Source organism: Homalodisca vitripennis, chromosome 3, assembly GCF_021130785.1.
Source record: "Homalodisca vitripennis isolate AUS2020 chromosome 3, UT_GWSS_2.1, whole genome shotgun sequence".
Classification (NCBI taxonomy): domain Eukaryota; kingdom Metazoa; phylum Arthropoda; class Insecta; order Hemiptera; family Cicadellidae; genus Homalodisca; species Homalodisca vitripennis.
In genome coordinates, this window is record NC_060209.1 from 190,523,275 (window position 1) to 190,595,363 (window position 72,089).

Consider the following 72,089-nt stretch of genomic DNA (forward strand, 5'->3'; position numbering starts at 1 on the left):
TAAGCTTTAGTATAGTATATGTGTAAGGATCACCTTTTTTATTATGTCCTACAATTTGAATTAAATCAAATTTATTTTAATTCTTAGTGTCATTAATATTTTTACTCATGATTTGGGTGGATTCAGATATTCTTCACCGAATTCCAGTTTGTGATCCCTGTACAGTAGGGTGGGCTGAAAAAACTAAATTTTCGAGTATCGAGTTCTAATAGGGCTCAAAAGTTGCGTATTCTTGAGCTGATTAAGAGAAAAATAATTTAAAAAATATTATTTAAAATCTTTAGTTCGCGCAACGAGCTTAAAGTTTTGTAAAAGTGTACTTTTTTGCTATTTTCAAAAAAATATTTTAAACCGCCTTATGATGATTTTTTTTATTGTAATACCGTATAAATATTACGTTTATAAGTCCATAACGTCAATAAAAATATTTAGATACTTTAAACAAACATATAAGGTTCTCAAGAAATATCGTAATTATTAGAAAATTGTACGAAAATAACAATTTTTTTCAAAGAGTAAAACATCACAGATTTGCAGCTCTTCGCCCATTTCATGGAAAGTTATACTTCACGGAATGATGGCGTTTTATGTCGAACCAGACTGGTGCATAGGTCTTCATTATGTATTGAACAAGAATCTTCAGTTCATTTGAAGGATTACTATCTGAAATGTACAAACGTAACACCCTATTAGCACAAGTCAACCAACGGGAATGACTTAGAGGCCCTGGATCTCTATTAGCCAGATCTATAGTACAATTGCCCGTTTGGATGGTTCTGACGATATCGAGAAGGTACTGCTGATCTTTGCTTAGATCTTTTGTGTCAATATCTATGATTTCAGATTCTACTTTTTCAAACTCCACAACAAGCATTTTGTTGCAATCGGGAAGACGTTTGCCAATAACTCCACTGAAAGTTGAAGGTCCTGTAGATTCTCCATCCAAGAACTGAAATAAGTGCCTATACGGTAGTTCATTAAAGTGAAGTAAACAGATAAACCACTGGAGTGGACGATTAATTTTCGCTTCGATATTTCGAATTATACCGTTTTTCCAACCAGTATTGGTTGTTGTTCCATCACAACCAACAGCTTCTACCTCATCTAAATGAAAGGAATTATCTTCAAGGTAATTGAGAATGCTTTCTGCAATCCTTTGTCCAGTTAAGCTGTCTGGGCTTACATGACCTATGTATTGGCCTACTGGTTCTCGTACAATACTTATGTGTTCTTCTTTCTTGACCCTACGGTACATTTTATTTCCAAGTTTATCCTGGAAAAAAGTATTGTCTTTTCTCCCATCAAAGTAGATTCCCTTTGTTTCTGTATTTTCGAGGTATTTTTCTTTAATAGCCTGTCTTGCCTTTTGTTTTTCTCTTCGAATTTTATTTTTGTCAATTACTAGTGAAGTATCTGACTCTGATACCATTCCAAGATCAAATAGCACACTCGATGCTATTGCTGCCGTTGCTCTGTCAGATATGCCAAATCTGTCACTAACTAAAGCAGTTGATTGAAAACTGAGTCTCATTTGGGATGTATTGGAGGGGGTTGTCGGTGGATTAGGTTCAGTCGGATTTTCTTGCGAAGATATTCCTATTTCCTTGGCTTCCTTTTCAAAACCATCATTCAAGTTTTCCCGCAGGCTCTCTGCTTGTTTCCTTTCTTCTTTCTTCAAGAGTTGATTTGTCACTACCTTATCTACACCCCCAATGCATCAATGCCTAACTTCCTGCTGCTCACCGCGTGAGTCATCAAACTACTAGAATATTTGTTTTTAAGGAAATTGTTAGAGATTTTCTTTACATTTTGCAAACTTTATATGTTGGTTTAAAGTATCTAAATATTTTTATTGACGTTATGGACTTATAAACGTACCTAGTATATATATGGTAGTACAATAAAAAAATCATCATAAGCGGGTTTAAAATATTTTTTCAAAGTGGCAAAAAATTACATTTTTTAGAAAACTTTAAGCTCGATGCGCGAACTAAAGATTTTAATTAATATTTTTTTATTATTTTTCTCTTAATCAGCTCAATAATACGCAACTTTTGAGCCCTATTAGAACTCGATGCTCGAAAATTTAGTTTTTTCAGCCCACCCTACTGTACAGGGTTAAAACAGTTTATTAAATATAATGTTTTATCTGGATGGCTACCATAAAATTGTATTTTTTTATATTGAAATATTAGAATTAAATAGCTTTATAAATAAATGGTTGAATTTTATATTTAAATGGAAAATATACTATTACAACTTATTAATGATTAAATATACAAAAACACACTGATTAATAAAATGAGTAGTAGTTAAATCTCGTGTGAATGTCTCTTTAATGGTCGCTCCTTCCAGGATTACCTCACACTGTAGGGTTGTAGGAGACCTATCGTCGTCTTGACATAGATGGTTAAATCTGGTTTGGTGTTGCACTCTTGTGTCCGCTTCTATATTTTCTTTAGATTCTCCGAGTTTTTGATATTCTCTTTAAAATTGTTTACGTATGTCCTACAGAATTGAAAAATCTTTATTGCGGACAGCTTATACCACTTCTTCCTCACGGAAACTCTCCTCGCAATTCAGCGCCAGCTTATGAATATTGGATCGGTAGCACTAACGATTTTTATGCGAAATCTAGACTTCCTGCGCCCCCATCTCGTGTTGCATCCGGTAGATCTCACTGCTATCTATCACGGAGCCCGTTCTTTCTGGTTGCGATCTGATTTGGAGTGCCTTCTATGCTCTAACTTCCCTCTTTTCGAACTCTTCCCGTGTATTTTTGCTACTCTCTAATTGGCTCCCTTTTTGTCTACTTCCTTCCCTAAGTACTTGCGGTCATCTTGATTAGCCTCATTAGAACAATGTTACATCTGCACTTTTACTATTTTATTTTTATATTTAGCCGTAGACTTATTTATTTATTAGAGAATGTGCCATTTGTAGCTGTAATTATTATCACGAGCTGTAAATTTCAAACTTCGATGGATATCGTTTAAATATCCATAAAGTATACAGTCATATTATGTTGTTTATACGGGCAACAACTGCCATTTTATTACAGCGTTCTATAACGCCAGAGCGGATGATCGTTTTACAAGAATTTATATTTAGAAGAGTCTAAACTATTATATATTTTGATCTTGTGCGATCAGAAATAATATCAGGGTTTAAGGTCTGTTATATTAAACAGTATGAGGAATACACTTTAACGCAGGTTGTGTTTCATTTTTCATATCACGTTATCAAATAATTCGGTTTCATACTTACTATTGTAATGAGTCTGATGAAAGATTACTTCGGAAATATAATTAATTATGCCTGCACACATAAACGCTCTGTAAAGAAAATTATCGATTCGTTCTAAATCCAAAGTGTTTAGATATAAAAGAAATCATATGTTTGAAACCATTACATTCTGTGTCAACAACAGTAACAATCAAGTCTTATGCGAACTGCTGATCGTATTTTTACTCGATGTCTATGAGTTTACTTTATTTATAATGTTATGTTTGTATTCAAACACTAGACAATGTACATATCTCAATGAACTAGTATTGTTGATTTATATATACTACTACATTTTGAATCTAGACCTACTCCAAGAGGAACGGGTGTGAACCTCGGGTTATAAAACAGTTCAGGTAGAGTGGTGAACACTAAGATTATTTAAACATTACTATAAATATTATATTAATGCTGCGTGTCAGTTTGGTTTACTTCGGAACGTTTATATATTTGTAGAATACGCAACCCCTCAGCGTGCTGCTGGGAATCCGTGTGTCCGCAGGTAGTTTCCGACGTTTGTCTGACGGGAAGTAATAGGAAAACCGTGCAAATCTAATGTGAGTTCTCATTGTCTGAGATCGGTAGCTTCGTGGTGATGAATCAACTACACTTTTGCAGTAACCCATGGAAAGTTAGTTAAGTCAATATTTCTTAGACATCTGTTACACTCGTAAACATTGTGTTCCTTTAGTCATGTTGCCTTAGAATTTCGACAATCTCGTCGGATGTCATATTCAATATTTGATAATAATTAAAAAAAAAAACATGCTTTCGTGTAATTTAGATGGTGTAAATCACAGACTAGCGGTCACTAAGATTGCTTACAACATTGTAAGAATGGACTTAGTGCTCACTTCTAGTGGTTCTGAGTAAGTCATCCGTTCTTGAAAGCGCAAACTATAGTACAGCCTCAGGAAGAGAGGATGTTAACTGATCCACCTGAACAATTTCTTGTATTACCGACCAACTGCAAATTTCCGAAAAGATCATGTTTTACTCATATACCATAGTAGTAGTTCTGTGGGAATCAATTTACCACATAAGCTGATAAACACATCCTGTCGATCGCTTAAACAGCTTAAAGTAAAACCTCACAGAGATGCCAAAAATCCATATAATGTAGACCCAACACTAGTCATGCTGAAAATGCGGACCTGTGGAATACTGTACCGTACCCCCGCCTAAGTGTCGAAGATACGGTATGGGCAGCTGAGGGCTATTATACATTTCAAAGTCAAATATCCAGGATAGTATCATTCATTCATTCATGACATCGTTGTTATTGTAAATTACAGTGTATTTATAACATTGTTTTTCCAAAACAAATTATTCAGATGATTGAAAACACTTAAAATTACAAATATTTGTGCGACGAGATAAAACAAAACTGTTTGTTCCAGCGTGACCTTCGGCAGAAATGGCTGAAAACCGCTCGTCTCTGAAAGGACTTACCATCAGTCATAACGTCCTTGACCGATATGACAAATGTGAAGACTCTGACCACCCGCACTTAAAGTTGTGCAATTTGTGGAAGATTAAGACCAAAATGTGCGCGCCGAGGAATCTGAAAATGTCCAATCGCCGAGCCTTCTTGTCCCCGTCCGAGCAATGGACGTTATTTGATAATGTAGTAAGTATTCCAAAATGTGTTAATAGTTGAGGCTGTGTTATTTTAATTTTTATCACCTCTGATACACATCTTTAATCAGATATAGGGGTATTAAGTGAAAGCATTTTTTATGTACGAAATAACTTTATTCACTGTTTATTAAGTATTGATTAAGAAATTATAGATTATAATGTAAGATTTAAGCTTTGCGTAGACAGATATCAAATGAAGTGAAATAATTTTGAAATAAAGACTCAGTACGGTTAGCTTTTTAAATATTGAAATACCTAAAATAGTATTTTATAAACATTAAAGGTTTATAAAGTCCCGCACCGGCTTTATATTTTCTGATCGCATATAAAGCAATAACACGGAGTAAATCATTCTTGCACATAAAAATCTACTTTATGAAGTTGGCCTACTTATCAGTTTTCTTTCATATATATTGGGATGCCCGCTAGGAGAAAAAAACCTAAAATGAGATTAAAGTTCGAGTACCTTATTGCATTAGGAGAGGATAATTTTGCAAACCCGATCTTAAAAGTTCCACTTTTTATTAAACACGGCGCTGGTTTAACTTTTAAAAATTTACAACGTAGACGGCTTAATATTCTTTTTAGTTGAGAAATTCAAGCTTTGTAAATGCATACAAAATGCGTAAGAAATAATTTTTAGGGGAGCATCATATCTAATGGAGAATAGTTTTTAAAGAGTTTGTCAAAAATATTAAATATAACTATAGATTTATAAACAGTATAAAAGGGCTGTGTCTAGCAAGAATGAATACCGCTAACTTGTAACCGTAACTTTATACCTGATGTTTCTATATAAAATGAGGGTCAGCTAACCTTACACAGACCCTTAATAAGGCTACTTTTAGTCTCTATTTAGTTGTCTGACGACGACATAATTATTATTTATATTCTAAACGTAATTTCTGCAAAACGTTTTGCCAGATGTCCTAAAATTTTCCGACTATCCCGGCGCACAAGGAGATTTGTTTCTTTGTGTATTTTCTTGAATTGAATTGTAAGTTTTATGAATTTGGCTTGTTTACTACTGTATTTCTTGATTTGGTAACTTTGGTATATGTTTTAGTATTTAATACCTGTAAAATTAAGGAGATTACAATTTTAAAACATGTTGTAAGTTTTACCAAAAATCCTTTTAAAACAGTGAGTAGTGAACTTAAAATTTATTAAGGAATGTAGTAAACTGAGAATCTTCTCTCAGTAAAAAAATACAATTGGAGTCATTACAACTACTTCGCCGTGTATATTCACAGGTAATACCGAAAAAGGCGTTTATGCCCAAATTGCACATGGACGCCATAAAGGGCTTGAAGCGCGTGGTGGTGGAGCAGAGACGGCGTGAGTTTGTTAACATAGACATCGGGAATTATCTGGAGACAAATTACAGCGTGAGTGCCGAGGATATGAGTCTCCCGACTCCTCTGAACGTAGACCCCAGCAGCCTGCACTTCTTGGCCCTGGAGCTCTTCGACGATGAAGAGTTCGAGTCGAGGTTTGTTTCCTTCAAGGACAGATTTAGTAGAGTAACGGGTTCTTCAACAAACTGCAGTATATTTACAAATTATCTTATGGTCTCTTTGGACATTTTTGGGGTGAATTAAAAATGTAATATTAACATGGATAAGAAGTGTGCTCCATTTACCGTCTGTACACGTTTTTCATATTTTTTAATGTTAGGAACCAATAAAGATTAAATGTTCCAATGTGGCCCAATTGTTGTCGTTCTAGTCTCAAACCAAGTGAAAAAGTTATCACACCACGTTTCCATATGGTAAACAGTTGAAATTGTTAAAGTTTACTAACGTAAAAATTTGAAAGTAAAAGATTTTGGAAATCTTTAAATAAATTTATTACTTCCAAAATGTAATTACAGAGGTTTTGAGACCTAATGTATAAAAATCGGCCACTAATTGAAGAGCACTTTTCCAAAACCTGCTAAGTCCAAAAAGGTAATTTTTCAGGAAACCCGTTTTTGAACAACCGCTCATTTATCAGATTACTATGCACCATATTGTTAAAAGAAGTACTTACTTATTTAAATTTTTGAAAACACTGATTTTTTTAAATATTCATTTGAATGAAGTCAATTTATTTTTGAGAAGGCTTTTTTTCAAACACAGTCCCAAGGACTTAGTGATGTTTGGAAAAAAACGTGGGACTTAGAAAGTATTTGGAAAAAATGTTTTAACACTGCATTACGTGTTCCCCAGTAATAACATATGTTCATATTTTAATACTAACAGGATTTATTAAAAAAAAATTAAACTAAGCTTTTACAATATAATATTTCATTGTCAAAGACTTTACAGAAAAGGTTCCTGTTCGTCATAAACTACTTCGGAATGATCTTGCACTGCCACATCTGAAACTACGTCTTGAAGTGCTTTAACCGTAGTATTGCTGGTCCTCTTCAGATAATTGAACAAATTTTCAAAAAGTTCTTGCACATCCTTTTTCTTTTTTTCACTAATGTGATTGCTTTCCTTTACAACATTGACCAGCCTGTAGAGTGAAGTCCCAGTTTTTTAAGAAATTCTTCTTTTTGATTTCATGCTTACTGTAATCTCCAGTGTAGCTATTTTTAACAGATATACAGTTTTCTCCCTTTTCATATTTGAAAACACGCTGTTCTCTCATTGAAAAAAGGCATTTGTGTTTTAAAAAATGGTATCTGCAATTCTTTTAAAATTTACGAGTTCCAGTCGCTACCTAAAAGTTTTAGAGTGCCATGTTCCTGCAAAATATCGTGGTATTGCTGCGGAGAAATTATTTTTTTCCTTACTCCGGTATTTCTTTTCTATTTCTTCCAAAACACACGAATTGGGGGCATGAAACTATGGCCTCTTATAGGGAAAACATGTTCTATTTTTTCAAAGATCTTACTCCTTTGTACATAATCAAGAAGTAATCCCACCAAATGTCGAATTTTTATTCTGGACTTGACGCTGCATCTGAAAACAGTCGAAGAATTTTGGGACCAGAACCTTCATGGACTGTCTCCTGATATTTATCCTCTAAGTGAGACCAAAAAAAATGATGAAGAGCAGAAGCAACTTCATTTGATCCTCTTCCAGACTGGTCTTCAGTCCATGAATAGATAAATGTGTTATTTGTATCTTGGATCTCTTCATGAACAATAAAGGTTAGGTTATATAACCATATCTGACGAGCATAAAATGTTTCGGTTACTCTTATCATAGGCAATGGCTGATTTTGTTGCATGTCGAATGCAACATTTAGGACTCCTTCTTCATACATTTTCAAAATTTCATAAAACTTTTCTGCTCGCAATTTATGAAGTCTATACTGACACATTAAGTTAGCTTTTTTTTTCGGCTGGAGATTTTGAACACTTCATTTTTTAATTTTATTTCTTCCATCGCAAAAAGAACACACATCTGCTTTAGGATTCCCAATGCTATATTGAATTTTTTCTGAAAAATATTATAAAATTTGCTGTACGATGCTACAGGCAAGGACTCTTTTCGCCTTATTTCTTTCCACAGCCGCCACATTGTTTTAACCGATAAATCTGGGGCCATATACACCCGAACACTCTTACATCTTCCATAATGGCTTTCTCGACATTTTAAGGTTTTATGTATTCTATGATGGAGGATGTTTAATCAGTATCTTTTTAATTTTTGAATCTGTGCCAACAGCACTAAGGTGTTTTGATATACCATTTAGGCGAAATATACTTATACTGGTCAAGGAAGAATAGCTTTTGAGCACATACCCGCAACATTTGCCCAGATTTCTCTCTTACAACGTATTGAGTAAGTATCCTAGGTCTAGGATCATTTGCCTTTCTAGGCCTCTGGCGTTTTGGCTCCACAATCATAATATATTTCATAAGAAAATTGTCCTGTTCAACTTTAGACCGATTAGAATATAGTTTGCTATGGAAATCGGTGATGTCCTCTTTATTTAATAAGTTTCCTTGCATGATTTTATCTCATTGTGAACATGTTTGCAGCTAATGTGAGATTCATCTTTAGCCTGTGAGCTGTTTCTGGCATGCATTTTATGCATTTTATCTAAAAACATGTACAGGCTTGCCTGTTAAGAATACACTTAAACACTGGAAACATAAATGCAACACACTGGCAGCTTAAAACATCAACAAGTGAGGTTATGTTTATTACTGCTATATCGCATAATAGCTTGAGTCCAGTCAGCTGTTGTCCTGTATTGCGCATGCTTCTGGACATGGTGAGTTTTGGAAAAAAACCTCTGAGGGACCTAGATAAGTTTTGGAAAAAATATATTTTTCTTTTATTAAAAGAGTCATATTTTGTTTAAAAATTTATTTATTTATTATTTATTAAAAAAAAGTCACATAAATGTGACTAAGAGGGTTTAGGAAAAATTATTATAATGCATAGTAGAGCTGTGAATGTTTAATAATGTAGCGATAGCAACTCAATTTATAAAAGAATGAACTTTGGAAAAGCTCTCATTTGTACATACAACGTTTTAACTATCCACGGTATAATTTTCAAGGTTTAAACGTTAAGGTTACTAAACTTAACAACTTTATTATTAGTTAACATTAATTATGCTCTTATTACGTTTTACGACATCATCCGCCATCTTTTCACGTGGCATCATCGAATCATTAATCATTAATAATCATCATAATCATTATCCTTATTTGGATATGCACGAACAAACATTTTAGTATTATATCTTTATATGTTTTAGAATTAAAAAGCATTTTATCTAAAAACATGTACAGGCTATCCATGTTTATATTATTATATCATATATTTTGTTTGTCCTTGACCGGAAGGATAAATTCTCAAGAGATCACCAAAGAGTTTGTTAACACCTTGTATTAACAGTAACTGAATGCTTCCAGAACTGAAGCCGAATGGCTCAGCCTGGGGGAGGTGGATGGTGTAAAACATCCGGTGCCAGCTCGAGCCTTCATGCAGAAAAGAAAGAAAACCTCGATGCGCAAGCCTAAGAAATTCAGTGGCAGTGGGTCTATTTTGAGCTCATCCCTCGCTGATGCTAAGTAATTATCTAATTCGTTGTCTCTTTATGCCTCATATTAAATGAAAACAACATTTTGTTGTTTACAGTGGTCTGTATTAGACAATATATGCAGGTTTTTATGTGTACTAAACTTTTCGCTGCTCGTTAAAAATACATAACTATTTGTACACCGTTATTATTGATAATTCAAATACTATAATTTGGGCTTTGGTATCGGATGGAAAGCACTTTTTTAAGATCTTTCAATGAGAGTGAATGCACAAAATGTGCATGTTTAATTTAAATTAGAACTTGGGTCTTTGCCTGAATGGGAAACTGTATCTGTATTCCACGATGAAACGCCTAAATATTTCCCTAAACAAATGAATATACGTACTACGATCTAATTATGGTACTAAAAAGTGTTTAGGTATTTTAAATGACTTTACACCTTCAAATTTCAAAAATTGCAATTATGTAAATCGTACTTAAGTAGTGAGATTAATTATGTACGATTTAAAATCATCTATTAACAATTCAAAAGGAGATGCACATATTATTATTATATATATAATTACAATATTTATTGTATTGATATTCATTGTTGTATAGTCTGTTTATTCATAGACTGTTTTTCTGCATATTTATAAGTAATAAACGTAATCTGGGATTGGGAGAATGTATTTATGTGTATTTTTGTTATATTTGGAATTTTATGGAAAATAGTATGTAATGCCGATGCTGCAACGTGAAATTAAAGGACTGCACTTTGAAGTAGGCACTCATCGACCACATACGCCATGTTGTGTTGTCTGGGTTATTTTTGCATGTAAAGGTATTATATATAACTGAATGAAGGATTTGTGACTTCTGACAATTTATACATTTCTGTCCGTCATATTATGTTTCTTTTACACAGAGTAAATAATAAGAATATCTAAAGGCTATTTAAGGTTGTTTATATATGTTACGTATGAAGAAATTTTAAAATGTTATCATCTGTATAGGCCTAAGATAAGTTTGCCGGAGTACGTTTGGACGGATGTGGCCGTGATCGAGTACAACACTTCCTTCAAACAATACGTTGTGATCCCTTTAAGTGGCGAAAGTGAAGAATTTGAAGTTCCTCGGTTCGTATAATTAGTTAAATAACTTGTTTCTTAACTTTGTAAATGTATAATGCAATTCCAGTAGGTATTATTTCATTTAAGTGTATTCCTTATATACGAGGAATTTTTAATAGGTCAGAATCCTCATACTTATGCTATAGTTTTAGATCTGTTGCTGACGTTATGATTAACACTCCATCAGTCGCTCGGATTTCATAACGTTAGTAGTCGCGCGGAGTACAAATGTACTCCAATTACAATGTTTTTTTAAATGTACCAGTTTAGGTATAAAACCATATTTCATCATCATAATGGATTTAATAAGTATTTTGAGGGTTTTTTTTTAACAATAAATAACTTTATTTTGTAATGTTTAGACAATTCTTGACAATTTTTTCTTATGTATCATGTATTTGTAAGCAAAGTATCATACTGTGGGCAAAGATATCATTAATATGTACACTAAAATTAAATATAATTGTTTTTAAAAATTAAGAAATTATTGGCGTATCGATATAATAGCAACTTGTTTGTAACATATTTGCAATAAAAACAAGAACAAATCAATAATAGAAGCAGATTGCTAGTTAAAACTTTTTTGTTATACAAATAAAATTGAGATATAAAGTAATGCTACACATTTGCTTATAATTAATGGTTTTATTTTAATTGCCACCACCACTTTTTATTTAAAATTTTCAGGTATATTAAAACACTTAACTATAACTAACTTACTACACACACTTAGGCCTAAAAAGTGTATCATAATAACAGAGCTTTGTAAATTATGTTCAGTTTTGTGTTCTTTTATTCTTGGCACTGTACACACACACTTCTCAGGTGATCAGGACATATTATGGCACTTATTACACGTTTTCCTTGTTGACTTGTTCCTGGCTCTGCCGCAGAAGTAACATCGACCATGCGTCCCTGCGGGTACTGCTGGTTGAGGCTGATTTTGATGTGCTCCGTCCCCATCAAGTTTCAATAGCAATCTTCCTTTGATTCTAATTTCTCTTGGGATCATTCCTGGCTGATGCGGTGTTCAATCTGTGGTTTCATAAGTTCGAATGCTATAGTTTTTACAAATTCCATCCGACTAACAAAGTCCTGGTTTTGGTTATCTTTGTAAATGCAAAGAGCCATTTACTCCCCCTACATTGAAAACATGAAAAAATAGGGTTAAGGGCCACCTTCGGGAGTTTCTTGCAGTGTCATACTGGCGACACATTTTATCAAGAACGTCTACACCATACTTGGTGTTATTATAAGTAGTAATGATAACTCGCTTCCTGTCGTCCCCTGTGGCTGGGTCAATGGCAGCATTGTCGTGCATTGTTGAAATAGCCAACACGGCCTTCTTCTTTTTAGGTACATACGAAAGCAATGTACAATTCTTTTGGAATCCAAAGATACTACTTTTCAATTCCCTAGCTGCATCTGGTAAAAAGTTTGGAGGAACTTCACGTTTGTTTTTCCGTAAAGTTCCAACCATTCTAAGTCTCTTTTCTTCGCGCAGCTTCATAGCAAGTGGTACAGAGGTAAACCAATTATCAAGTGTAACATTCCTGTTTGTTCCTGAAATTGGCTCTACTAACCTTGTGTCTTGTGTGAAGTTACTGATGTTGAAAGGGCTATTTGTTTGCTTACGCACATACACCTCCAGGTTTGAAGCATAATAGTTAGTTGTAGATACAAGGGCAAAGATTTTTAGCCCGTATTTAGCAGGTGTACTTGGCATATGAACCCTAAAGGTACAATTACCTCTAAACGCCACCAGCTGCTCGTCAATAGTCAGATAATCAGTGGGTTTGTAGGATGTCTTGCAATTTGAAACAAACATTTCAAATATTTCCCGGAATGCAGCCAAATTGTCTAAGGACTTCCTTTGTTCTCTGCTAAGCACATTATCGAATCTGAGGCAACGTAATACAAATCTAAACCGGCTATTGCTCATAGTGAGATATACTGCTTCTACACCAGTCCCCATGGAGTTATCCCACATGTCGTCTATGTTTCTTCTTCCGGCTTTCAGAACACCTGCAATATATAATATCCCAATCACAGCTCTTATTTCTCGATAATATGTGGGCCTTGCATCTCTCGGCCTTTCAAATTTTGGTCTTACTTTTTGAATGTAGATATTTGTATAATCAACAATTTTTGTTATCATTTCATCAGTAATCATGCATTGAAATGCCATTACAGGAGTTTGTGCGTTTCTGGCGTTACCTTGAGGTCCTGGTTGATGAAAAGTGGGTATTATGTTGTGTCTTGGAGTGCGTGATCTTTGAGGAACTTGTGGGTCCAAATACTCGTACCATCTTGTTTCACGATCGTTACCCAAATAAAATTCAGGATTTACTAATGGGCCTTGTAGGCCTGCTACTAGAGCGATACCTGGTATATCTGGTTCTTCTTCCATCCCCACGTCCGGAACCTCAACACTACCAGCTGGTGGGGTGTCTGGAGGGTTGCCTTCTTCAACGATTTCATCAGACGTATTCTCGTCGAAATATTCCACGTCGTCCTTTTCTGATTCATCTGGATCTTGGACACAAAGAACACTTTCACTGTCATCCTCAGTTTCTCGCAACCAACGTTGCAACTGCTCACGATCACGATCAGCCATTGTTAAATACTTTGTTTATTAGTCAAATAACATAGTAGTATTGCAAATATCAATTATTTAAGATTAAAAAAGAACCATTACACAGATCACCATTTGATAAATTTGGAACGTATTTAGTCACGCGGAGTACAACTGTAGGGGACGCTGCTTTAGCACCCCCTGGAATAAGCACCCCCTCGGGCTCTGATGTCACGGCAGGGGGGTGCTAATTCGGCGCACGGACACGGACCAGGCACTGAATTAGCACCCCCCGACTACAAGGGGGTGCTTATTCAGCGCATGGACATGGTCGAAGCCCTGAATTAACACCCCCCTGTTCCAAGGGGCTGCTTATTCAGCACATGGACATGGCTCAGTCACTGAATTAGCACCCCCTAGCATTCAACCAGCAAAAAGGATATTTATCTTTTACACATTTAATTTAATCATAAATATAATAGTTGTTATCTGGATTTTTGTGACGCTGCCACTTATAAGCTGCTATCTACGATTGTTTTGCAATTTCCGATAAACGATTAAATAATATAATAATCAAATATGCCTACTTTCTCTTCAAAATTAACATAGACTTAATATTACATAATAAATGCTCCGACTAACAAGGCTAATAGACCTTAGCACTCCTCCCTCTCACACGCATTGTCATATTTTTGTAACAATTTTCACTCATAACTTTGCTTTCTTAATTTTTTCTAAATATCACCTATTAAAATAATTAATTAAATCATATCCTTCATTTACTCTATTTCAGTTGATTCTTTCAGTTAATACATTTGTAAAATTAATTAACGCACTGCTAAATATATATCACAAAAACATAAAATTCTCTTCGCACAGATCATTAAAGCCCATGTAGGCTCTTTTCCCTTTACGTTTTTTAATTACGAGTATACAGTAATTTGAGACAAATTAAAACTAATGATAAATGCTGCTTTTGTTTTTAAATTTTAATTAGCTGTCTTAATTTAGATGTATGGATTCATTCTTTTGAGATATAGGATTTGTATTATTGTATATTAAGTTATTTCATATCAACTATAAGAATACTATAAAAATACTATCATTTGTTTTCCTCTTGAATATAAGATATTTACTGCTGTACCTACAGTTGTACATTTTTTTGAAAGTAAAAGCTATTTTTGGAATATTACGTAAGGTAAAATGTAATTATGGGTTTTATACACAATTAGTCTAGTATCTATGCTGTGTCATTTTTATTGTACAGGCGTTGCGTACTGGGCGTCCATACCAATGGAAGATCTACTCATTGCCTAGTTAACCCGGGATCGGTAGCGTTATCGTAAAGGAAAACACGAGAGGTAGCGCGTATAGGCGCTCCCTAACATCAGTTTAGTGTGCTTATACAGACTTGTTTTGGACAGTTTGAATAAATTTTATAACATTTTATAGTATTCTTATAAATTTTAACATATATTACATCCATATATATATATATATATATACATAATGTAAATACCTACATTTCCTATCTGGTATTACATTGTGACATGATCGGAAACTAGTTTAACTTATTAGAATGTGTTTAATATTACGTAAATATCAAGAGAGGGATGAAAGTAACACAAGTATTACATTGCTAAGTGAAAGTATAATTAGAAATTGTTCATCTAAAATTCATGTCAGTCCAATACAATTTCAATAAAAATTAGCTCAAACAAATCGTCAATGACAAATGTTTTCCCTTAAAATGTTCTCTTCAGTCAGTTGTTTGGACTTCTTGGGAAACACATTCACTGCATACTATTTTTGTTTGTCCAGTATGCTCTTTGCAAATAGATTTTCTGCAATTACCACAGCAGACTGAGGTAAATCGGTTCTTTTCGTACGGGGCCGTAGGCACACCTTGGTTTCCGCCCGAATGTTTCTGCAAAGATAAAGACACATACCATAGTTTATTATAATTATGTTTATGTACTATTAATGATTATAGTTTACATTTATATCAATACTATTTGTTGTTCAATTTAATTTTCTTTGGAAACATAAAGTACGAGTATATTGAGCAATAATTACCTTGTCTCTCATTCCTGACAGGAAGGTCTTGGCCAAGAACGTTTTTGATTGACTGTCTGAGTCCAATTGATAGCACATCGACTGAGGCACGAACGTCTCAAAAGATGTGGTTTGACCAGGTCCATTGCAAGATTGGTGATGGATTTTCTTCTTGGAATTGTATCTCCCGTATTTGAGAAATAAATGATCTGGGCATTGACAGTAGCCAGATCAAAGAAGACCACAGAAGATTACTAGAGACCATCTGTTGTTGACTCTTTTGACACTATAGTCTTTTTTCTTCCTATCAACAACATCAACACCTCCTTTAGTTAAATTATAAAAAGTAATGACTTCCTGGTTTGATTGTCATCTCCGGTTTCAGGGTCGATGGTATCATCATCATGTTAGAGTGGAAAGCATAAGAACATTTTTATTTTTCTTGGGCACATATGAAACTAACAAAGTATTATTAGGTTCTTTGCCGAATCCAAACATACTGCTTCCAACTGGTCTTTCCTTGACATTCAAAAATTCTGGTGGTAATTGAGGCTTGTTTTTTCTGATTGTGCCTACTATTGTTGTCCTATGGTTAGCATACAGATCATTGGCAAGTGGAACTGAAGTAAAATAATTATCCATAGTAATGTTCCTGCCAGATTTGTCAATGGGTTCGGAATATTCTCTTTACGACTGCGGCTGCAGAATTGTCTGTAGGTGTAAGGACATCCGGCTGGTTGTTTACCAGGATAAATTTCCATATTAACTGTAAAAAAAGGTTCTGGCATCAACCATCGCATAAAATTTTTAATTCCATATATTTGTCAGGTTTACTGCTGATATACTGGCGGAACATACATCTTCCGCGAAAACCCTCTAACATCTCATCTATTGTTAGGTATTCCCCAGGTGTATAACTTGAATTACAACTACTGACGAAACTCTCAAAAACCTTTCTGATTGGAGCCAGGTTGTCAATTTTTTTTTACGAGCATTTCGAGTTCCCTTGTCATCGAACCGAATAGCCCTATACAACTGGTGAAAACGTCTTTCACACATTATTGCTCTGAAAAACTCTGGAGCTGTACCATTAGTTTCCCACATTTCTGATGTGTTCAAATGGTTGCTTTTCTTTACACCCAACATGTATAGAACACCAAAAAAGGCTAATAGTTCATCAAAGTTAGTTTGGGGGCAGTCTTTTTCCTTCTTTTTGATACGAAATTGGCCATTTTAGATAGCTTTGCATTTGTAAAAATATACAATATCATTGTTAAGTTTCATCAGAAATAAACAATTTCCAACAATCTACAGCGCTTTTCCGTTTTTTTCGCTTCACCTTTTACGCCGGGCAGTTTAGTAATAATATTATTCTTAATAGTTTTTCTTTTCTTATTTTGTTGTTTATGTACTTGCCAATTAGTATGCTCGTCCTTTCCAGTATATTGGATTCCAGACGGCTGCATTGTAGCTGTTGCAGGTGGACATTTCTGGCTTCTATGCTGACTTGAGGGCTGCAATGTGGTTCTGGAAGGTATACACTGAAGAATTGGAGGGTTAGGTGGTTCAGAAATTGGGAGATTGGCTCTTTCATCACTAGCAGAATCATTGGATTGCTCCGTATCAGTATGATGTGGAGAATTTTCAGTAGTAGCGTCACTTTCACAGTCAGAAGCAAAAGTTTCATCAGTACGACATCGTTCTCTTCTTCTATCCAACTCAAAAGAAACAGAATCACTAGGTCTGTAAGCCATTATAACGTCACCGTAACACTTATCAATAGAACATCACAACAGCGTAAAATGAACAAAACAATAACGCCAAAGGTATCGAGGTTATAGCGCACCTAACACTGCCAGCGACGCGGTCGGTATCGTGGCGAGGCGCAGACTAACAAAGCCGGCGGGGCGCACTTCCCCCTCCCTCTCACAGACCACGTGTGCGTGAATCATCGCATAACAACTTCAAAAACGTGACTCAAATACTCATTTGAGAATAGCTGGAGTTTGAAAAGTTTGAGTCTAAAATTAAAAAAAATTCTATATAACAAACGTTTTTGTTAGGCGCAACCTAACGACGCTACCTATCCCGGGTTAAGGGTATTTATTCACTGAGCATTAACAGTTCAGGCTTAATCCAATCGTGAGAACTCAATGAAACATGTTTCTAGATATAATTAAAACTATGTTATTTGTATATGAATCCATAATTAAACTATTTATTTTATTTAATAGCTTCACGGAAACGGAGTGTTCTTTTTTTAGTTTAATTAACTCAAATTTAAAAAACTAATATAATTTTGTAAACAATTTAGGCTCGTATTTTAGGCAAAATAGTTCACTGCCACACAGTATAGAATTTATCTTTACGGCATTATTGTTTCATATTTAATTTTAATTACATTTCAAAATTAGGTTTTATGGAATTAAACAGATAAAGCATAAAAATTACAGTTTTTGACTTGTCATTTATTACAGAAATAATTTTTCAGTACCTGCCCTTAAATAATTACTCGTAACCATCTGCAGTAAGAAACTAGATATAATTTTTTTATCTTATGCACTATTAGGCGTACCGTGAATCATCTGCACAATGGAACAGCTCCATAGACTTAACACTACACAAAAATCCGTAGAATGGTACTCACAAAAATATCTCAAGGTTACGCCGATAAGTATTACTATTGCTTACGTGTAAAATATCCTCTATAGAATCATGCCTAACTATTTTTCATAATTAAAGGAATATATTATAGAAACATCAAATACAAAATATCCCTTCCGACTGAGTCGGAAGAAAGGTATATTTCACATGAGGCTACAACTTGAAGATGCATTATTAGTTTATGAACTTAACACTGTGATAAAAAAACTTTTGGATGAGGCATTGGTAGCTAAGGATGATGAAGTATATTAATCCGCAAAGGTTTCCTCCTAACTAGTTAATATAAAAAAAAATTGTTTGGTCGACTTCTGTCCATCTTACCTCTAGCAGATATATACCTCTGGTAAAGGATTATACCCTCGATTATATTACTTTTTCTAACGGTATCGATGATAATTAGTGTCATATTACGAGATGAATAGTAGAATTCATATTGGGACTTTGATATTAAGTGTTATCAACTATTACATGTAAAATATTCTCACATATATGTTATGTTGCTCCTTTTATGAGTAACCCTATTTTCAAATGTGGATCATAAGTCTGCTATTACCTACAGTACTATAGGAAAGGAGGGATCGCGATTTATAATTACTTTAGAACGTCAGTTCAAAAAAATCATGCATTAAAATTAAAATTGGAATATTTTCCAATGACCATAATTTATTTCATCAGTAGTATGCCATTTTTTTAAAGACATGAAGGAGATGTCTATAACGTACCAGTTATTATACAAAAATTCCGTACGAAGGGGCGGGTATCAGCTAGTAAACATATAAAAACTTGAAACTCCTTATTTTTGCCTTAACATCGTTGCTCGTTATATATCGGCCGTCTACCAAATTTGAAATATACAGAGTGAAATCAACCTGCAAATATCGATTGTGGGACTGTAGGTCCACACATAATTTTGACGAAGCTGACGAAACCCGTCCGTACACTACCGACCCTACTGTTCAAAACTGATCAGGCCGTATCGAGTAATAATATCGATGTTATTCTCAGTTGTTATTCCTATATTAATACAGAACTTATTATGTATAGTGAATTTGTTTGATGAAATTTCGTAAAAAAATATAAGAAGAAATCAAACAATGTTTGAGTGTACAGACCCAAGGTGTGGCATATTATACTCTCTAGGTAACGGATACTTTTACACGAGTATAGAGAAAAGATAAACTATAAATGAACACTATAATGATGTATGGACAAAAACTTAAAATCATAGCCTTTTTGTATGCAGTAAAAGAATCTTTAACTATTGTGTGTTACATTAGTCACACGTGCACTTCTAACCCCATGTATCTGGAAGTGTCAAACTTAAGGATGAACATTCTTAGAATATTGTAAAAAGAAGAGTGAAATCTCAGTGAAGTCTTTAATAAAGCGTTAAAAAAAGGTACAATTTAAAATTACACTTCAGCTTAGCTGTACTATTATTTTAAGGCTATTTATGTCGGAAAGTGTAATGAATGTTCTTACACTCTAATTTTCAATTCGTTGTAATTTTTAGAACTGATTTGTAAACTAGGTAGTCAACAGGTGTATAGAGGCATAAATATTACTTCATTAATAATTAAAAAATACTAAACAAAAATACATAATATTTCATTTTGTATACAGTCTACTTTTATGTTTTTTAAATGTTTTATTTTCCGGGTAGAACAAAATCTTCAAACCTCGGTTAGAACAAACTTAACAACTGCAACAAATAGCAATCTTTACTGGTACATTTAAGCATCTACGTTTACCACCGTAATCAATAGCATATCTTCAAACTCCGTATAAATACAAGCTAAGGTCTGAGGTCTTCCATTTAAAAAACAAAATATTAAATAGAAATATTAAGCGATTAACAGTAAAGAGCTACAATAACTACTGTTTTAATTTTTGGTCTAGGTAATCAACATGTATTAGAGTGTTTTTTCTGACGTTTAATCAAAATAAACCTATTCAGAAATATTAAGGATATTATGACCACAGTTCAGCAATGTAATGTTAAAATCACCTGATTGGAGCAACTAAAATCAAAACAGCTGATTGTTGCAGTCCACATTCAGTGCTGACATATAATAAAGGCGGATATTGTTTGATAATTGGTTTTAAAAAACAAACTATATATCTTATTTCACAACCAATTTTTAAAACTTGGTATCGTTGGATTTTTAATTAAATTGTGTAATAATTGAGACCTTTTTACCATATATTGCTTTTAAGATAATTACGCTTAAAGATTTTGTAGAAATCACTATTTTGAAAATAAAGCTTGTAAGAAATTTAAATTTTTGATGTAATTAGGGTTATAAAGGTATATACAAAATTGTAACCTAAACAATCCATCAAATATAAATAGTAAGTAAAGTAATTTGGATCAAATATTTGCGGTAACAAGGCCAGTTATAAAGAATATTCATTAATACTTTCGAAATGGCGGCCATTAAATCTGATTAACTGTGAACGTCTTAAAATCCAGCAGGTATACAAGAATAAATCGGATCGTGGATTGTATCACAAATCTAATTACTCAAATACTATTTCAAACTAATAATAAATAACTCATTAAGAACATCTTTACTGTGAAAAAACACGGTTCGTGAAAATAAATTAACAGCAGCTTTAGAGTATCTTATCCCTATTTTTTATTTTTGTCATTTATTATACAAAACATTTGAAATACATGTTTTCAGGCCTATCTAAGGATAGAATATAATCATATATTTGATGTTTAATGAATTTATTTAAATATCTGTTGTTTTAGGAATATTTATTTACGAAAATTTAGTCAAGCAACAATCAGATGTATTTCCAATAAAACCGCTTATCTTTGATTTTGTCATCTATAAAAGTATTATTGTCTGAATAATACTGTACGATTTTTCTTGTTGTTTATTATTCTTAATATACAACAGATAACCTAATCACTTTATTTAGTTTTTTAACATATATTGTGAATAAATTTAAGCTTTATGATAAATAAAACAGTTTATTATTGTTAATGAAGACGTTTGTGTTGTCCTTCATTGTTCATAAAGGCGTTCATTGTTGTATCAATGACATAAAGGGGTCTTATTTGCTATAAATTCTTTGGGATTGTAATACATTTCCATATTTTTGTAGTAAACTTTCTTAAAATCTTGATACATCTGATACATAATTCTGAAAAGACCTCCGGAAATGTTTAAATTTTGTAATTCATCTGGATAATAAGAACCATTCAAAAATAACTACAATTTTCTTAAACATTTTTAGTAAAAAAATTTCAGCTGACGTAAACATGACAACACGAACGTAAAACATGACGACACGAACGTAACATGAACGTGAATTTTGTGTTTTATGTTCTATTAAAGTGATTTTGCATGTGAATTCGTGTTCTTAGCGCTAATGTTTACGTTCTTGTTGTCACATTGGTGTTCTTTTTATAAAATTACATTATTCCAACATTTTAATACATTTATCCAACAAAAACAAATCTTCCTTTATTTTTGCTTGAAGTGTTTTTTCATCTAATTTTATTTTTAACGTTTTAAAACTTGTAAATATTTTGTCTAAAAGTGTAAAACTACAACGAATTATATTAAAATTTTAGGTCAGCTGAAATTTTTTTACTAAAAATGTTTAAGAAAATTGTAGGTATTTTTGAATGGTTCTTATTATCCAGATGAATTACAAAATCTAAACATTTCCGGAGGTCTTTTCAGAATTATGTATCAGATGTATCAAGATTTTAAGAAAGTTTACTACAAAAATATGGAAATGTATTACAATCCCAAAGAATTTATAGCAAATAGACCCATTTATGTCATTGATACAACAAAGAGTTTGACAAATATTTCTGGTTCAAAGAACGATATAATTATCAATATGGGTGTTGCAAATGCGATTTGTTATGTTGTTGTTGTCTCTGAGAAATTTTTATCATATGACGTGATTAAGAACAATATTAGGGAAATCCAGTAAAATTTTAGATTTCTTAATTTTTCATTCCATTTCAGAGATTTTTTATTAAGATTTTAATATATTGTCACAGAATTTCCGTTTATTCGAAACAGATATGAGAACATTGGCAATAGATTTTACATTGATTTTAGCAGATTGATTAAAGCAGATTTAACTACAATTGTTATAGATTTTTCGTTTATTCGTAGCAGATTCAACAACATTTCCGATAGATTGATTAGAAGCAGATTTGACTAAGTTTCCAATAGACAGCTTAAGAAAGTAGAAGCAAACAGCTATAGATTCGGTTATTTTTCATTCGTGATTTTTCATTTATGGTCAGTAGATATATGGGGATTCTGGAAACGAACAGATTCGGTTAATTTTTCATTCGTGATTTACTGTTTGATTTTACAGATTCGTTTATTATCCTTTAAACAGCATTTTCCATTGATTTTCTGACTGTCCCAAAAGTGAGCCAGAACCGCCACATTACTATCTAGTTATAAATTATATATATACATATACATATATATATATATATATATATATATATATATATATATATATATATATATTTATATTATTTTATTTGATTGAAAAATAAATCGCAATATGGTTAAACCTTTATTATTCTATTCCGTTGGGGTAATTATTCATCTCATAAATACAGTATAGGCGCTGAATTAGGACCCCCGTATTCGAAGGGGGTGCTTATTCAGGGCCTGGACACGGCCACTGTGCTGATTTAGCACCCCCTTTCGTGACGTCAAAATGACGTCCGTAGCGAGGGGGTGCTATGTCCAGGGGGTGCTAATTCAGGTGCACCCAACTGTACTCCAACACTGCAGCGCTTGACAAAACAATATGTGAATAATAGACGCGCACTCCGGGACAGTTGCCTTCGCACTGGTGTAAGGGTGAAGAGGTGGGGGGAAGGTATGTGGCCGCTGAAGGTCATCAGTGTTACCAACACTCGGGAAAATGCAAAACACAACTGTACTCCGCGCGACTGATGGAGTGTTTGCTGCCTTTGCGACACTGATGTTACAATTCCATATTTTCATTAATTCCGTTTATTGTGTGGTTCTCATCCATCAAGTCTAAACCTTTTACCTTTTTTATATAAACCTTACCTTTTAACATTTGAATTAAATTCGTCACATGTAGAACAATTGTGTACTCGTAGATGACCAAAAATGATGTTAAATTCGGTTAAAAAGATGTTTCTGTAGTAGTGGTAGGACCCCTTTACTCCTTGATCTTGTCCCTTAAACCGGGATTGGTCGAGGTCGTTCGGCTAACGGGGATGGTCGAGGGGTGAGCGCGGCGCTCACCTGATACAAATGGTTTTATTTTTACATTATCTTTATATTTATAGTTTTTTCTTTTTTATTTTGTATATTCTTTGTTTTTTATGTATTTTAAAACAAATTTACAATGTTTTCTTATATACTAAATAATATGTATCTTTACATTGAACTAAATTTTTATTTTCTATTCTGAATACACAAATTTAAGTATACAATGTATACAATAAAATTAGTCTACAAACAATCTTTATAGCAAAATACAAAACGGTACAAATTTAGAAATTTATTATAAAGCAATCAACAAACAATATATCAAAAGTCATACTCTAAACGAAAAAGATTTTTTTGCAACCACTCAATCTGAACTGTCCATCTCCGATTCTGTTCTCTTTTTATTGTTGCACTGAATGCAGATTGTAACTGTGTGTTCTCTACAAAAGGGAGCCATACATTTTTTACACCTGACTGCTCTAAACCTGTTTTTTATTTGGGCAAAAGCCACACTTTAAACTTTCTCGGTTTCTCACAGGATTTGGTCTTGGTCCTTCTGTTTGATTCCCAAGATACTTTTTTATTTGGAATCGGAGATAATTTTTCAAGCCAACGTTAGAAGCCCTTGTCGTCATATGTGGCTTGATAAGATCTAAAGCCATAGTTTTGAGAAACTTGCTTCGAGGAACCTTTTTACCAGTGTTGTTGCCATTTAGTATTTTTTAGGTATTTATTCCACCAATATCACGATTAGAATAAAAGATGCGCAGCGGCCATTGAAACGATATTCTCCTCACTGAATAATTGGACGTCAATGCGTCAACTACATCGACTCCTCCCTTGTTATTATTATAAAACGAAATACTATTTTCTGGTTTCATGAGGTCTCCTGTTACTGTATCGATTTCGTCGGAATAAATTATAGACGATATCATGATGACATTTCTATATCTCTTCGGTAAATAGGAGACGACCATATAGTTCTCTTGTAATGCAAAAAGACTGCTGTGCTCAGGCGTTTGTCTTGTGTTTACTGTCTCTGGTGGCAATTCACTTTAATTTTTTTTAGAGTCCCCACTACTGTCAAGATGTTTCGAGTCGCCAGCTCATCGAAAACTGGCACTGAGGAGAACCAATTATCCATAGTGATATTTCGTCCCAATCCATGGTATGGTGCAGTCATTCTCTTCAATACTGCGTTTGTTGAGTTTTCAACATAAGGGCCGTCTGGTTGCCTTATACAGTACACTTCTAAGTTATGTGTATAAAACATTTTAGCATCCGTCACTGCAAACATCTTCAAACCATACTTCGCTGGTTTTTTGGGTATTTACTGTTTAAAACTGCAGCCTCCTCTGAAGGATGCCAACATTTCGTTCAGTGTTAGGTATTCCCCAACGCTGTAGACTTTTTGACATTTTTTGACAAACCCTTCAAATAAGCTCTTTACCGGTGCGAGTTTGTCAAGAGCTTGTCTTCTCACTCTCTTTTGCGCATCATCAAAGCGCACAGCTTTAGCCAATAGATAAAATCATCTGTAACTCATAACAAGCCTAAATATTTCAGGTGCCGTTCCATCAACCGCCCAAAGATCTTTTACATAGACATGGGAAGATCTCATTAACCCACTCAAATAAAACCATCCAATTAGTGCCTTAATTTCTTCCAAATTATTTTCAGTTACATCTGATTCACGACTGTACTTTTCTCTAATTTTCCGAGGTTTGTTGTTAGTGTACCGTGTTATTTCTTCTACAACCTGAATAGGAAAAAAAGCCTCCATACTTCCAAAGCTGTTGTAGCGTTTCTAGCTTCCCCAATAACTCCAGGAATATGGAGTACGATGGTTCTACGACCTCTGCGTCTATTCTGATTGAGCTTATGAATATTCCGCCTGGTTATTTTATCACGACCGATATAGTAGGTAAGGGTGACTGTTGTCAACATTTTCTTCAGCTACGTCTTCTGCTGCTGATTGGTCATTCTCACTTTTGTGGTTACTGATTATACATCAGAATCGTTAGACGTGTTTCTATCTAGACCTGAATTATCTTCTATTTTTAATTCTTCCTCTAGTCATTGTACTAGTACATTGTTATTCTTGATATCAAACAAAAAGTGACCCCATACTTTAGAAAAAGTTTTACGTAAAACAAATGAATTAATATGTAAAAAATATAAAAAAAACTGACGCTGATCGTCAAAGGGTGATCGCGTCACTCACTAGTGGAGTAGAACTGTTAAACACAGAGACACTGCACAGACTGAAGGTCAAGCATCCGCTTACGAGCTCCTCCGTGTGTGTTCAATGGTGGCGATCATGCCAGGTTGGATGAGAGAAATGAGTGGGCGATGGAGGGGCCTCATGCCAAACTCTGAGATTAGCCAGCGTATATAAAATAGTGGAATATGAGCAGTCCGCGCGTTCTCGCTCTGTACTCTCTGAATTTAATTTAGTTCAGTACCTGGCAATACCTATTAAAAATGATATCACTGTTATTTTCTAAACCTCCTTTCCGTAGCTCTTTAGTGTACAGCATAATATATTCTTAAATTATCATTTTCAAAGCTGGATATTGCAGGATGCAAGCACAATTAAATTGCAGGCAATCCAAGTGGACAAAAGCCTCCTTAAAATAGGTACCACTGTATATGTTTTTAGCTTCTTACTATGAATTTAAAACACATTTCATTTCAGTAATTTGGTACAAACAACATACTATATAAGTATATATATCTATGTATATATAATATATATTATATTATCTTTTTCTAAAGCTTGGATGCTGACGCTGCAGGATGCAGCGCAATTAAATTTATTTCATTGAACCGTGATTTTACAAACGTAATTAAATGGCAGGCAATTACTCTTGTCTAACATAAAAATAATAAACCCAATTACAACGGGAGTTATCGAAATATCAAAAAAGACGTAAGGAAGGGAAGTCTAATGTTAAACAATGTAACTTCGTTACATTTCAGTGGGCGTAGCTATTTAAAAAGCATTCAAGGAGTGGGATCTAAAAACATCCAGGAGGATTAAAAAGAGCCCTACTTAGCAATAGTAGTTAAAGATATTAATCTTCAGGTTTCTCCAAACACAAAAATCAACAATTTAAGTTTGAGTTTTTTTAATTGCATCTTTTGTATTTAAATGTACAACCAATAAAATTGTTTGAGTAACATTATATTTCGGTTCCATTGCATTTTCCAATGCTGCCCTTAATCAAATAAATATAAATTTGTAGGGTTACATTACTATTTAGTTAGAAATTATTCGATAATTGCCATGTACTATAGATCAGATCAGCATTATAATCGCGTACGCCAGACGACACATGACACTTATTCAGGCTTGCGTCATGCTTGCATGCACAATTTCAAGTCTATAGCTTCATTTCTCATTCTCGATATATCCAAACAAACAATACCAGAGATATATTATTGCTATATGCTATAAAAGTTAAAAACTTGATCGTAATAACTTGAGGTTATTAAAATATGAATACTTAACAAAGTGTTTCAAATACTAAAGTTCCTCAAAGTAAAATACGATAAGATATTCATCAAGATATTGTGGGACGACCCCAGCATATAGTTCTATAGGACCAGACCGGGTTAAACATCGTATGCGGTCTTAAATCAGACAGTTTAAAATTATTAAATCATCAGTAATATAATTTTATTTTTAATTCAGCATAACATTTAATTATAGTAGACGGAGTATAGATGAATATATGCAGCCAGACTTATTAGGTTAAGCAGTGCAGGTTGGAGAAGAGTTATATATTTCTTAACTTCAGCACATGTAATTGTTATGTCCAAGTCTTTGTCAGCATGCAGTAAGCCTGGTAATTTTCCATACCCAGAGCAGAATGCCGCAGTTACATGGGTGGTAAACAGGTCAGGAATCTTGCTGATGGTAGCGTATGGAAACAACGCTGCTCCTGGAGTTCGTTTGTTCTGTGTAGCAAAGGTCGTGCCCAGGGTTTTTGAAGCGAGTCAAGCTCGCGTGGAAATCGCTCTTCTCGCTCTCTCTCCCCGATTCTAAATTTGTCAACTTGTTTCAAACTAGATTCTAAATTATGCAATACAAATTCAAATTGTTTTTCGCAATAAAACTAATTGTTTTATGTTGGCCCACACCGAGGGAAGAGACCTTTTTATTACAGCAAACCTTGGGACTAGTTTCCATCACCGTCACCGTCCGAATTAGAACCCGAGAACCTTTTATAATTAAAATTTACGGTGTGGGTCGTCCGCCACGCATAATATCCATAAATCTGTACAGTAATATAAAGATAATTAGGACCAATTTTTTTGTATTTATTAATGATGTTCACGTTGCTATTGTTAGGTTATTTAAGTCCAGGTAGTTGTCATTGATTTTGTCATATTTCTATATTATGTTTTTGGTTAAGTAATTTATTTAATATTTATGTACTACCAATTAAGGGAGCTTCCACATTATATATATGTTTGCTTTTGTCCTTAATTAATTTAAATATATTCCAATATCACAAAAATGATAAATGGGATATGGTCTATACATTTATAATTTATGGCATTTTATGTACTGAATTAGCTTTAAGACGTTTGAAAATTTATATAATGTGTTTTTTTATTCAAATTTGGTCTTTAGTAAAGCTTAGTTGAAATGGGGATGAGAATTTATCGGTATTTGAATTTATTTGTTAAATTTCATTTGCTTGAGTGGTTGTTTTCTTTTGTTTTTCTAAGAAAGTTTGGGAAGCTCTTTTTTTTTTTTACCCCCCCCAAATACAGGCAGTTCCTTGCCTTTTGAGGGTTCCCTATTTGGTTTTTCTTGTAATTTTGTTTATTGGATGTTACCCTAGTGTATTAAAAAAAAGACTGTTCATATTTTCTTTAAACAAAGAGTAGAAGTAACATTGTTTTATTTTTATTATCATGTCAATTGTGTCTACAACCTAAAGGAGCAATGTTTGTGTTTGTGCTTAAGGTATAAATTGATGTTTAGATAATTTTACTATTGGTACATGATTTTCATGAAAATAAATAATTTTTTCTATTCTATTCTATATGATTATGACAATTTTATTCGTTGGTCGCACCATCTCACAGTTTTGTAAAGTATCTTTGGAAAGTTATAAAGAAAGTTCACAATATTAATATAATTAAATTCGAGTATAATTTCTATGTTTTTGCTGATTATGGTTTGGATATAAATACGACTCATATAATTCGGATATTAAAACGACTCATTAATTCGTAAGATAATAGAAATCAAGGTAGAGAAACCGTTTCGAAACGTGAGGTCGCTTATCTGCCGCATGGTACAGGGGTTTTGTCAGGAATGTTCGGGAATTTAATCGGTACTGCTCGGCTCTTGCCCCCACTCATTTTCACCACTGGCATGATCGCCCCATTGAACACACACGGGAGGAGCTCTCATGCATCCGCTTGGGTGCTCATCCCCTCCACTCACTACGTTCCGAACGGCAACTACTCGCGGATACTAGTCGATATCTCGCTACAATCGATTTTGAGAGCAAAAACACTTTCCAAGTGACGTTCACCTCTAGACCAACCTCGGGTTAAACAATTCAAACATTTTTTTACATTCAAATCTTGTTGCAGGTAAATTTGTTTTGAATATTTTCTGAATCTTTTGAATGGTTTCTAATTAAATTTAAAACATCATTCTTAATCTTGCGAAGTCTTACATTGTGCTTTCCTTGTTTGCTTTTTGCACAAAACCCTGTAGGTGCAAGACCAGTGCAAACACGTTCTAATAGTTTTTCCCTATTCCATGAACAGAACACAAAGCCTTATTGCAAACGCCATACTCTACTGTCTAGCCCTCATAATTTTTACCACGCACTCTGTATGTAAAATTGGCCTAATTAGTTCTAGCTAGCTTCTTCTGGTTTCCGATTACGTCGACGATGAACAGGAAGAACAGATATCATGTCGCTTATGTAAGTGTCTTGTTCGTCTTTACTTTCCATGGGATTAAACTGTTGAAGTATAGAATATCTTATTAAATCTGGTACAACTTCAGTACATCGAAGTCGACATTCACAGTCTTGGCCAAGAACGTGAGTCATTAGATCAATTTTTCCTTACGTCTGACATTCTACCTCTTATTTTTCTTTTTTGTCTCTCCATTTCTTACAAAATCCTATTCTACATTGTTTGCGAATCCTGCAGACTTCTTAACGGTTTTAAGACTGAACTTTGATACACTAAAGACAAGCTAATTACAAACTTCTACAACAAACTAAACGCATTGCACTTGCCTACTTGCCCGAGTTTTGCAGCGAGAAGTGCAATGAACACACACTATTGGACCTTCTTACTCACTCGCGTCTTGTTGAGAGACTGAATACAATATTGTGGGTAAATGTAGAAATAAGTCTAGACATGTCTAAGAGTCATAGTTCACGGTGCAGCGAGCCTTTGGAGTGATCCCTTTTATTGCTCAAACGAAACGGACTGATCTCCTTTATCCCCGAATAGAGTTCTTTCTTTTAGAAGGACTTGCCCCATTTATCCCACAACTAATAACATCATTCGAAAGGCGTGGGTTCAATGTTAAGCATCAAAACAACCGTTTTGAGAATTGATGGACCGGATTTGGGTATTGATTCCTTTTATCCCGCCAGCCCTTCACTTGTAAGATTAGTAGGCTGGCAACCATTTTGTTAATATTTTACATTTTGGTACCCATTTCCAAGCTTGGTACCCAAGCTGGTACCCAGTTCCAGCTCGTTGCACTGTGAACTATGACTCATAGACATGGCTAGACTTATTTCTACATTTATCCACAATATTGTCCTCAGTCTCTCAACAAGACGCGAGTGAGTAAGAAGCCCATTAGTTACAAAACAAAAGCAATAATTCACTTTTTCACTACAACATTGTGGAAAGTAAATGTCTAATCCACACTAACTACAATGTTGTAGTAATGTGTTTGGAGCGTGCAGCGAGATGGTGTTTGTTTAACTATCCCCCAGCAACTATTCCAGTCCCTAACTCCGTGAAACTAGACAGTTCACAGTAGGATAGATCTTGTCAAATGTCAAATGTTTATCAACACTGAAAAAGCAGAACCTTATTGATTAATTATTTCATTATTGGCAAAATGACACGAGTACACATTGTATAAAACAGATTTAAGTATTAAGTAGTATATATAGTATTAAGTGAAAAGTAAGAAGAAACTAGTTACATTTACATACAAGGTTAATTTTTGTTAAAAAATAAAAAATGTTCGAATGGTGCATATCATTGATACGGACTGCCTTAAGCCAGTGGGAACTGTAGCTAGGAGTATAAAAAACATTTGATTGTTATGCAATAACATTATTTCTATTATAATTATTATTTATATTTATCACATTAGTAGAGCCCAATATTATCACTATGTACGAGTAGAACTCCAATGTAGAATTATTGTGGTGTTTGTTATTATTCATCTGTTATTTTATCAATCCCAATAAAATATTTGATGGTTGTTGTAGAATTTATTTAAACTTCAAAGCCGAAAACCCTTACATCTTTGCAGAGAGGGTCTCTAAGGCTGTTCAAGATCGTTATGAAGCTCAAAATGCCATCAAGTGAGTGAAAATCCGTATACTAATCTAAATATATATGCAGTAGGACCTTATTAAGCCGGCCGGCACGCTCGGGGAAATTGTTGTGCCAAATTACACAAAAATTCCGGAATATCGAATCTTAAACTAAAATACATGATTTAAACAAAGAAAAATATTAAGCACAAATACAGTAATGATGTATCCATGCCATACTTATTTAAAATATGAGTATAAAAGTTAAATTAAAATATGAAAATATCTGGAACTCAGTCATATATACCAAAGTTTTCAGAAAATAGTTTTAAGGTTTATAGCATATCAATCAAGTAAATTCTAAGGATGGTGATTTAAAAAAATGTTAATATAATACAAAATTCATTTATTGACAGTATAATTTAGTAATTAGATTTGAATTAAGTTTTGTTTGGTCTAGTTACAATTTTTACAACGAAAACACAGTCTCAGTCCACCAATACCTGTTTCCCCCGCTTAAAAAATCGAATTGCTTCTAGACTAATAAAAACATATTTTAAAAATAAATAAAACATGTATTTATTGTAAATATAAAACTTAATACATATAAAATCATTTTACTGCGTTGCCTAGACCTCAGTTTTATTCATGTAAGAAGGTTGGTAAATGTCCTTGGCCAGAAGAAGCACAAAATATCTTTAAACTGCAGAGTCCTAGTATTTTTCTTTCTTGACATGCACAACAAAACAACTCCAATGGAGCCTAGCAAGTTATCATTTTGATGACATTATGTTCTTTGAATGATTGTCCACTAACCGTCATAAAACTTTACTGGTAGTAGAAATATATTTTCATCAAACACTCTCGAAGAACTGGCAATTTTATTTGGAAAGATTGAACCTTCGTCCCATGCTGCAGATAGCAAAAACTCTACAGTATCAACTTATGTTCATCATCACTGACTATCTTTGATATTTCAAGCTCTTTTATGCTATTTTATGCATATTTACATCATTTAGCGAGCACTAAAAACAAAATCGAGCCTACATAATATTTCTTAATTCTTTTAAACAAAATACATTCACTTGGTTTTTACAGTTGATCGGCAATTTCTTATGGTGCTCCATTACCTTTACATCTTTTATTCTGTAAACTTTCTGTCGTGCATTGCCACAATGCAGGACGCTTCGTCAATTCCCCGATTAGCACATTTCTCATAACTTCACTGTAATGCACAAAAACAGTATCAGAAAGTGTACAGAACAACGTACTTGCAACACAGTACACAGTAATATTTGACAAATATTAGCTTGCTAAATAAACGAATTGATGTTTTCGACAGGTATCAGCTATATGTAGACTGCATGCCAACCGCAGAGGGACCTCACATTGATAATAAGGTGCTGAACCGAATCAACTTCAAAACCACTCAGAAGAAAGACAAGAGTGATTGGATCGTTATCTTCAACGACTTGGTGTGTCTTCTGGTTAACTCTTAAAATGCCTCTAGTAGTTAGGATTTGATGTATTTTAGAAATTAAATAGCTGTAAATGTACAATCACAATACTCCTTTTCTTAAGTTTCTCCACCTTTTGTTACATACCTTTTAAAATCACCGGTTTGAATTTCCCAAAGTGGGTTTAATTATTGTAGTAGGAATAATTGACAATTTTAAAATAAATTACAAATCGAATTTTACAAACAAAAGCTAATTGAGGCTTTGTATGCAAAATTATCTCACCGACCGCTAAGTTAAACTTCTGTTGACGTAGAATAGAATAGAAGTTAGCTAAATCAAGAATTAAAAATAATGTCCATCCAACAGCATTTGGACAAAACGTATACTTAAATTAGGAGGAACTGTCGTAAGCAGGATAGCTAAATCTCTTTATATTGTACGTAATATATGATTGGAGAGATACATTATTATTTGTACGTATAAAGTTTACAATTTACAATTGGCGATTGACAGGGTAAGAGACTTTAGCATACAGGTATTTCTCATCGTTATAGATAATGAAAATAGAACTCAATTTTCGATGGTTCGAATGTTCGTTTGCTCTTTATCCCGCTTATAAAAATTGCCATTTTGTTCCTTTGCTTAATGTTACGGGCAGCTATGGCATAGGGGGAGCTAATATTAATTTTCCCGTCCAAACATTCGTGTTTCCATTGTGTCATTAGGTGCACAGTTGAGGGCGATATTTTATACACTATCCTAAAACAAGGCGGAGTATTCGAGTTTTATACACATAAGTAGCTATGGTGTTGAGGGGTTATTCATTGCGAATGATGAGTTAGTTTAGCTCCTTTTCATCTTCCGCTTAGTTCAGCGTCTGTATCAGACATGGTCACAGACTTGGCTCCTGCAATTGGAGTCCACATCCGTCTGTAGAGCCCTAAGAAAGGTCAACGATTTCTGTCCAAAACGACTTCTTTCTTTCGTTTCGACATCATAAATACAAAGATGTATGTCTTGAGTTACTCAGCAGCCATTTAGTGCAATCCAGATGATGTGTTCTCATTAACTCATCAGGATAATGCACACAGATTACGGTGCACAGTGTCAAATTTCAGACTTTACACTGAGCGGAAGGTGAAATAGAGCTAAAGTCAGCATTCTCGGAACAATATAGCTAATCTTTGCACATCAAGGAAACCCGTGAACTCCAAGTTGTATTATGTTCCAGCTGTTGCAAGAAGTAAAACTACTCTATATCCGGACTTTCTGTGAAATGACCTTTCGGAAAGTGCTGATGAAAAATCCAGGCCACTTTCCATCTGTAACACCGCCAAAGCAGACAGAGGCGCCAGTTAAGTCTACAGGTATTTAAATATGTTATGTAGTAAAAATGTTAATCCATTAAGATTCTATAATAGCGTAATACACTAATCTGAAAACCATGTTTCTACTAACTGTCTATTAACATTCGTACTAACAGAATGGTTGGATTTATACATCGATGACTATACTTAGAATCAAATTTGTACGACCAATTGTTAATAAAACAATAAATAATAATGTGAAACTCGCTTGAAGTATTGTGATTAAAAATATATAGTTGCATTGCGCAAAAATACTTAGCATTCTAAACAACTCATTAAAATGTGTCAGTTTTAAAATGGTTTTACAATTTAAGAGGTCAGATCAGTTTCAAAGTTGACTGTGGTTTACAAAGAGGAGTCGTGTTGAAATCTGTACTCAGCCAGCATTTATTACGTGAACATTGTAAATTAGTTGTTAAGTTGGCTTACATCTTGGATGATGTCATGACGTCCTACTTGTAGAGAAGGATTACTTATTGTCGGCTGCTCATTGGCTACGCTAACGTGTCTTATAGTTTCCTCTTAGTACGCGATCAACCTACTTTATGGGCTGTTTGCGATTTGAATACGTCCTTCTTGAGTGTTTAGTGTTTTACAAGCAGAGAAAAGCCTGCTGTTTACCAACAACTCTTCGCAAACTCCTAGAGGACAACAAAAATCAATTTTTAAAAATATATTTACACACCCTCAAAGATCTATTCACCCTAAATGAACATGGTCTACTCAAAGATCTATTCACTTAAATGAGCGTGATATAGATTCATCCAAATAAACAGTTGTTTTTTTTATTTGGATTTACCCCTATAAACTCCACCCCAACATGTGTATTGTTAACTAGTATGTAAGTTATCTAATTACAAGACTGTTTTTTGCTTAACTTATTCTATTATAAATTACAGTAATATCTTTAGCGTATGAGATTACATTTGTTTTAGGATTGTTATATTTTATATATTTATGTAGTGATAGAAATTGGACGGATTATAGCAGTTTCACACCACAACAATTAAGTAAGTCATATATTTTTCAAACAATAATGACCTCAGTGTTTTACACGTTAGCTGCCAACCCCGAAAATTACGTTTTAGCGCTAAAGTGCCAAATTTTTAAAAGATAAATTGTTGTAACCTTTTGTTATTTTTCTCTTCTTTGGTTACTAATAAACATGATTTTATGATTAATGTATATTTATTACGTTTATAAAGCGTCGTGCACATTGGCCCGACAGAGTGTTTTACAATGCGATATATTACATAAATCATTTGCCTATACGCCCGACGCCTGATTCAGGGATATTCCGTTTTGTTGATGTGCAGCCTCAATAATTCCCGCGCTTTAGTTCTCTGTCTGCAATTGCATCAGCTTACTTCTAACCTGTCTTTTCCACATAGCTGAGTGCTAATTGACGCATTTTGTTACTCGAATCCTACATTGTGTTTTTTATAAGTAATGTTTCGATAGTTGTGCGTATATACTAGTGATCAGTAAAAATGAGTGGCCGATAATCTTCTTACGGATGAAATCGAACGTATGATTGAGAATCCGTCTTCCCCGGGTGATATATTTGCCGGTATAAGTGATGATGACAGTGTGGAGTGATGATGAACGTGCAGGAAGAGCCACGCATTCCAAATGTGACCACTACAGGTCACCACTACCTGACGTCATCTGCTTTTGTTGGTGGAGGAGTACAAAAACGCCGACACAGAAAGGTGTGCAAGTTGTGCTACAAAAATGTATCAGAGGCAAAAGGACGTAAAGTAGCAAGAAATTTGACACAAGTAACTACGTTTTGCAGTGAATGTCCTGAAAAACCATTTTTGTGTGAAACATGTTTCAAAATTATACAAAAAATAGTATATCTTCATTCATCTTTTGTATAGGGTAATTTTGTATTTACTTATTTTTCTTTACTTATAAGAATTGAATTATTTGAATAGTAAGGAAAGCAAAAAAATGAAAATAAATAAGATAGAACTTTTTATTTACTACATTTACTTTTTGTGAAACTTATGAAATAAATCTCTTTTTACAGTAAAATAACAAATCATATATTTTATTCTTCCTGGTAGCAATAATAAGGCTAAAACCTTATTATTTTATATTGTAACACTTATAAAAATACCCGTCGGGCAATGTGGCCCGACGAAAATGTCCAATGTAGCAATCTCATTCATATCACTAATAACGAAAATAAACACAACAAACGACGTTCTATTAATAGCAAAACTCTTCATAGTTCAATCAGTTTCAGTTAGAGTCGTCAGAGTGCAGCACAGGCACGAAGGTAATCAAAATGGCGGGTACCGTCATTGTTATGCTGTCGGGCCACTTTACCCGACGTGCAATCTCTTAAAGACGTAGAGCGTCGGTCCATTTGGCCCGACGTGGCAGCTAACGTGTTTATGTCATCCGGTATTTTTTTATATAAACATTGGAGTACGACTCAAGCAAGGATATTACAACACAAGTAGTTTGTACATTTCGACGTAAAAGGTTTTGAAACACTGAATTATGATATAATTCATCTCAGACACAGTTTTAAATGTAACTATGCATTGCTCAAAGTTCAAACTTCCTCGATGGAAAAAGAAAATATTGTTGCACTATACAAGTATCAAACCGACCATACAGATTATTTATGAAACAGCTGTTTAGTTTAAGTTAGTTTTTAAAGCTATGTTCAACTATCATTTTTGACCTATCGTCTTTAGGTATGCTGTATTTTAAACCAAAATATAGCATTTATAAGCAAATACGGATACCATTTGAATGTAATTTATTGAATAGTTCACTGTATGAAAGTTATTTTAACATTTTGAGATAGCACTACTTATTGAAGGAAACAGAATATGATGATTAAAGTCTTAGTAATAGCTAATAAGTTGATAAAACAATTTTTCAAAGCAAATGTATGTGGAAAGACGGGGGCATTTTTAACAGCCTTAACTAGTCTACATTGTTCAAAGTTGTCTATTTCAGTATTTTAATATCTTAAATTTTATAGTTCATGTAGCCGGTTTAAATTAGTATAATCCAGGGTATCAGGTATGTTGTATCATGTAAATATTGGAAAGACTAGCATTTGCTATAAATTAAGTTTGAGAAGGAAACTCGTGCCTGAATTTTTATTATTATACAATGTTTAAACGTGTTGTTTATAACATTGTATGCGTGTTAGTGCCAGTGCCGGGAAAGGAAGACTTCCAGGAAGTGTTGAAGCATCAGCGTTGGGTAACTGTGTACTCTATACACAACTCGGTGAGGGCGATGCAGATGGTTGTCGTAACCTGTCTGGACATCCAGAGGAGTAGCTTCTACAACACTGCCTACAGCAAGAACATCAGCCTTGAGGAGTTTGAGCGTGTACAGACACTTCAGACTAATAACGTAAGTAGAGTTGTTGAAACACTTTAGTCAGAATGAAATTATATACGAATCTTATAGATATTACGTTAGTACAGAATTTTATCTATATCTTTTAGGAAGTTCAATTATAGCACAACTGTTTAGAGATTAAAAAATTTAAGATAGGCCATTCTTGATTATGACAAACACTTTGTAATCGTTCTAAATTTGTTTTATTGCGACAGTTAATGAAGGTGCTGCAAGGTCCATGGCTTGAAGAGATACATCACAAAATACGAATGTCATTTGATCAGGTGGGAAAAGGCTGGTTCAACATTTACGAGCGGAATTGGCAAATATACGACATCTCAAAACTCTCCCGCTTCATGCTTCTAATCAAGTTCAGGATGCAGGTAGGTAAACACTCATAAGAGGCTAGTTTTAGTTTATTGAAACATTATACATAAATAAATTGTTTTAGTAACGTAAAAATCTTCCAATAATTTTTACACTGCAGTGATTAAAAATACACTTTTGCGAGTGTGTAAGTTGTTTTGGAGCGACCTATATTTTAAATTGAGGTATCCAAAAATATTTGCATGATGAGTCTTTATTAATGTTAAGATCGACAATTCCCCTCTACTTTAGAAACTGCCAATAATTAGAGTTTAATTTTACCATTTCAACAGGTAGCTCGTATTTTGAAGATTTAAAAATAGGCTTTAATTGTTTCATGACATCGTCACCTGCCGCCGCACCATCCAAGCGGCTCTGTGGAGCCGCGTCCTTCAAGCAATCATCGATGTCCGTACAACCCACCCGCTGGCGGGCGAACCTCGGCTTCTACCTGGACCCTAACAACTCTCACTGTGACGGGACGAAGGCGTGCAGACTGTATGGTTACTTGGAGAAACGCAGCCTCCTCGACCTGATGAGCCTGAACGATTTCGCTAAACGGGTGGTCGTCGTGTGTAGAGAAAATGAGGACTGTGTCACGCGTTACGACAAGTGGTGCAAGTCCAACGCACTCCGGACGCAGCGAATTTCTCGTCACGTCCATCATATCTGCCGGTGCGTCTGTGCACCTACCCGGCCCGAGAGGATCCACACCCCTACATATTCTGGTGATCAACAGGGGCGACGTAAGTGTGACGAAGAGGCTCCTGTCTGAAGGCGCCAATCTTCTCGCGGCTGACAACGTCGGGACCTCGTGTATTGAACGGCCATGCACTACATTAACGCAAAAAACGTGGCCATACTGGAGCCGTTCATGGGACACTGTACGCCCGGAATGCTGTCGGCTCTACTGCACAAGCCGTCCGGCATCGACACACCGTATTATGACAACAGTCTCGTAACGTTGATACAGATCTTCTGTTTCCTGTATCCGGACGGCTGTGAAAAAAGTCGCGTTCGCCAACAAGTATAAAAATAACTAGACGCTAGAGATCTCTATAGTTTCCAAAGCCATTGACACTAGACCGGTTATGTACAGAATCACTGACACTCAAGGTGAAGAAATAGAAGGTTCATATCACGAGGAGGAATTTGATGATTTATATGATTTGTTAGACTTTGCCCTTGTCTAAACACTTATGTAACAAATCATATATTATACAAAGGAATGATTTAACTATATTTAATTCATCTAACTGAAGTTTTAAAAGTCTAAGTAGTGCGCCAGTGCTAATATACATATCATAATAAAGTGTTGTAATATCAGGTTCAAAGCTAAACTCCTATAATGCCTTCTTTTCTAATCTATAACTAAATATCTCTGAAACGCTCATTCTATTTAGTCTATATTTAACCCTCCCCATAAAATTTGTTATTATTATTATTATTATACCTGTTCTATTCACTGTCCGCACGCGAGTATCCCTATACGATTCGCTAGTGGAGAGTAGTGTCTCCGGAGGGCTGTAATAATGTAACATTACCTGTCTCAACATTTCTAAATTTATCAAAATTTAGACTAGGTTGAGAGTTAGGTAAATAGTCAAAATTGTTCAAGTTACTTGAAATAGGTTCCCAAGTAATTTGTGTATCTCTTTGCCTAGTTTTTTGACTTACGGAATTTATATTTGAGTTTTTAAGGTCAATATTCTGGTTTAGCATAGGCCTAGGTCCGTTTTCCATATGCATCTGATTACTAGACAAAATACTTTTACTAGGAGGACTAACAAAATATGGGTGATCGATAAGATTTCGGGACGTACCAGGAATATTCAGATCATACGTAGGACCTACACTTTGTCCCACTTCCTCAGCTGTAGTAAGCATAGGCCTGACAGAATGATTTTTCTCATAATCCCTGTCACTTTCAAAACTCATGTTACTTGTGTGAATAGAAGGAACATCAAGGTCACAAAAGATCACGAAAAATGCTCAGTGAGCTTGTATCACTGCAATCAGAACTGTTCAATTCCGTCATAATCTCATCGTCATCCATTTTTCAAACAAATATTTATAACATAACAAACTTTCATTACTGTCCACCTTAGAAATCACAGGTCAAAATAAACATTCAGCTTGTAAATGTTAACCAAAACATAAATAAATACAAGGTTGCAGAAAACTAAAAACAACTGTTTCTTTTGACCATCAGTGTAGCCAGCTAAAATATATTTCAGACCCCAAACTCAAATGTATCAGGGACTAGACAAACTGATTGAACCATTTTCAACAATGCTGACTGAGTTTTTGCTGGATACACAGACGTATAAAGTGAGCCTCTAACTGAGTATCCAGGGGATACTCATGGGCTGGCAGCGAATGCTTACCGTGTATCATTATGATACTCACGGGAGAATATTTTCAACGATGCTATAAAAAATTGTGTTACGATAAATGAATTAAATAAAAAAGTTGATAAATTCAAAACTGATTTTAGTGCTTTTGATAATCATATTGATACTAAACTGAAATATGAAATAAACAAATACTCAACAATCTCTATTCAATATACAAAATTATTACGTTGCCTTGCTTAAAAAAATAAAGGATCTTCAATGGAAACTGATAAAGAAATAAAAATAAATACTTTAGATTTTAAAAACAAATTTGAAAATTGTAATAAAAACAAATTTATAATTTTAAAAATTGATTATTATTATTTTAAATCACATGTTCGTGATACAATTCAAGAAATATTAGAAGAATTCGAACGCGACAAATAAGAAATAAGTTTACAATCGTTTTGAATTATATTATAGCTAGAAAAAAGAGATGTTCTAGTAGTTATCAAGGCTCGGGAATGATAAAATCATTTGCGAATGCAGCAGGTTCAGTTTTAAAAAAAGCAATCGATATTTTACCAACCGAAATATAATTATGAGGTTATCAGTTTTGTGGTCCAGTAACAAATTTAACCCTCCGGTACACGCGCGGCCGTGAGTAACGCGGGCACACGCGCGCGGACTGCCAGTCCGCAGTATTGGTTTTTTATTTATAAACAACTTTTCACAGGAATTCGTTAAATATTCATTGTGTTTATATTTGTAATATGTAAAAAATTATACACAGAGTTACAAAAAATATTCTAATTTATTTTTTTTACAAGGAATTGAATTAAAAGTCTGGTCGTTAGCAAAACTGATTTTTATTTCAAATTAACTAAACAAACAAATATGCAGAATATTACATATTGAAATGTGGACATATTAACTATTACAAGTTTACGACTATGAAAGGTTTTGTATACAACTAAATATAAAATATTACTGAAAATATAAAACACAAAATGGCATACATGATTACAACGAGATCACAAATATATAACAGACAATTACTTACAATAAAATCATAATAACCTACCATCAGGCACATTATTACAGGAATATATAGATAATTAAGGAGGTAACGAAACAATAGTTTAAATTTGTTTGTAGCAATTCACTCTGAATCAGAACTATGTCTATGTTCAATGAATTGAGCTTGCATAATGCATTCACCACACACATATGAGGCCACATGCTCCAAACATACATACTTCTTGCAATTAATGCACATATATTTGGTTGGCCTGTTCTTTTTCCTGTCACAGAAAAAGCACCTCTCTCGAGCTCCTTCTACCACGGGTCTTGGTTGTGCTGGCCGTTCTCTTACAACTCCTAAAATCTCAGACAGGCGCATCCTTATTGATGTTGGAAGATTTTCTTGGTACACTATTGCTCTTAAGAAATCTTCTAATAGTCCCTTGGCTATTACTTTCAAAAATTCGTTTCTCTTCAAGTGTACATTCATGTTCCCTTTATACACAACATAAGCATTTACTCCTCCAATGTTCAGTAATACAAAAAGAATTACTGATGTCCATCTTCTTGTAATTCTGGCTACTGAATATGCTGCCTTCATCTCATCTACTTTATCAACACCTGACTTTGTTGTGTTGTAAAAGAGTATGATTTCGGGCTTATGCACATCACTATCAGGAATCTCTGGAACTTCACAGTCTTCAGGATGGAGTGTAGAGAGAGCTAGCACAGTTTTGTTTTTTTAGGTTTGAATGAAAGCAGAGTCAAATGGTCTTTATATGCAAATATAGTAGAACCCACAGGACGGTCTTTAGACTGCTTCATAAATTCAGGAATCCCTTTTCTGTTCCTTCTCATTGTTCCAACTAGGGTTATTCTTTCATTGTGCATTAGGTCCTGTGCCAAAGGTATGGACGTGAACCAATTGTCACATGTGACATTTCGTCCACTATTTGATTTGAACTTCACTAATTTCTTGGCAATACTAAATGCATCATTGTCTTGTGCATGAGGTCCATCACGTTGTTTTCCACAATATATTTCAATGTTATTCGTGTAAAATATTTTTGCGTCACATAATGCAAAGATTTTCAACCCATACTTAGCGGGCTTACTTGGTATGTACTGGCGAAAACCGCACCTTCCCCTGAATGCCTCAAGCATTTCATCAATAGTCACCTGATCAGATAGACTATAATACTTTTTACAACTGTTATTGAATGGTCAACCAAATATCTGACAGCAGCCAATTTGTCAGTTGCTTTCCTTTAATTTCTGTTGCAAAATTTATCAAATTTTTAAATTTCTAAGTATAAATCTGAATCTATTTATTCCCATTGTTAACCTGAAAAACTCTATTCCCGTTCCATCTGTTTTCCACAAGTCTTGCAGGTCAGTGTGAGACATTTTCAAAACACCTCCAAGAAAGAGCAAGCCTAGACATGTCTTTAGTTCCACTAGTGTAATATCAGCTGCATCCCTTTCCCTAGAATAATTATTCCTTTTAGTTTCAATATAAATATTTGTAAACTGAACTATCTCTTCTAAAATTTCGTCAGGGAAAAACAATTTCAATGCTTTCAGAGGTGAATCAGCAATTTTTGCCTCATTTTTGACTCCAGGGAGATGACGAAGCAAATCACAGCGTCGAGCTCGAGTTTGACCACGACTCTTTGGAGTATGCCTCCACACAGTTCCATTTGTAGCTGTATACAGTTCATTACTATTGACATAGGCTAACTCACGTGGTTTTTGTTGGTTTATTCCTTGTTGAGGAGGTTCTGCTGCGTTAGTATCCTCATCTTGAGCATCAGGCGAATCAGGTAATATTCGAAAGGCTAGAGGAAAATCGTCTAGGTCGTTTTCTAGTTCGTGTTGGGACGTTTCAACAGTATCTTCCGCAATGTCCATCTCTTGCGCAGGGGGAAAATCTGGTAATATTCTAATACCCGGAGGAACAGGATCATACTCCACTAGGTTTTCATTATCAGACAGCTCACTATCCGTATTGTGTTCACTTTCCTCCACTTCGTCCACATCACTGTCATCATATGCTCCGAGTTCATCAAGCACGTGCTCAATTTGCGCGTCATCCATCTTCAATAACAATAAAACACTAATTTAATATCAACATAAAACTCTGAAAAACTTAAATATCTGGAGAATTACCACACGCGCGCGGACTCGCAATCCAAACATCAGGTTAGAGAATACATGCGCGCGGAGCGGCAGTCCACGGCTGTGACAGACAAACAACTGGAACGCAATGTTGACCGCCAAGGTCAAAACAACACACGAGCTCCTCATGCATATGAAGAATGGGGCGATCAAGCCAGGCGGAGAGAAAGAGTGGGGATGGAGGGGCCCCTCCTGCCAACTACAGATATCCCGTGTATTGGAATAGTGGAATGAGCAGTCCGCACGTTCTCGCTCTGTACTCCTCTGAATTTAATTTAGATCAGTTCCTGGCAAACCTATTAAAATGTATCACTGTATTTTCAAACCCCTTTCCTTAGTTTAGTACAGCATACATATATTTAAAAAACATTTTCAAAGCTGGATGCTGCAGGATGCATCGTAATTAAATTTATTTCATTAAACCTTGATTTTACAACGTAATTAATGACAGGCAATTAATCTTGTCTACATCTGTATATTCTTAGCATTAGAGATCAGTAGGACTACATCTTTATTATCTGTATTACATAAATATTTCTGTAATATAAGTGTTTAAAATTGTAAACCAAACTTATACTCATATATGATCTTAAACTGAATTTGTCAGTTACAGTGATATAATATAATTATGAAAATTTTGTATTTATTAATGATGTCACGTGCTATGTTAGGTATTTAAGTCAGGTAGTTGTCATTGATTTTGTCATGTTTCAAAATTATGTTTTTGGTTGAATATTTACTCGCAAGTTTCTTTTTTAATCCCCTTAGTTTATTACAGATTTTGTAGCGTAATTATTAATTTATTTACTTCCAATTAAGGACTCTACATTATAATATGTTGCTTTTGTCCTATTAATTTGAATATATTCCAATAGCAAAAAAATATGTTTACCGTCATTTTAAGCCTATATGCAAAATATGATGAGATTATGACATTTTATTCGTTGTGCACCATCTCACAGTTTGTAAAGTGTCTTTGGAGTTATGAAGAAAGTTCAATATTAATATAATTAATTCGATATAATTTCTATGATTTGCAGATATGTTCGGATATAAAACGACTCATTAATTCGGATATAAAACGACTCATTAATTCGGATATAAAACGACACATTAATTCGTAAGATAATAGAAATCAGAACCGTTCCGAACTGAGGTCGCTATCAGCCGCATGTACAGGGTTTGTCAGGAATTTTCGGGATTTATCGGTACTGCTCGGCTCTTTCCACCACTCTTTCTCTCCGCCTGGCTTGATCGCCCCATTCTTCATATGCATGAGGAGCTCGTAAACAAACATTGCCTCCCTCGCAGAGGGGTAGAGGAGGGAAGGTAGACGCCCACAGGGTGGGCTGGGACGCAACTAACTAAACATATTTATAAATACTGGTTTTTGTGGACTGTGAGTCCGCGGCGCGTGTAACGGAGGGTTAAATAAGAGGCATTAGGTCAAAAAGGAATTAATAAACTTGACTGTATCGCGAAAACGATATAACTTATGTAAAATATAGTGATAATAAACAGAGATAAATTGCAGAGTGTTTATTAGCTGAAGGTGCTTGTCAAATAGATTAGCTTCTGATTCAAGTTTACGTGAAAAAGCTGCATGGACAGTTACTAATATCATGAAAGCGAAAACCAAACTTGGAGGAAAAGGTTGAAATAACTAAAAAGTCAAACAATTGCTGTACATGTAAGAAGAATAAAAAGAATGTTAATAAAAATAAAACTTTAAAAAGCTAAAGATTTATATTTAAGACCGTATAAAGGTTATAGGTATTTAAAAAAATTACAATTTACTCATTAAAAATAATTGAACACTTAGCTAGTAAACAATTAACAAATAAAGATATATTAAAATATGCAAAAAAATTTAAAATACTATATTTCAGAGGGGTTTTCATGCGCGATTTATTACCATTTAGAATACGTAATACAGCATTTGCAACTATAAATTTAGATAGTTATGTAGGACAAGGTACACACTGGGTATGTTTTTACAAAATAGGGTTAAATGTTGAATATTGTGACATTTTTTGAAGTGTACGTCCACCAATTGATATTCAAAAATATCTAAAAAGTGCTGACGGTGACAAAGTGAATATTAAATATAATTATTTTCCTAAATGAGACGGCACAGTGAATTTCGGTCATTTGTGTTTAGACTTTCTAACTGTACGAAGATGATTTGTGTTACTGGAAAACATTCAAGTGTAAAATGTTCTCTTTTTCCACCTTTCGATTTGGGTTTATATAATGAATGGGAGATGGGGTTTTTAGATTTAACGAAATAATTTAATTCCAAATGTTGAAGAAAATATAAACAATAAAATCAACATTGGTGAAAACATAAGTTTACCAACTGGTACATACAAGATAGAAGATATTAAAAAATGTATTACTAAAGTTTTAAAAGAAAAATAAATTCTACTACTTTCAATATTGTTGCAGATAATAATACACTTTATTATGAAATAATATCGCACTCCCGCTAAAACAGTGGCACAACTCAACAAAAATTTAAGTCTGCGTAAATATATTTCCTTACGATGAACTAACTACCAATCAAAATCAACAGATATATTTTTTATATAGCAACATACAGTTAGGTATTGCCTTGTAGCTGAAAAAAATCTATAACACGTTTATGTCATCTTTATTTTGAGTTATGTCATTCTGTAGGTAGATAAATAAATTCAACAAAAACATTGTTCTGAGCTAAAACAGACAGATCTTTAATAAAGAATATAAAAATGTAAATTGTTTAAGATACAAGGTTCAACAAAGGTTACTGAAATAATGAGTTATTAAACAATAACGAATTATTATTAAAGTCCTTGTAGTAGTTGGCTACTAAATGAAAAATGTTATAAAAAGCACTAACACTAAAGTTAAAAATTATTATAAAAGTCCTTATATTGTTGGGTACTAATTGAAAAAAAATACAAATATTATTAAAGGTAGCGACCAACACTAAAGTTACAAATACTACTAAAAGTACTAAGAGGTACTAAAAGTCCTTGTAGTAGTTAGGTACTAAATTGGAGGCTACTTAACTCAAAAAGTCAGCTTTTTTCCTAGGCGCAATTTCCAACTTTTCTGTGTATATAATTTTTGTAGTGTCACCCTTTCTAAGGTTGTTTTTTATTTCTCTAATTTTCACTTCTTTTAAATTTGATTCAGTGTATAAATCCTTATAAAATACTTTATTTGGATTTGCATTTTCAATTCTAATGATGTGGGCTTTGGTAAGCTTCAGCTGGCCATCTCCTTCTCTTTCTTCTTTGTCTTTTTTGTTGTAGTTGATAATACGAATCCACATTCATTCTTTTAAAGTCTAGAAAACCTTCATGACACATTTATGTGATCTTGAATGCCGTTACATTTTTTTAGCTGTTCGTATTATTGTGAATACTTGAGAAGATTCATAAATTGGGCCAGATTTAAGCACCTTTTTTGTTTCTTTCTTTATCACTGAGTGGGCACTGTCATCCTCCTTTTGGGTGTGCCTCTTTATCAAAAACTTGATCAAAAGTGATGGTTTTGGTAGGTAGTTTTGTCACAGCAAACATTTACATAGCTATCATATACTTAATTTTCAATTGTCTGAGTAAAGTACTATTTCTAAGTTTGGATCATTGACAGCTTTCGATTTGTCTTTTAAATGTTTGAAAACGCATGTTTCTAGTTCATCCACTCCTCTAATATCCTCGCCTTCATGCAAATTACATTTTTAGTTTAAACAGTTCATCTTTGATTTATAATAAAAATTAGATGCGTCCCCTTTTGGCACTGGTAACACCGCTTGCAAGTCGTAACAGGCCACAATAAAATTTTCATATACTTTAGCTTTGTCTTCTGCCTTTGAAATACGAGACAGTTCCTTCTCTCTAATATGTATGTTGTACTTGTCTCTTAGGTTTTCTATGTTTTTTTTTTTTTAGATGAAAAGCTATAGCTTGTGCAAAAATCACACTGGTCTTTCTTAGGGGTAAAAAGAGAAAGACAATAAAAATTGTGCAATTCAACCTTTAATTTCGTCTTTTACGAAAGTAACATGGTAGAAATTGTTATTTTGTCTGCATAAATCTAAATCTATTATTTCTTAAGCGAAATATACTTCTTGGATCTATGCAAATGGAAATTTAACTTGTCCAATATAACTTGTGTACAAAACTATTAAAACATAAAAACTATTAGAAAACATGAATTATTTTAGCACTGTAAAGCTAAACTTAAGTCGCTCACGTACTTTTATAACAGTATTTTTTGCGTGGGGAATTTACCTAAAAAGACCGAGTTCCTACAATTAATGTTGTGGTTGTTTTCAGGGAGCTTTGAGGCAGCTTGTAGTTACTTCAGTGAGAGCGTTTGTCACACTAGTAGAGACTCCTTGTCTCTGCACAGTGGGTGTAAAGCCTGACTTCGTTTGGGGTACTAAAGACAGAGTTCCTACAATTAATGTTGTGGTTGTTTTCAGGGGGCTTTGAGGCAGCTTGTAGTTACTTCAGTGAGAGCGTTTGTCACACTAGTAGAGACTCCTTGTCTCTGCACGGTGGGTGTAAAGCCTGACTTCGTTTGGGGTACTAAAGACAGAGTTCCTACAATTAATGTTGTGGTTGTTTTCAGGGGGCTTTGAGGCAGCTTGTAGTTACTTCAGTGAGAGCGTTTGTCACACTAGTAGAGACTCCTTGTCTCTGCACGGTGGGTGTAAAGCCTGACTTCGTTTGGGGTACTAAAGACAGAGTTCCTACAATTAATGTTGTGGTTGTTTTCAGGGGGCTTTGAGGCAGCTTGTAGTTACTTCAGTGAGAGCGTTTGTCACACTAGTAGAGACTCCTTGTCTCTGCACGGTGGGTGTAAAGCCTGACTTCGTTTGGGGTACTAAAGACAGAGTTCCTACAATTAATGTTGTGGTTGTTTTCAGGGGGCTTTGAGGCAGCTTGTAGTTACTTCAGTGAGAGCGTTTGTCACACTAGTAGAGACTCCTTGTCTCTGCACAGTGGGTGTAAAGCCTGACTTCGTTTGGGGTACTAAAGACAGAGTTCCTACAATTAATGTTGTGGTTGTTTTCAGGGGGCTTTGAGGCAGCTTGTAGTTACTTCAGTGAGAGCGTTTGTCACACTAGTAGAGACTCCTTGTCTCTGCACAGTGGGTGTAAAGCCTGACTTCGTTTGGGGTACTAAAGACAGAGTTCCTACAATTAATGTTGTGGTTGTTTTCAGGGGGCTTTGAGGCAGCTTGTAGTTACTTCAGTGAGAGCGTTTGTCACACTAGTAGAGACTCCTTGTCTCTGCACGGTGGGTGTAAAGCCTGACTTCGTTTGGGGTACTGACTTAATAGAGACCCAGTTCAAGCCTGTATCGGTGCCGATATTCATTCTCAAATTAAACGTCAACGAGAAAGGGGCATACTTTTCCACTGACCCATTTATGTTTGAGGTTTGTGTTTCTTACTGTTTTAGAAAAGTTTTCTTTTGTGAAACCTGGTATTATTAGCCACAATTGTTTAAGTTAGTTTACTTAAGACACATGAAGCGTGTTTGCGTACAGAATACTATATTCTTTGTAAGTAGAGAAGCCATGCTGAATGGTGGAGAGTGGCTCATGTCCTGGGCCTTCGTTGAATGGGTTTGATCCGTTATGACGATAGAACCAATGACAGTTTTGGGATTGAGTAACACAATATTGAATGTTAAATTTAGCACCAGTTCACCTATAATATACATAGAAATATATCCCTCCAGATAAACTGTGGGTCATACATCTATGACGAATTTCCATATAAAGGACGCTCAATTGCCACAAGTCTTATCATCTATCACACATCTATCATCACAATTTAAGTATTGTTCTATCTTTAAACCACTATCTTGTAATTTCAGAAAACCCTGGAAAAGATCATGGACTATGGGATAGTAATGAGTCACAAGATACCACAGGTGGAGCCCATGTTGATGGAGAGGCTGAAGTACGCCGAGGACCTGTTCTTGTCCTCCATTGGGCTGCAAGAGGCGGAGATATGCACCCTGAAGGAACGGATGCTGAAGGCTATAAGAAGCGCTGTGGTGCCGTTAATAGCCTACTGCAGGGAATACGATCGCCATGTCCAGCTCTACACCCTTGACGTAGACCGGTTTATCGAGTAATGTTTTCAACTTACTACCTTAGATCATTTCAACTAATGTTACTTAAACCGTTTTACTTAAACTGATCCACTATACTTAACCTAATTTTAATAATGGGAGTGAGCATATCGTGGATGCTTCAGAATCAGGGACATTAAGTATGATGATAATTATTTCTCTTTGCGTGATGTCTCTGTTGTATATAAAGGTCACTTGATTAAACTTGTGAGACCTGTTTGGAAAGTAAGCTCGTTTTCCTGTAGTGTCTACCTTTAGAAGTAGTGACGAAAGTCAAATTCTCAGTGTTTATGCACACAGTGGGTTATTACATCGATCTACAGTAGTGGGACGGCAGTTCCAAGATATAATATTCATTATACTGTTATATTATAAGGTTTTTATTACTTGAGAAAGAGTATTTTATGGATGTTCCTTTAATCGTTCTTCAGAGATTACTAGATTCAAGCGTAGCGCAATAGACTAGTACTGAAGGTTCTTCTCTAAGTGAGTCTTTGAATTAACACATTAACAACTTTACAATTCCTTGAAAAAAGTATTATTCTCTAAAACACGTATACTCATTTAACAGGTACATTGTATTTTGATTAGTGTATGAAATGATTTTGTAGCACTATGAAGAACTAGCAGTAATAATACTTTGGATTTATATCCTTTCATGTTTACTAATAAATAAAGCTACACATTTTCTCTGGATCATTTTAATATGTTTGTGTACACTAATGATAAAAATAAGAATAATAAACATATAAATTTATGTAGGAAGTACAAGGAAGAGAATCACCCTGTCCACGAGGTAAAGGACGAGGTGGCTTTGCACATGAGAATGAAGGCTAACCTTATAGCGACCATCCCAGCCGTCATCGTTATTGGGCCATTCATTGTACATGTAGACGCACTCAGACAGTTTCTTTGCAACAAGCGACAAGAAATTGCTACCAAGCTGCTTGATGCATTTGCAGCCAAGATGAAAGTACTTCTCGAGGGTGTAAGTATACTATGTAATATACAAACTGTTCATCTGAAATAGTGCTATAGTAGATTCTTTTGTAACAATCAAGTTTACCAGATGTGTTAATCAACCCTTTCAGCAGTAACAAAATACATTTTCCAACTCTCCGTGGAACGGTTTGAGGTTATGTCTGACATTTAGTTAAGCGTGTCGTACAACTATTGTCTATTGCGCTTGGAGTTTGTGATCATTTCACATAAAAGTGGCAACGTATAATTAAACATAGAATTGCTGATGGAAATATGTGAGTGGATGGAGACAATACCATTGACACTTTCTACACATACTGTTTGTGGACAGGTGATGGATGAGTACAAGGCTGTGTACAGGAAATTGTGTGAGAAGCCTGGGACCATAGAATTGCTGATGGAAATGAGAGAGTGGATGGAGACAATACCATTAACAGTGAGGGGATTGGACGACACAGTTCGTCGGTACCTTCTGGTATTTTTTCTCTAATTTATATTCCTTCATTCCTAAACTGGTTATCATTACTTAGAAAGGTTGATATCTTCATTAGTAAGTTACCTATATGTTCCAGTACATCACATCACTCCAACACTTAAATTCATGATTTCTGAAGCTTGCAAAAAGTAACCAGGTAGCATTGCAATTTTTCACTTGGATGTTTTTACCTCATGCAAACTAAATGCAAACTGCTAATCCTATAGTGTGTCTTAAATGTCCCACCCCCTATTAACTTTCTTATGGATGGAGATGAAGTGATTTACATTGGAACATGTTTATATGACCTATGAACTAAGGAGTTTTTTGATTTTTGAAATTCTTTTAGTCCTTTCCCAAAGATGGGTAGTTGGGAGATAAGTTAAAATTTTTAAATACTAGCAAGTGTCGCCTCATTTTAAAGGTATAACAGGAAGAGTAATGTGCACAAACTAGGGATCTCTAATGTTATTTAATAAAATTGGATGGCCAATAAAAGTTCGAATTGTTGTACAAGTGAGACCGTAAGGAGTGAGACAAAGTATAAAATAGTGCACATTAAATTTCTGTTATATTAAGCCTACATTAATTTAGAGGTTACTTGATTCCTAATTGTTAAACCAATAACCGAAAGACTGAAAGTTATAATTACAGTAATTTTAAACTAAAGAAGTTATAGGTGAACCGCTAATAAAGAAACCTGCGCAGAAGCAAATATTTGAGCAGCACAGCGCAGGAGGGGCCCCCCCTCCGGCGGGAGGAGAGTGGCGAGTGGCGAAGCATCTTCTTGTCTTGTCTTGCTCGCGCCATTTTATTTATACTGCAGTTACTTACCTATTCTCTATCTGTATTGTTTTGTTGTGTGTAAGCCTATACAAGTGTCGCTTAGCTCGCGTGTACATATAGTCGATGGCGTCTACATCTAAATCGGCGTGTTTCTCGGGTCGTCCACTACACGGACAGGCTCGCGAAATTGTGTATAATGTCTACAAACATTTGAAAGACACAAAGGAACAGTACAGTTTAAAATACAACGTAGTCGAGGCTGCAAGCAATGCGACTGGCGTCTCTGAGTCCTTAATTAAAAAAATAGCAGCTGAGGGAAAACGATATCAAGCAAAGGGAAGTTTGACTTTTTGCACTCTCATTGGCAAAAAAAGTTAAAAAAAAATAAAAAATTCTTGTTGACGATTTTACAAAATGCATCATAAGAAGAAAAGTACATGATTTTTATGCATTGAAAAAGATACCTCCTACACTGGCTAAACTTATAGCTCTGTTAGAGGAAGAGAATATCTTAAAGTGTGGTAAAGAATACTTAAAAAATTCATTGAAAGATATGGGATTCAAATGGCTTACAACTCAGTCAAAGCGAAAAATATTAATAGAACAGACTCATGTAGCAGGCTGGCAAGCAAACTATTTACGCGAAATTCAAAAACTGAGACATGGTAAGGAAAATATAGTGTATGTAGACGAAACTTATATTAACAAGTCGCACGTTAGCCGTAAGTGTTGGCAGTCTCAATTTGAAATTGGGATAACGAAAGACGTTGGGAAGGGCCCAAGACTTATAATAATTCACGCAGGAGGTGAAGCAGGGTTTGTTCCAAATGCCTTGAAAATATGGATCCCTACCAGTAATAAGAAGGGGAGGAAAATCAATGTGTCTCAAGACTATCACGATGACATGGACTGCACAAATTTTTCCAAGTGGGTCATTCAATGTCTCATTCCAAATCTCTCTGAAAAAAGTGTGGTTGTTATGGATAATGCAAGCTACCATAACAAGGAAGACGACAAAAAAACCAAGCAGTGCGACGTTGAAGGCCGACATCCAAGACTGGCTCACCCGGCAAGGTATTGAATTCGCTCCGACTATGACAAAGGCTCAATTGATAGTGTTAGTCAAATCTACTCCTGCGACAAAAAATATTCTATTGATACATTTTTTACTGATGCTGGACACACTGTAGGTCGTCTGCCGCCCTATCATGCAGATCTGAGCCCAATTGAGTTAGTGTGGGGTGATATTAAGGACAGAGTCGCTGAACCCTTTACTGAGTGCATGAAAGAAAAAAAAGAGCTCTGCTGTAAGTTATTTAGTGAGTACCCAGTTGCGAAATGGCGGAAGTGTTGCGAGCACGTCTATAAAATAGAAGATACGTATAGGCAGAGAGAATGTGTCATAGACGAAGCAGTGGATAGATTTATCATATCTGTTAACAACGACTCATCGAGTTCCGATGACGATGACGGCACCGGTAGTGATGGACGAGGGGATCTAACGTCTGAAAGTGACAGCGAAATAGCAGAAGATCCTGGTATTGCCGTTTTACGATTCGACCAATATTGACACGAGTAACCATCTTTATTTTAACAAATATATAAGTAAATATACAAATTGTTTTTACCGTTCACATTGAGTTCTTATTTACGACGCGCGCGCGCGCGCGCGCGCACACACACACACACACACACACACACACACACACACACACACACACACACTAGTCCAGTTTGCACATTTTAGTTTTATATTACATATATGTGTGTTAATTTTTATTTATTATAACATTTATGGGTGCAGGGCAGATGTATTTAACGAGGGAGCTTGTATTTTGTTGTGAGGTTAGCCACGCAGTGGCAGTGGCCATTAAAGATGTGTCGTTCGGTCTTGTACCGTTCAATTCGAACGAGTCAGTCAGGTGAACGAGTGATCCGGATCCGAGTGTTTCAAAAGACCCGTTCACTTTAAAAGTTTTGTTAAATTTGGCCAGGCAACTGAATAAATTTGACACTTTTTTCCAAATCAGGTGAAATGAAATGAGAATGGTTTATTTTCTTAAAAATAGTATAATAAAACACATATACATATATACGTTTTGCAACAAGTGTATGCAAACACATACAATGTCTGAAATCATGTATCAGAGTGTAACAATACGGTACTTATACATAGTTAATTATTTCTTACTATAATAAACCTTGTATTAAGTCTATTTAATTCAATTAAAATTTGAAATAAGAAGAGTAGTATATCTGGGAAGAGCCTACATGGGCCTAGGGCCTGTGCGTAGGCTCTGGTCGTGAATATTGGAACTTAAAACTAATAATAGAACAAATGATATTATAAGTAAAAAATAGTAGTTTAGTAATTTTGGAGATTATTAAATGGTTTTAGAATTTATTTTTAATTCGGCTGGATGGCCATGACAACAGTGACCACGCAGGCAATTGATGAGTCACATTGATAATGATACGTAACCGAGTATAAATCTAGTTTTGCTGCACTGTCGTATGAAGTATTAGTTATGGTAATTATAGTGAAGGACAAACCGAATAACAATAAATAGCGAGGAAGGGTTAGAAGTTCAGCGATAACAAGGAACAATAAGTCTATATACTTCTTCGCCATCTAACGATAGTAACCCATCCTTCACGCGTTTTTTAAACCAGTAAAGATTAGGTAATTGAAACACAGAAGCGAAGTTGTAACTCAAACACACGTTACGGTACAAAACTGGAGAAATATAATACAAATTTGTTACGCTGAATGTTGTTTTATAAATATAGAAACTGTAATGACGACCTGTTGCGAGTACCGTGTGTTATGAGTATAAGCTGAATTGACAAATTTCTTATAGTCATTAGTTCTTCCTCGAAGAAAATTAATTCTAAAGAATATGTTGTACTCTTAAAGAACATGATTTTTAGTATTGTTTTCTGTTCAAAAATTAGTGGCTCAAGAATAGTTTTGAAAGGAGCACCATTAATACCATAATATAATACCAAATGAAAGTTGGGATTGAACCAAAGCAAAATAGGCCACTTTAATTTCTTTATCTGTGAATACTTCTCGTAATTGTCTGAAGGCAAAAATGTACTTGCGGATTTTGTTTGTCAAAAAATAAATGTGTTTTGACACATTCACATTATGATGTGATTTTTGTAATATACTTGCAGGTATTGAATCGTGCCCAAGAGCAGAATTTCCTCTCAAACTGGATACCTAACGTATAACCTCTTGTAACAGTGCGTAAGTTAAATGTCGAATGAAGACTATAAGATCTGTCTTCTAAAAATTTTTTATATTTGAGCCATTAGAGTTCGCCAAGTTCTGACCCACATTAGTAAAGAATTCATTAAATTCGTTAGCTACTTCAAGCTTAATTTTGTCATTGAATAATTTGGTATTTGGCAAATATTTATTTAAGGAAGAAACTTTGTAAATCCCTCTACCACTCAATTTAAGTAAAAACCCCCAAAACATTTTAAAATCCCTATTAGCTAGGTCGAATTTATCACAAAAATAATATTTTTTAGTTGCTTTAAATTTCTGCTTAAAATTTTCCTGCAATTGAGATAGCGGGTTGCTCCACATTAAATGGTTGCTTTTTTACTAATTTACGTAATTTATCTCTTTCTCTTATAGCATGGACTAAACCTGAAGTAATCCATGGTTTTAGCTTTTTTTGACCTTGTTTTAAATTTATTCGACTAGTGAAATTAATAATATTCTGAAGTTGTAAAGCAAAAACATTAACATTAGTGCTGTTAAAAATGTATTGCCAAATGGTCGATATAGATGCGATGTGCAGGGTCGATTTGAGAGGAGGCGTTCTGTTTAGTAGTGTGCGTAATATTATTGTTATGACTCAGCCTGGGTATTATGAACAGTGGTGAGAACTTAATCGATTAAATGTTTAAAATATGTTGTTATTTATAAAAATAAATTATTTTCAAACGATGCAATGTGTCTGTTTGTTGTTTAGTAATTTATTGAAACATTTGTAGTGAAATAATCTTATGATAAATCAAAGGCATATCAATCAACCAGTCCATTGTTCATAAGTATTAACGTTTAAAATATTTAGTAATGTATATAGTAACATACAGTTAATTTTTGTTAATCAGTTCTAATAATATATATATATATATATATATATATATATATATATATATATATATATGTACATTTACTAGATTCCTGAAACAATACGTTTCTTGTTATATATCTATCCATTCACTGTAAAATATGTTGTTTCTTCCTCTATCCGAACACTTTTTTGCAAGCGGATCCTTTCGTTCACTTGGCCATTCCGTTCAATCGTTTATTTTGTTGAACACGATGACCGGTAAAACACGCTCTAGCGGGAAGGCGTAGTAACTCTGTACTGTCCGGTTCAACTGAACGGGTCGCAGCAGTGAACGATACCGACTGAGCCGGATTAGTCAGCTGATTTTATTAGATTGAATTAAGAGTGAGCGCCGAGCAGTGGTGGGGATGCTTGGAGGGGCGGCGGAGGGATATTTACCCCACCCTGCGTGAACTCAAATCAACCAAGGTTTTTTGTTAGCGGTTTACCTATAGTAGGTTATTTATTTTACTTAGTTGTTGGGCCAATTATACCCAAGACAAGTAGCGTACAATAAATTATTAACGGTCCTGATTGTCGGACTTTTTATTTATTACTCCCTTTAAGTCAATTGCAGATGGTATCACGTTTAAATTAAATACGTAATACAGAAACAACAAAATGTATTCTCCTGTAAAACAACTATCTTTAAAAGCTAAAATAATGGAATATTTAGCTAATAACAAAGAAATTAAATTAATCTAGCATTCTTGGTCAAGTAAAAAATTGTATAAAAAAATTCCAAACTTAAATCTTTGTAGTCCATTTTGAAACTGGGAAACTTATATACCCAATTACACACATAACGACGAATATGAAGTAAGGATGAATATTATGTGAACGGTGAATGAGACATCAATGTCACTTGCTTGCTAAGATTCTCTTAAGAAAGACGAGTATCATAAAATACCAATTCTCGGCCAGTGTAAAGAACATTTTGTGTAAAAACCGACATTGGGTAATTGATTGTATTGATAGATTACATAAATCCATTTGCCAATGCTAGATCCTCTCTTCCCCACCCATAGTTGAACTGTAGACATTCTCAAAGCTCCGCGTAATTAAAAGCGGCAGTTTGTCAGAAACAGGTGAAAACTGGTTACAATGTATACAATTCTCAATTATTTTCATAGTCCGGTTTATAAAATAAATATCGTCATAATCCCAACCAAAATGTTTATAAACCATAATGACAAAGTCAGATTACAGTTTCACAGCGCCAGTTCTAATCCTTGACATGTCATTTTAGATACTCGAAAGTCCCAGGTTGCCAAAACTCTAGTACACTTATTGATAGTTGACTCCCACTTTTGTTTATGAACTGTCGTCTTATGAACAGGAGTACGATATGCTGGACCAGTTTTGGTACGCATTGGAGCAAGAAGAGTTTGAGGCCAAGTGGGAGGCCCTGGGATGGCCCCAGCGTCTGACTATCAAGGTGGAGGAGGTCAATAACATGTTGGACGAAGAGACTGAGGTCTTCCAGAAACTGCAGGTGGATGATGAGTTTATGCTGCAGGACCGCTTGGAGTTGATCTCTGTCACCATTGCCAATTTGGCCGCACAAAGCGATTTCAGTAAGGTACGTTATCCCACTAGGCCTTGCTGTTCCTTTTTGTCAATTACAAAATAGGTAGAGTTAGTAGGATAAAATAATTTTTGCACGGTACTTAACTGTATTATTGAATTGATTTCCTAAAAAGGGAATCTTGAATTTGGGCCGAATCTTCTTATAAATAAAAATTATTCTCTAAATGTGTTGCTAAGCGCTAATATCGAGAACGGTTGTACCAATTCTTCCAGTCGTTTATATTCGTTGAAGACCGAGAAAGTTTATATAGAAAAGTTTGCAGGAATATTTTAACACTTTGAAACATATTTCAAATTTAACTGGGAGTTAACAGCTGTTTACTCTTTCAGCTGAAGTTCGCCAAAGAGGCAGATACATTTCTGTATATTGGCATTAAATGTACCGTGATTGATCAATACCAAAATGCAGATTTCAAAGTGGAGTTTAATTTCTATTGTTTACTACAGAATGTAAGTTAAACCATCTAATACATTAGAATATTAAAAATACCATTTATTTATACGCTATTGTAAAAAGTCAGTAACACTACGTTTCGAGATCTGCAATCTGATCTCTTCTTCAGGTAAATAACTAACCTAATACATAATTACAAACTAAAATAAACAAATCATACCAAAGTGTTGTGGCACGCCTACGTCAGGAATCACAACCTCCATGTTGTGTGTCAAATTCACTAACTCTTAATACATACATTAATAAAAAACTATATACAACACTAATCACTAAACTGAACTACAGAATACAGGTCACAATACGTCTGCATTCGTCTAATAACCACCTGCGACTGACCAGAGGCCAATAGCAAATGGCTATCGTCATGGCATAAAGAAAAAAAAATGGCGGAAATAAAAAGGAAGGGGGGCAGGAATGGCCTTTATTATTATTATTGATTCATGTGAGATGAACGTTTAATATAGTATTTAACTCCTCTTGTTTAGTAGACTTATTCGGCGATCGTTTTTTGTCAGTGTTTTCGTCACTGTGTTCTTCATCTGCCAGTATCTCATTGTTTTCCGTTTCGTGGTGTAATCAGTTGTAAACCGTCCATTCATTAATTGGCCATTAACGTCTGTTTGCAAACCCTGACCTTTGGTACATGTATATTCATTATCGTTAGGGCTGCTCTATTATATTGTATATACATTACATGTCATTAAATTAGCACACTTTAAACTTTGTTCAAGGTACACGAAATCGCTGTAGATGTCAGAAGAGCTTGGAAACTCATCAAAGAAACGCAGGAATTTGGTCAACTCCTGAATTCAAGACAAAAGCTATTTGGGATGCCCGTAACTCCGTTCGATCAAATTCGAAAACTTTCAAATGAGTTTGAACCTTACAAGAACTTATGGACTACAGCATCTGGCAAGTATCGTATTATTAGTTATTTTGTAAAGAGTGATAGCAAACTTGATTCTTGATTATTCTCGAGCTTTCTCATTGAATACTCCTTGTACTCTGGAATTACGAATTATTTTATTATTAGGCGTTGGTCAATAAATATCATTAACTATATATTAGAATAGTAAATAAATAAACATTTTAATAAATAAATATATTTATTTATTAAGCTAGTTGTGAACTCAGTCAAATAATACAAATGTTTAACCTTTAAAATTGGGCATTTAAAAATACAGGTAATCAAACAGGCGTCCTTTACTTAAGAAATAAATAAATAAGTCAGTAATAAAGAAATTTAATCATATGACTATAAAATATTACACGTTCTACAATGTATATTAGGTTGTTGTATGAATTCCCATGTTGCATAAAAAACATCAAAGCGATGGGCAATCTCTGTCCAGGTCTGCTCAACCATGGAAGGGATTGTTGTTAGCTATCGCTGGGTTTATTTATTTTTAAGTGTTTTAGGCCTCTGATCCTTTTGGCATAAGCTGTGTTTTTAACAACAGCCCTGATTGCTTGATTGAAACTAAACGAAATTTGCTACAGGAATTATAAAATAAAGACTGGCATAATTAAAACAAGTCCTCTTACATGCAGCTATCTAGATCTTCTTACAGGCTACACTACTCACAACTACAGTACATTAAACAACACTATGCCCCTCTACAGATTGATCCTGACCGAAACAGATCTTTACATTGGAGCAAATCTACCCAACAACCTCCCAGATAACATGAAGGCCTTAGTCGGCAAGTCATTTAAAAAGAAGCTAACACCTGGCTACTTAAAAGTTCTTTCTATACCTTAGAAGAGATTCTAAAAATCACAATTCCCCAAGCTAAACATAAATCTTACATTAATTTTTATTTAAATAACTACTAACATGTATAGCAGTAAAGAAAATGAGCTAGTAGTACAACCTTGACCTATGGCCTTCCCCGATACTCTTATCTTTTATCAGGCACTCCCATGATCTTGAGTTCAAGAATGTTACTGTTTACATTTATTAGCCTCTATTATCATAGTTCACTGACCTCGAGGTCGCAGATAATTGTTATAATTGCTCGATCATTAAACATCATTGAACTATAGTTTTACCTACAGTGTTTGGTTATCAATACTGTGGACCAGGGATAGATTTTCGAACTAGGTTAAGTAAAAATGACCCAGGAAATAAATGATTTAGACATAACTTGAAATAACAAGATATGATATAAGAAAATCATCACAGTAGTGATCAAAGAGTAAACGCTGATAGAATTTTAGCTGTTAGAGCTTGAAATAGATTTAAGCATCAGATTCAAGTTTCAGTGAAAAGCTGCAGCGTGGGTGGTTACAAATCTTATGACAGCTAAATTCGTAGAGGATCTACAAAGACGAAAAAGGAGCTGTGGTCTGCCGCCGACCTGTAGTTTGCCCAGTGGGAGACAAAAGAAGGGATCTTCGTTCTTGAGTTCGCGGCGAGGAAAGGTCGAACTTTAGAAATAAAACAGCGAAGTCGGAATAAAATCTTACTTGTTTAATTTCGAACGTTTGTGATTAGAGATTTAGATTAAGATAACAAAAGATTAAAACTAATTGAATTAAAAATTAACACATGATTGAAAATTTAGAATTTGGCTCTAGAACAATAGAATTAGAGAATTGTAGAGAGAGGAGCCGAATTATGATCTACCGCATCCCGAACCAATTTTACGACTCCCTGCTCTAAGATCGCCTCCAGTGATGCCCCTTCCCTCCTCTCTTGGCCCCCGACCAATCAGAGCGCCAGTTCTTCCCTGGTGGTTGTCCATCAGGTGCTGCCGCCAACGATTCACCCAGTAATTAACAAAACTACATGGTACTTTGGACGGCTCGAGGCCTGCGTTGAACACAGCTCTTCGCTGATGTCAGCGGATTCCTTACACGTGTCTGCGGCAACACCAGGTCGTTAGCTTTAGTTTAATGCACCTACAGGCTGTGGAAAATTCCCTGTCCCCTTCCTCTGAAGTCGGCTCAGCGCCTATATTTCGCTATATTGTTCCGGATGGCACTTAATGTGTACGGTGGCATTATTACACCTTGTGGAGGTCTTGACTTCCATTCTAAATAGTGATTAGAAGTAGTCACTAAATTAATGTTATGTAAATTTTCGCAGAATTCTCAGTTTGATATTAGTTTAAATTAATTTATTTGTTGAAGCTTTGGGGCGTTAACACCGAGGTGTCACACTCCCCCCACCCTTAGATCATGCTGCCCTCAGCATGGGGTACTCGTAGAGTACCGAGGAGCTCTCGGTGTGCCTCCATCCCAGCCAAACGTACAACCGCCACTCCGTATACATTTTTTTTTTTTTTTGATATGCCACAGGTAGGTGCATGAAACTGATAAGGGTAAAAATTCAGAAAGGCTTCAGCATTACAGTTCATAATAAGGACAGAATTTTACCACGAAATTTAAAGTTTGGACGCTTGCTTGCGGCTTAGGCTTCCTCTCTTTACAACAATTTGTACATAACTTTCTCTTTCTCTTACTCACTATTACAACGGTCTCTCTCTTTACAAGATTTCTTATCCAACTACCTATCTGCATATGTATGGCTTAAACATAGAATACACCCAAGTTACAATATCAAAACACACCCCGTTACGCAAAAAAAAGAAAAAAACATGAACAATTCCAAAGCATCATCACTTATGCGTTAGCATCGCATCACTAATTTAATAAACTAATTCAGCAAACAGTAGACAACAATTAAATATTTACTCTATAACCGCATGATAATCAGCTAACCAATATTATAATAAAGTATTTAACGTAACAATACAGCGAACAGTACAAGGGAACTAATTAGTGCTCCTGAAACTACTCAAGTACATCACAGTTCAATGTACATCACACCATCTTAGACAAGATACATTTATTAAGCACTCCAGGATAACTGTGTTTTTATTAGATTTAAATTTTGATAATGAAAGTCATTGTTTTGCGACATACCACATACTGCATGGTCCAATTAAGTTCAAAGTAATTATAGGTGGTAGTCTAATTCGTGGTAAATTTCGAACGCTACTCCCCCAATCCTGGTTAAGCCTCGTGGGTTTTCACTCGGGGCCGGTTTCCTCTATCACCCCTGTCATAGATTATAGTGGAGTTATCCTGAGTTAGCTCACTTGTACGTAGATTAGAATACAAAACTATAAGATACTCAAAGTAAACAGTTACACTGTTCGAACCCAATACAATAAAGCATACCCAAAGCTGTTCCTACATCTTATGACAACAATTCGTAATAATAGCAATCTTAAAATAACAAAATTGACGATAAGTTGTAACTTGTTACATATAATTGGGACGGCATTCGTTAATTCTCATAGTAATTTTCAGATTATTCATCACGTTACAGGCTTACACAAAATTTCTATCAAGCTGCTAAGGCACCAACCAACAATTACTGAACTCTATTCCTTAAGGGCCCTGTGAAAAGACTTAAAACTAGTGGCTGGTTAGCCGTTACACTGTAAATGCGTGGGGGGACTCTGGAAGGCGGTTCACAAACCATCATTTAGTTTTATAGGCATAACGTTGACGTTCTTCCGAACAGACAACGACAGGAGGACACTGTCCCCACACTCCTCAACTCCTCTCAAACTCACAAAAGAACATCAACACAGAAAAAAAGAAACTACAACTACAGTATTTCGCCCCCCACACTTGGTATTTAAGGGCATTTGTGGACCTGGGGGCACCCCATGGTTTTCACCTCGCTTACCCCTGGGAGCAGGGAAGCTCACCGATACCTTCCTCCTACTGGCCTTTACATTCTACTGGTGCCTTAGAGCTTCTAACAAGTCTAACCCCATTTCAACTTACATGCGACACAAAAGTTCCTTAGCTAACAGTTACGTTCCCAACGAATAAAGAAGTAAAATAAACGTAAATAAATGCAATTCCTGCAGACCTGGTATGGGCACCTTTCCTATCTTGCTAATGGGGTCCGGAAAATCCCTTCGCAAGACACTCTTCATAGTGTTGTTACTGGTTATTTCACTTTAATTTAGAAGTTATTCGAGCTGTTCCGGGCATCCACAGTCCAGTTGGGGAGTTGAAAGGAAGGGGTATTTGGGGTTGGGGGTGCCGGCATTACCTTCCCATGGATACCAGTCTGGCTCGGCGTTCTAGATTCCTCTTAAGTTACTAATGCTACTTGTTTTAACAGATTGTTCAAATAATTATAGAAAACCTTGCCATTACCAGTCTGCATCAACAACCATACATAAATTACAATTAGCGATACAAGAACTTAGAAAACATTTTCTTTTTTTTAAGTATTAGGGGATCCCCAATCACTCTTCTGCCATGTTCCCACAACGGAAAGTCTAAAACCACTCGTTCAGTTCCGACACAGGTTGATTTACTGTTCCCATCGCGGTGCACACACGACGTATCGCTGAAGTCTGAAGTTTACATTCTTTTAACTAGTTTCACACTTACTTCAAGTGTCCAGGGCCCCACTCTTCATTTCTCGTCCGATTACCGTACGGTCAATTTAATGTCAGTCTTGGTGCGTGGGGTCGACATGCTCCCACTCTGGTCTCGGTCAGTCTCGTCCTGCTCGCGCCACCTCTCAGCATCCTCAGCATCTGGTCTGCTCGCAGTGCGTACAGTCGCTTCGAGGGTCGGGAGATGCGACTCTGTCCGGGCGGCCTGCGAGCTTCGTCTGTTAACCCCCAGGGCGGCACGGAGCAGATCGGCAACTCGCACCCTCCATCTTAACAACACAGTGACAACAATTAGTCGTCCTGGGTATGACGTTAAACTGCCTCTTCCCACCTAACCATTTCCTAATTCCTACCAAATCCCCCTCCAGGGTCTTTTAAGTACCCGTCCTCTGACCGTTCCAGTACATGGCTCGCTGGGAGTGCTTAAAACCGGCACTAGATGCCCTATCTGGTGTCCGGTGAGAGCTGATGTGAGCTTGTCTCTGCCGAGGCGTAAGTCATGTACTGGTTCAGAAGCCAGCCACTTCGGGTCCTTGGTCAGGAAGTGTTCAGTAGGCAGGGGTGTCGGAGCCCCTGTTGCCACGTGCGAGTCCAATTGTGCGCGTATTCCCGACTTGGTAATCGATGGAAACCGGGCCTCGGGGAACTGAGGTAGGGTTGTCCCCCAAGCTACGGTCTGTGGGACACCCGAGGGCATGCCCGCATCCCGGTGAATCGGCCCGCACTACTTAACACGAATGCGCTGGTGACCTTATCTAATGGATATTACAACCACATACCACCTTTTAGGGCAAGAATTCGGAGTAAGAGATAACGATCCAGAGAAAAAGAGACAGTTGTCGGATTCTGAAAATGAATCATACATAAAACAAAGGAAAGTGGAAGAAAAAGTAAACGCAGAAAATATGAACGTTCCAACTCCACTATACCTAATCGTTAGCGCATAAGGATGAGGGCAAAACTCTAACGAAGGTTAGTCCTTTCTTAATAAACAAAGCTTTAGTTTCCTCAGGCGGTCAGCCTAAATCTGTAAGCAAACTGAGAAATGGAACTATCTTGGTGGAGGCTGCAAACTACATCCAAGCCAGGAAGTTCCTTCAGATGACAAGTTTTTTGATCAGGTGGAAGTCGTCGTTCAAACCGCACTCCTCACTGAACACCTCCAAGGGGATCGTCTTCTGCCGTGACCTGATGGAGTGTAGTGAGGAAGAACTCAAGGACGAGCTGCAATGCGAAATGGTAACCGATGTGGTCAGGATGCTTCGGACGGAGAATGGGAAAAAGGTTCCTACTCCTGGTCCTAATTATCTGACCTTTGCTTTTCCCCCAACCTCCAAAACTATTAAGGCTGGGTACTTGTCCCTGACTGTACGGCCATACTTTAAAAATCCGCGCAGCGGTGTTTCCGTTGTCAGAGATTCGGGCACTCTACTAAGCGTGCTCGGGCCCTGAGACTTGTTCCCGTTGCGGCGATGAAGGCCACCAAGAGGAAGGTTGCAAGAACGACGTCAGATGCGTGAAACTGTAAGGGCAAACACGCGGCCACTTCGAAGGAGTGTAGAGTTTACTTAGAGGAAAAGGAAGTATTGAAGATCGTTACTCTTAACAAACTCTCTCCTTTAACGAAGCCCGCAAAGAGTACAGGAGAAGAATCGCTCCAACCCCTAAAAAGGGAGTCTCATACTCCGAAGCTGCTTCAGCCCCAGTCCAATCCGCACAGTGCCCGTCATGTACCGCCTTGGAGGGTATGGTGCTCAATTTAACAGAGCAGGTTGCTGCTTTGGTTAAGCAGCTTGCAGCTGGTACCCGGACAACATCCGTTGGCATCCACCGGTAATCCTTCCCAAGCAGTCCACACGCCCCATACAAAGTCCAGCACACAGATTCAAGCTCGCTCAACAGTTACTCCTACTTTCAGAGATAAGGTGCAACAAAATACGAAACCCGCCTTATCTTTGGAAGAGAGGAAAAAACCTCGCCGACAAACTAAAAAAGAACATACAAGCAAAATCAGAACATAGATCTAAATTCTTAGTGAAAAAGACTAATCCATCCTCGTCTAGATCCTCCCAATTATCACTTGATGATGATATGGTTGAGGACCCTTTGGAGATACAGACAGAGTTCCAAACTGTTCAAGGTAACTTCCGTCCTGTATCTAAACAAAGAAAAAAAATTACAATGAACTAGCACAAAATAAAAATATATAATATAATATAAAATGCTGTTACAATGGAATATTAATGGTTTGAGAAGCCACTTTGAAGACTTCAAATTACTTCTAAAGAACAAAAAAACCTAAAGTTATTTTGCCTACAAGAGAACAAAATTGTCTCCTCATACTCGTTTCAAACAAAATGGTTATGACATCTTTCGCCTAGATCATCACCAACAAATTGCCTGTGGAGGTGTGGCTATTCTAGCAGATTCTTCTGTTAATGCTAGAGCCTTGAACATTGTGACAAACCTCCAGGCAGTAGCAGTATCCAATCGATGTTCCGTTTAAATTAACATCTGCTCCATATATATTCCACCTTCCCCTTTTGATTTATCTCTTGATGATCTACGTGATCTGTACAGCCAACTCCCTTCTCCTTTCTTGATGGTTGGTGATTTCAATGCACACCATCGCTCTTGGGGTTCCAGCCATTCTGATCGGAGGGGTAACATGGTTGCGGGATTGTGGGATGAAGTGGCAGCGGTCATTCTCAATGACGAGTCGGCCACTTACATGTGCCCTAGGACTGGCATATGGTCGGCAATCGACCTGTCAGTCTGCATCCGGTCGTGGCAACTCGAGTGCATTGGTCCGTACTCTCCCGACCTGTCAGGGAGTGACCATGCGCCCATTGCCGTGGCTTTTCAATCCTTTCCGTCTTTGACAGGCAAGTGTCCCAGGTGGAAAATTAAGAGGGCTGACTGGAACGAGTACAAAAAGAACATAGTTTTCTCAAACTACTAATATCGAATTAAACGACATAAATACAGCCACTGAATTATTTACATCTAATATTATAACATCCGCAGAGCGAAGCATTCCAAAATCCTCGGGTTCACCAAACAAACGCCAGGTTTCTTGGTGGTCTGGAAGAATGTTCGGCGGCTCTAAAGGAAACGTCGAAAATGTTTAAGACAATTCAACAGATCACCGAATGAAGAAAATTTAAGTAGGTACAGAAGAGCACGGGCAAAAGCAAGACAGGTTTTTAGACAAAGACGGCGGCAGTCCTGGCTGGACTACACAGATCAAATAAAACGTACTACTCCTGCATCTGATGTTTGGAGGAAGCTTCGATCTGTTTGCTGTAAGACCTCCCCACCTGCTCTTATTGCTCTGAAAAATGGTACCGATGTGGTAACTGATCCCTTGACAGTTTCTAATTTTACTCGGCTCACATTTTGCGGAAATTTCAAAAACGTCATCTTACAATAGGGAGTTTCAAAATTTCAAAACAAATACAGGAAAGACATGCTCTAAATTTAAATATTAATAACAACTCCCCTTTAAACCTTCCCTTTACCATTGATGAACTCGATTCATCACTAAAGGGCGACATCAAATTCTGCTCCAGGTCCCGATAACATACATTATGCCATGTTTGCGGAACCTGACGGAGGATGGAAAACAAGATCTTCTAAAATTATATAATAGAATATATTTAGAACACACATTCCCTAATTCTTGGCGTCGCTCACACATTATCGCTCTCCAAAAATCGGGCCAAGATAGAACTTCTCCAGGAAGCTATAGACCAATTTCGCTTACTAGCAGTCTCTGCAAAGTACTGGAAAGGATGGTCAACAGACGTCTTGTTTGGTTTCTGGAGAAAAATAATCTTCTCTCACCTTCCCAGGGCGGATTCCGACAAGGCCGGCCGGTCTACAAGTGACCATCTACTTGCCTTGGAATCGGCAATCCTGAATTCCTTTATTGAAAGAAAACAGTTGATCGCGGTATTCTTCGACATTTCCAAGGCTTACGACAAAGCTTGGAGAAGGGGGATATTAAATGCTTTAATATCTTGGGGTGTAGGGGGCCACATGGTTTCTTTCATACAGGGCTTCTTGTCGGAAAGAACCATACAGGTCAAACTTGGGACAACCATTTCCGATTCATTCACGCTGGAAAATGGTATTCCACCAAGGTAGTGTTCTAAGCTGTACCCTTTTTGCTATTGCAATCAATAACATCTCATCCTGCGTTACCCCTCCTGTGCGCTGTTCTTTGTTTGTAGATGATTTCTCTATTTACATCTCTACAAAGAAGCTAGCGGTGGGGGAGAGAGCGTTACAGCTTACCATCCAACAGGCTTGAGCAGTGGTGCGGAGTTACGGGTTTTTTCTTTTTCGCCACCTAAAACAAAAGCCATCGTTTTTCTCCAGAATGCGTACCGTTGAGCAGCCAACGCTCTCTTTGCTGGGTCAGAGAATCTCTACTTGTGACAATATCAGATTCCTGGGTCTCACATTTGATACCCGGCTAACTTGGGTGCCTCACCTGAAAGACCTAAAAGATCGATGCGTGAAGCGCTTGAACATACTGAGAGCTTTAAGCGGAACAAAATGGGGGGCTGACAGGACATGCATGCTCAGGTTCTACAAAGCCACCATCCGCTCCTGTCTAGATTATGGATGACAAGCATATGGGTCCGCAAGACCCAGTGCTCTCAAAATGCTTGACCCAGTCCATAATTCTGCTTTAAGACTGGCCACTGGAGCTTTTCGATCTTCTCCTATTAACAGTCTTCTCGCAGAAAACGGGAGAACCCCCCCTCTTTCGCATAGACGACAACAACTGTCCCTAAACTATGTTCACGCTCTTTCAGGGAAGCCAGAAAACCCTGCGTTTGAACCGGTCCTGCGAAATCCACTCTATAATTCTTTCCTAGCGAGACCAAATCTTCCTTCACCCTTAGGCGTTAGGGCCAAATCCTACGCTTATGAAATAGGCCTAAACGATTACCCAGTTTAAAATCGTTCATCAATGTGATACCCCACCTTGGAGCGTCTCAATGCCAAAAATTATTTTAAATCTCTCTAGGTTTAAAAAAGTCTCCACTCCAGAAACAGTCTACCAACAAGAATTCCGTCAAATACTAGGCAGCCTCGCACCTTGCGATGTTGTCTATACTGACGGGGTCAAAGGAACGTTGTAGAACTGGATGTGCTTTCGTCACTGGGGTAAGACGATACGGATTTCGTCTCCCCAACGACTCTTCCATTTTCACGGCCGAATTAACAGCCATCCAAAAGGCCCTAAATATAACGTTTCCTATGACTAAAAAATTGGTTATCTGCAGCGACTCCCTTAGTGGTATACAAGCCATCAGCGACATGTTTTCAAAACACATCATCATCCGCGAAATATGGCACTCTTTGTCTTCCCTTCAGTCCGAAGGTGTTGCTGTCTTTCTTGTCTGGGTACCTGGACACATTGGAGTATCCGGAAACGAGCTGGCAGATAGAGGAGCTAAGGAAGCATTACAACTCCAGCCTTACACCGCACGGATGATTTCTTCCGACATTACCCCGGTAGTGAAGGGCAAACTGAAAAGCCAAATGGAATAGCGATTGGCGGGCAGTCGTCAACAACAAGTTACGGCTTATTAGTAAGACTGCGTTGGACTCTGGGAAACAGCGAACCGCCTGAGTCGTCGTGAGGAAGTTGTGTTATGTCGCCTGCGGCTAGGCCACACGCTTCTCACACATGGCTTCCTCATGAGTAGAGATGATCCTCCGGTCTGCGACACATGTGACACTGTCATTACTGTCAAACATATGCTTGTTGACTGCCCTCGCTATTCGTACATAGGCGCAACTCGAATCTGCCGGCTTCGTTGAACGATATTCTTTGTTGATGACGAGACGGCAACTCAAAGATTGCTGTGTTTTTCTGAATGCAAAACGTCGCTGATTAATAAAATATAATTTAATTTTAAAAACTTATTTATTCAGATTATCTATTGTTGTTAATATTTATAAATTTTATTATTTAATTTTTATGTATCATTATCTTGACAGCTGCCAAATTAGCCCCTTTACAGCTAACTTTGGTGGCAGAGTAAATTGTGTTAAAGTTTTTACAGTTTATTTAATTACTGTTATGTACCTTGTCCTTATTAATGTTTTATTTATCTTTTAGTCCTTATATAGGTTAAGGACCTCTCTACAGTCTTTCCCTGTTATATTTATTGTTATCTAGTTTTAAGTATAAATTATTTACTCACCTACTTGTCCTAATTCCTATTTTTGTTATATACAATGTAATCTTTATGTACCCTTAATTGACACTACCAAATACGAGTAGGTGTCAATTCTTTCTTGAGGGCAATGATAACCTCAGCGTTTTTTGCCCCTTATAAAAAAAAAAAAAAAAAAAAAAAAGACAACAATTAGTACGACTACAAGAGATGCACCACCAAAGGTTACATACTTGATAACCACACGTCTACGATAGTGGGTCCTAAGTAATTGAATTGTCCCTTCTAGGGAGTATTCCTTAACACATAGGGAGCCCAGCTGATCATCCAGTCCCTGCAGGACTTTCAGGGTTCCATTAACATCATGTACCAGTAAGCTGCGTTCTTCGCTACTGTACATTCCATCTACTTCCGGGAAAACAATCTTTCCAAAGTCACTCGAATATGTGGAGCTGCCGATAAATCGGGCAGGCACCCTGTAACCGTCAGCAATCAGATCACACCTATCATGCTTCGGTATTTCACCCTCACCTTTCAGGGTGATAGCACTTACATTCGGGTTTGCATCGCGTCCAAAACAATTTAATATAACCTTTGTCTCTTCTGATGTGGCGTAGAGCCAGCGGGTGGGTGTTCTAATGAGAACGGGGAACTGTAGGCCAGATATCAACTTCCTACTACACAATGTTACGTGTTCTTTCATCAATAAATTTACCACACAATTGGGCCGATTGTAGACGCTTAAAAAGGCGTCTGACAACGGGCACACCGTGAGTTTACCAAATTTACATTCCCTCGCAAAGACGTCTGGCGAATAGAGTGAATAAGTCTGTCTGTCTTTGCTAATCACAAGTTTTTGATCTGCCACGTCCCATTTCACCCACTTTGTGAGTGAGGGGTCGTAGACGGGATAAGCTATCACATTGAAAATTTCAAACAACTGATTATCATTTTTCAGGGGTAGTCTTGTGAGGTGTTTCGGTGAAATCGCTTTTTATATCGTCTGCCCTGATAGTTGCAGTCGTGCTGGGTTCTATTCCAGGGTTGTGATATCGACTTATAGCTATTTCTATCTTACCCGCGCCCTCACCGTACGCTGGTAGAGATCGATATGATACACAAGGTTAAACGTGAGTGAACAGAAAATCTCAGACTCGTTCAGAGCGAATTCAGTTATTCGCACTCCTTAATAGAACGATATCATCACAGTTTTCTGTTCTATGTCTCGTGATTTCACGTAAATAAATGTCGATTAGAACTGTCAATGCTCCGTTCTAAAATGTGACGTTTAGAAATAAATCCTATTGTAACGACGACTATTTGACAATTATTTGTGCGTGAGAAAAACAGATTTTTAATATCGGTGGTCCGCGAGATCTTTATTCCACAGCCGTTGGCTCGAACCGGTCTCAGTATCGTCTGCTCGTTTCTTCTTCCTTCAGTGTGTTGTTGTGCTGTGTTAAGCTGAGGTTATGTTTTGACTTTATAGTATCAAAATAAAATATTAAATATATTAAACCAAACAGATTCCTTCTCTATACTAACAAGACTAACGTTAACGTATAAGTTTATAAGTTAAGCTGGAAGCAAAATGTCTAAGGGAAGTCTTGTGTTATATCCCTCTCCTGTGAAGCAGCTAAATCCCTTCAAGCAAATATATTTAGGTTATTTAATACAAGTATCCTAGTTCAGCAATAGTACAGGTATTTCGTGTGTACTATTTTCCTCTTTAAGCCCTTAGTATCAAATATGCTAATATTAACAAGCATTAAAAGTTTGTTATAGCCTACAACCTAACATTCACTTTGAAACATACTCTTCGAAGTAGGAAGTAAAGCTTATGCGATTTACAGGGCACTAAACAAATATTATTTAGAAAACGGGCTGAGAATTCAGAGGTTTATTAAGCCAATGAATAATATATCTGTAAACAAGGCTGTTACCTAGATAGCCTAAATTAAGTTCCCAGCCTATCCTGGCGTTGATCAATAACTTTGAGCTTAGGCTATTAGGCCTACACGACTTAAAGTAAGCAAAATATATTATCATGAGCTATAGAAAGGTTTATATATGCTATATCTAGTAGATTGACCAAGTACATACACCTAACTTATCTTATGCACCAAACTATTAACTTTTAAGAATAGGATAACAAACCTATACAGCTTATAGGATGCAAAATATGCGTTTGCAAACTAGGACAGGTAGTGAAGGGTAGTAGAACCTACAGTGAATAGACACACTACTGTCACTAACCGCAATAACCTATAAGCTGCTGTTAACCTATCCTACGCACCGAATTATTAATTTTAGGAATAGGACAACAAGCCTACGCGGCTTATAGGATGCAAAATATGCGTTTGCAAACTAGGCCAGGTAGTGAAGGGTAGTAGAACCTACAGTGAATATACACACTACTGTCACTAACCGCAATAACCTATAAGCTGCTGTTAACCTATCCTACGCACCGAATTATTAATTTTAGGAACAGGATAACAAGCCTACGCGGCTTATAGGATGCAAAATACGCGTTTGCAAACTAGGACAGGTAGTGAAGGGTAGCAGAACCTACAGTGAATATACACACTACTGTCACTAACCGCAATAACCTATAAGCTGCTGTTAACCTATCCTACGCACCGAATTATTAATTTTAGGAATA

The 72,089-nt window shown here is 35.9% G+C and overlaps 3 protein-coding genes across 3 annotated transcripts; all 3 read left to right on the forward strand.

Annotated features, from left to right (window-relative positions):
• Positions 1 to 2,217: 2,217 nt before the first annotated feature.
• Positions 2,218 to 34,060, forward strand: LOC124357907 (dynein axonemal heavy chain 1-like). The gene is made up of 7 exons (XM_046810020.1): positions 2,218 to 4,915; positions 6,180 to 6,418; positions 9,791 to 9,949; positions 10,917 to 11,039; positions 31,076 to 31,171; positions 32,466 to 32,598; positions 33,815 to 34,060. The coding sequence occupies exons 1-7, from the start codon at positions 4,703 to 4,705 to the stop codon at positions 33,956 to 33,958; spliced, it is 1,107 nt and encodes a 368-aa protein (XP_046665976.1). The 5' UTR covers positions 2,218 to 4,702; the 3' UTR covers positions 33,959 to 34,060.
• A 1,898-nt stretch (positions 34,061 to 35,958) lies between these two features.
• Positions 35,959 to 39,207, forward strand: LOC124357908. Its single transcript, XM_046810021.1, has 2 exons — positions 35,959 to 37,340; positions 37,544 to 39,207. The coding sequence occupies exon 2, from the start codon at positions 38,032 to 38,034 to the stop codon at positions 38,467 to 38,469; it is 438 nt and encodes a 145-aa protein (XP_046665977.1). The 5' UTR covers positions 35,959 to 37,340; positions 37,544 to 38,031; the 3' UTR covers positions 38,470 to 39,207.
• Positions 39,208 to 47,225: 8,018 nt separating this feature from the next.
• LOC124357909 (dynein axonemal heavy chain 1) lies at positions 47,226 to 58,821 on the forward strand. The gene is made up of 6 exons (XM_046810022.1): positions 47,226 to 48,669; positions 49,113 to 49,372; positions 50,136 to 50,361; positions 50,686 to 50,829; positions 57,088 to 57,330; positions 58,524 to 58,821. The coding sequence occupies exons 1-6, from the start codon at positions 48,661 to 48,663 to the stop codon at positions 58,758 to 58,760; spliced, it is 1,119 nt and encodes a 372-aa protein (XP_046665978.1). The 5' UTR covers positions 47,226 to 48,660; the 3' UTR covers positions 58,761 to 58,821.
• The last annotated feature ends 13,268 nt before the right edge of the window (positions 58,822 to 72,089 follow it).

Excerpts from the sequence above, each read along its gene's own strand:
- LOC124357907 (XM_046810020.1), top strand. The coding sequence starts at position 4,703 with ATGGCTGAAAACCGCTCGTCTCTGAAAGGACTTACCATCAGTCATAAC. Across the intron at positions 4,916-6,179 it reads GGACGTTATTTGATAATGTA|GTAATACCGAAAAAGGCGTT; the intron begins GTAAGTATTCCA and ends GTATATTCACAG. Across the intron at positions 6,419-9,790 it reads GATGAAGAGTTCGAGTCGAG|AACTGAAGCCGAATGGCTCA; the intron begins GTTTGTTTCCTT and ends GAATGCTTCCAG.
- LOC124357908 (XM_046810021.1), top strand. The coding sequence starts at position 38,032 with ATGACATCGTCACCTGCCGCCGCACCATCCAAGCGGCTCTGTGGAGCC.
- LOC124357909 (XM_046810022.1), top strand. Across the intron at positions 50,362-50,685 it reads TGAAAGTACTTCTCGAGGGT|GTGATGGATGAGTACAAGGC; the intron begins GTAAGTATACTA and ends GTTTGTGGACAG. Across the intron at positions 57,331-58,523 it reads CACAAAGCGATTTCAGTAAG|GTACACGAAATCGCTGTAGA; the intron begins GTACGTTATCCC and ends ACTTTGTTCAAG.